The sequence below is a fragment of the Physeter macrocephalus genome, chromosome 4 (genome assembly GCF_002837175.3).
Source record: "Physeter macrocephalus isolate SW-GA chromosome 4, ASM283717v5, whole genome shotgun sequence".
Classification (NCBI taxonomy): Eukaryota; Metazoa; Chordata; class Mammalia; order Artiodactyla; family Physeteridae; genus Physeter; species Physeter macrocephalus.
Window position 1 is genome coordinate 32,042,417 of NC_041217.1, and position 72,089 is coordinate 32,114,505.

At 42.3% G+C, this 72,089-nt stretch overlaps 1 pseudogene; it reads left to right on the top strand.

The window, feature by feature from the left end:
• The first annotated feature begins 44,321 nt into the window (after positions 1-44,321).
• On the top strand, positions 44,322-59,058 carry LOC114486037 (tigger transposable element-derived protein 1-like; annotated as a pseudogene).
• Positions 59,059-72,089: the final 13,031 nt, after the last annotated feature.

The following is a 72,089-nucleotide window of genomic DNA, read 5'->3' on the forward strand; positions in this document are numbered from 1 at the left end:
CAGGATAATGTCTGCACAGAGTGGGTGCTGAGTAAATATTTGGTGAGTGAATGGACGAAGAAATGAGTTAATGAATATCAAGTGTGTGACAATCTATATGAATATAAGAACTCAGTGTCTCCTTTCTATTTAAAAAATAAATGTTACCATATACCTGACATTTAAAAACACAAAACAAAATCCTCACTGGTTTCTTTCTCTTCACTCTCTAAATCAAAGAGTGGAACAAGAGAAGAAGGTATAGAACATAAAATAGTCTCATTTTCTGTCCCTTTTACTTCTGATATTAAAGACCAAACTGATGACAGCTGGTCTAGTGGTTGGATTTTGGATTATTAAAAAATATTTTGCAAGGAATAAGCTTGGCTTATAGAACCAACAATGAGATAATCTACTTTGGTAAGAATGACAGCAACAGTTGATATTTCTGGGGGGAAAACACTAACTAAAACAAGAACCAAAAAAAGTGCCTTCCAATCTCAAGAGGCAATGGGATATAAAAGAGATTAAATTTAGCTGCAGATGCCAACAGAGAGAATCTCTGGAAGATGTGTTTAGTGAGAATCTTTTGTCAAAATTTACTAACAGCCAATATACTTTCCATGGCATATAAAGTGGTAATATAAAATATTTAATGATTTTAAATCTAGAATATACTTGTAGAAATAGAATTAACCTGAGTCAAATGCTTCATCCCTTGAATGCGTCTCTTAACACTGTGAATTAGCTAAGTGATAAAAGGAAGTAAGTTTAAATAAGTCACTGTGTTGAAAAATCGAATGTAATTGGTAATGTATGAGTCAGCAACCAAATAAAAGGAAAATCTATTCTAACTGCATAAATTTGATGAACAAGATGAAAACTTGTTAAATACTTGGAAATTCATATGAAATTAAATTTTATGTTCTGATTCTAAAATTTTAAAGCCCAAGTAATATGTATTTCTTGGATATTTTAATAAAAATTTAAAATGAATTTATTGCAAATTACTGAAGAAAATTAAGGATGCATTTTATTTGTCTCTGTCATTCCATGGAATTTATGAGTTCCTGCAAGAATACCTAGTCTATTGTAAAATAGAAAACAAACATTGTTGTCTTGAGACTATAAATAAGACAAAGGGTGGGGGGGTGTTAAGAGAGAGAGTTTCAAAAGAAGAAGTTGCAGATACACAGCCTTCAGCATCTTACACTGTTCAACTGGCACTGAACCACAAATTTGGTTTTGAGTTTCCTGATGACCAAATAAAAAAGATAAACACAATTTATTGACATGATTTAAACAAAATTTACATTAACTATAGTGACCTTAAGCAAAGGGTATCCTAACTAGGAAAACAACACAACTCTCAGAGCTAAAAAAGGTGTGTGTGTGTGTTTGTGTGTGTTTGTTGATTTCAGGAGACTGAGAAACAAAATGGACAATGTTTTCAACAATATCCCTTTAGTAAATATAATGGAGAATTTTGCTCTGAAATTCCTTCTAAATATCAACCTGGGGGAGGCAATGCTGTATATGAGGAGGCCACGACAAATAAGGATGGATTGGACTGTAAAGAATCTGCCCGGTCCTCCAGAGCATGCTTCTCACGTAGATTGGGTTGTAAAGAATTTGGGGTTATCTTCTCTGATGTAGGTCTTCTGCGAGGCTATTGGGCGGTGATTGGATAGCTTTAAACATCAACTTAGAGAAGGAGAGTGTTGGCAGACTTGAATGAAAATTGAGAAGCCAAACTAGGCGACGATGTGGCACATGGGAAATGGTGGGAAATGGCCAGTGACTGAATGAGGGTGACGCCCTCGTGTCCTTCACAGTGAATCTATGTGGATGACATGGTACCCTTGGGCTTGGCAGTCCAATGACTTGACGTCACCTTTTATTAATTGGGTATCATAAGCGAAATCTCCTAACTTCTTTCTGGGTCAGTTTCCTCCCCCTGCAATGGTACCGGGCAGGGAGAGCTTGCTCCGCACTCCTGATGTTTCTTTCCTTGTAGGAGGTGTGCCATTCTGGACCCACTCCATCTGTTTACTCACTTGATCCAGGGGAGTGATTTATCCGATTGATACATTTAGGAAAAATAAACTGGACATGTGTGACCTACCCCCTCCTCTTTTCCTTCTGCAGAGCCATCCTCCTTCCTGCAGGAAGCAGGAGTTCCCTTCCCCCTCTACACTGAACGGACCATCTTCCAGGGTCCAGCATACCTGTGCCTGGGAGAGCAGCTCTGTGTAATTCTGGGGCTCTCACATTGAGCAATGTCCTGCCAGTTGGTCTTTATTGATAATAAAGCTTTTATTTTGGCTCCTCTCTGCCACTCCTTTGTTTTATTTATCAATTGTTCAGATCTCAGGTGAAGAAGCCTCCTATTTATTGGCCCCTTCCAGAGACCCCAAAAGGACTATTTTTTAATCATATCCATCTGGCCCTGGGTTTAGTTAGTGAGGTCTAACTAAAAATAATGAAATGGCACAGTGATGGTATGGGTGCAGTGGTTGGTTTGGAGAGTTACATTGTTGGTTATTTTCCCCAGATCCCTTTCGTCTGGAGGTATAATTGAGTAATACTAATCACAACATCCATAATAAGACAATAATCTTTGAGACTGAAAGAGAAGCAGCAGAGTCTTAGGCGTTTTCCCACCAAATCCTTACCTGCTGGCTTAAGGGGCCTACAGACACCCTACAAGCACAGCTGTCTTCCTGGGGCTGCCTATAGTATTTTACTCCTTAGTATGACTGCATTTATCTTGGCTGCAGATATGGCTCTTATCTCAAGATTCTTTCCAATTCCACCATCAGGCCAAAGCCTGATGAAAAATATGGGGTCTCTAGAAGCAGGTGCCAAATTAGTAAGTATTAGGAATGGCCAAGTGTTAAATGTCCTGTTGGACGTGGGTGCAGGGTACAGAGGATGGCGTGGTAGGCTCCCCCAGGTGGCTCTTTCTGTTGAAGAACAGGGCTGACACAGACACTGCTTCTGGAAACGCATTTTCCCAGCATGGTTTCATGTGCCTTCCCCATCTGCTCCAGAAGCATTATTCTGGGCACCTTGACAGGAGGACTCCAAATGTAAAAGGGAGAACAAAAAAGTGCATTTTTATCATCTCCAAATACCTTCAGCTCAGGGATATGAATGAAAAACACTTATCTTGTGACCTTTCAGGCCTACTGCAGGAGGAGGACAGAAAAAAAAAAAAAACTATTAAAAACAAAAGGCACCATCTTGTTTCTTTTCTGTCCTTGTTTGCTCTTTATTTAAAAGGGAAGAAAAAGAGATTTCTGGTATTTAAGCCAACCTGTTGACAGACAGTTTGCTCTCATTTGATTTGTACTTCATTTGCATGAATAAAAAGTAGTGGGAGAGTGTTGTGACTTAACAGTAATGTAAAAGCTATTAGAGGGGCCTTGATCATTAGCTTCTTTGTCACAGGGCAATTGTATCTTACTTTCAATCACCAAATGCCATTTAAAACATTCCCCAAAGCTACGAAGATTGACAGAATATACAGATTCCTTCACTTCGGGGCATACTGAGTCAACTGCAGACTGCAAAATTTACCAGATCCCAAACCAAAATGAAAAGTGACTCCTAGATAAATTAGAGTGTCTACTCAGTCAAGGACAAATGGGGAAGGGCAATATCATCCACTAAAGCCAAAGAGCTGGGAAAGCCAGGAAGAAGAGCATGACTTTCCTTCTCGCAAGGAAGGCTTCCCCTGTCCTGCTCCTTTCCCATGGATGGGACAGGAACTTTGTGCAACTTACCTGATAATGCAGCCAATCCTTCTCCAGAGGGTACGGGCTCCACCTAGAAGGCCCCACTCTCCTCAACATGATCAAAGGTGCTGAGGCCAGCTTCAGTCGTTAACTAGAGTATTAAGACTTAGGAGGTATTCATAACAGGGAGGGGGTCACTGTGGCAGTATTTGGTCTGGATCTATCCTCAGGCCAATCTTAGGCAGATTTGTGAGGTTTACGGGTTTTCAATCGTGCCACATTTTTATTTTAAAGCTCCGTTTTCCCTTCTTAGCAGAACATTCTCAATTCTGTCTTTCACAGGTACAAAAACTGATAATAACATAAAGTGTTATCCCTCCTGGGAGTATTTATATTTTACCAGGGATTGAAGCCTTGGCTTTTTCTGAGAGAGAGGCTTTAGGAATCTTTGGGAGAGTAGGTAGAGTAGGGTTTGAGGCAGAGGAGACAGATCTACTTAGAAATTGCTAGAGTCCCACCACACAGAGATAATTTCCTAGCTTTCCACGTGTGTATGTTGATGGTGAAAAAAGTGGCTGGATTTCAAGTTTGACTAGTAATATTTGCTAGCATAGGAGTTTGGCTGCATATAACAGAAACTCAAAATAAGTTTGGACTAAACAAAATGCAAATGTCTTTCCCATGGAACCGTCTGGAAGAAGGTGCTTCAGTGCTCATATGGTGGTTTTGTTCTTTGAGATTTTCCAGGGCCCCAGGCTCACGCTAACTTTTTGTTCTGCCTTTTCAGGGTATGGCCCATACCTGCTTGATCCAAGGTACCTCACTGCCACATTCATAATGAAAACAGCAAGAGGGAGGAAAGGAAGGAAAAGGGGGCACATCCCTCCCTTTAAGGATGTGACTCAAATTTGCACACATGGTTTCTGCTCATGTGGCATTGGCCAGGTCTTTCCACACAAGCTGCAAGGGAGGGTTGGAAAATGCCATCTGTATTTGTGTGTCCATGTGCCAGGGTTTGCCCCTGTGAAAGAGAAGGGGAGATAGTTATTGAAGTCTAACTAACAGGCCTGATGAGCAGGTTTGGGGAGAAACTTTTGGAAGGCCAAAGTTGCTTGCTTGGGAATGCAGAAAGGGGTACTAATGTGGGGTTGGCAGCGAACCAGGCGATGAGAAGTCTGGATGCTCCTTCTCCCGTGACTTCACTTCCAACAGTTTGGTTTTATGACTGCTTCCCATCTAATGTCTTCAGTCCGAGCCTCCTTTGTACTCCCTAGACTTGTTTTCAACTCTGGGTTAAGAAAAGATAGTCATAGTCTTTAATCATATGATTCCGTTTAATAACCGTCAAGGGAACAAATATTACAGACTATAGGATGTGTTAGATGTGAGAATATGATGCTGAATAAGTGTCTGTGTCTGCCCTTAAGGAATCTTACAGGATCTGACACATCAGGCTTTCTCAACCACAAAACTTTTGATATTTGGGCCTGGATAATTCTTTGTTGGGGTAGGGGGTGGGCTCTACCCACTAGATGTCAGTAGCCACCCCCCTCCTAGTTGTGACAACAAAAAAATATCTCAAAACATTGTCAAATGTCCCCGGGGGGAGGAGGTGTAGGGGGTATAGCCCCTAGTTGAAAACCATTGGTTTAAAGTGTGAGTTAAGTCACTAGATCTTAGTGTGTGCTTCCTAGGCCAGTAGCATCAGTGAAATGTCATTGGAATCACCTGGAACTCATTAGAAATGCAAATGATCAGGCCCTACCCCAGAATAACTGAGTGAGAAACTCTAGGAATGGGGCTTAGGCGTCTGTGCTTTAACAGATGCTTCTGAGGTTGCTGACTCTAACACTTGAGAACCACTAAGCCAGATCCTTCATTACATGGTTTCAGTTCAATGTATGAAGTGGTATAGGAAGGCACGTACCAACTGCCATGGGAACACAGAGAAAGGCAGCTAATCCAGCCTGTAGAGGTCAAAGGTAGCTTCTCAAGTAGGTCGAAGTTATATCTGCATCTGGAAGTTTATGTAGATAGCAAGCAGGTGACAAAGTAGAGGACGGATAAATACATCTACTCAGAGGCCTGAAGGAGCACAGTGCGTTCAGTGTCACTAGATTGTAAAGCCCTAAGTCGGGCAGCCCTAGGCTTTGGACGGGAGAGGCGGGCAGGAACTTGGTCACGGGGAGGCCCGGCATGGTGTGCTGGACAATAGTTGTTTTTAAGCTGCTCAGCCTCTGAACCCTTTTTCGGTGTGTGGACACTACATTTATGCGTGAATCTTTGTGGGAGACCGGGTTATTTCAATTGGAAAAATTGAACTTTCAGAGACTAGACTAGACTAGACTTTCAGAGGCTACTTCTCCCCTGCCCCATGGCAGCTAGTGTGAGGGCACGTACCTTAGGCCTGCCAGTCAGATGCCCCCTCCTAAACTTTGATTCTGGAGCTAAGAGGAGGAGAGAGCAGGGTACTCAAGCCAATGGCTGTGGCAGTGCTGAGAGTCACGTCCTCTGTCTTGTGTGGCTGTGGAGTTCTGTCCAATAGGAGCCTGGGTATTCTCTCCGGGTGGCTCTTCAGGCATGACTCTCCCTGTGGTCCTGGCTGTCCAGGCTCCCCTGGTTCTTGCCCATTTTTTTTAGCTTGTTCTTCAGCCTCTCTAGTGATCCTGTGAATTACCTTTCAAGAAATTCTTTCTCTGTTTAGTTACTCACAGATCATCAGCAGACAGAGGTGGTTTCTGTTGCCTGCAACTAGGATTCCGATGTTACATGTGGGAAATGAAGAGCTTCTGCAAAGGGATATTTACCTTTTACCATATATACAAAGGGAAATGAAAGAGTGACACCAGTCATTTATTGAGCACATGCTATATCAGGCAGTTTACCTAGATTATCTCTTGATCCTCAGAACAACCCTTGAGTAGACACCGTTATTCTCATCCTCATTTTATACATGGAAAGCTGAGTTTCTAACCCAGGCGTTCTGTCTCCAGAGCCTTTTTCCCTGACAACCATGACCAAAACCCAATCCCAATCCCAAATATTTTCTAAGGCCTGTATCAGCTGTCAAACCCCATCACAAAAGGACACCCCCTCTAAGCTTATGTGTACCTGATGATCTTTCCCTCAGGTTTTATTTCACCCACATGCTGCGTCTGCTCTCTGGCTCACACAGTCAGGCGCTTGTTTTCATGTCACTCCAGAATTATTTCATATCTCTCTAATATCTTCCTCTTCTAACTATATCATAAGCGACTTGTGGGTTCTAATCCTGACTGTGTCACCCACTAGGAGGTGGTCACAGGCCAGAATCATTGACAATGTAAATATGACCTTGCAGCATTGCTGTGGGCAGGGGTAGTCTTCAAAATGCTGTATTTAACAACTGGTTCACAAGAGCACTGGCCAATCAGGGCAGTCAATGGCTATAAATATCTGGAACACCTGTACCATGCAAATGACTGAATATTAGCTCTAGTTGTAAAAAAAATAATGGATAAAGTTCTTTGTAAGTCGTACAGCATGACATGTATTCCAAGCGTTATTATTTTGCCTTCTATGCCTCTTTTAGCTGCCACAAAGCCTAGTATATTCTTATGTACTTGGTAGGTACTTAATAAATCTCTGAATTAATGGATGAATGAGTGGATAGTCAACATGATACACGCCTCCAACCTGCTATCAAAATCAGTAATTCCCTATTTTGGTTGAATGAGATACCCTGGGTCATCTCCTTGATTATTTGCTGGTGAGGGGGGTCATGAATTTCTCCAACAGTTCTCCCACCATACTTAGCTTTGATTCACAGATTTGAACACAAAGTGATATAAGTCATACTGCAGCTTCAGAGAAACGGAGACAGGGGCCATGAAATCAAACTAAGGAAGCTGGCTCAGCAAGCCCAGCCTCCGCTTCCCTGGGTCCCTGGCTCAGGTGAGGGGACTGGTATCCTGCCATGCCCAGCCCCAGGAATGGTCTGGCAACCTAGGGGCTCTATGTGGCAATTCTCCAAGGCAAGCGGCAGCTCCTGGGAGCACCCAGTGGATCGGCCTCGATCGCCCCAGAGCCCACCTACCTGCCTGGCACTACTTGCCGAAAGTTCTTTTCATCCTCCGGTTCCATCTTCCACTGCGATCACGCCGACAGCTGCGGGAACACATGGAGGTTGCTTGGCAGCTGCTAGACACAGATGCTGGGCTCTGTAATGTACTTTCTCCCCCTCTGCTGCCACTTCTGAGTGTTTCTCTGGCTGTGCCTGGGTGTCTTCGTCCCTGCCTGCGGGAGGGGTGTGTGCCAAGGTGCTAGTGGGGTGTGAAGCCTTGGGGGATTGACGCTGCTGAGCTGGCAAGAGGGCTAAGTCCTCAAGATCGGCTTTGCCTTTTTCGTCCTCAAGTGCCATTTTTAACTGTTCTGCATGGCTGAGAATGATTTCAAGCTGGCCTGGAGGAAAATAATGTTAGGGTGTCTTTTCCTCTGCACACTCGAAGACCCTGCCTTCATCCAGGTCATTATTTTCCAGTTGCTTCCTTGCGGTGATCTCCTAGTTGAATGAGCCTCTGCCTCTGATTTGCCCCTTTTCTTCCACCTTCCACGGTGCTACCAGAGTGATTTTCCTATAACCAAATCTGCCCCATATCTCTTCTTCTTTTTTTTTTTTTTTTGGAATCCTCATAGCTTGGAGGATTAAATCTGACCGTAGTGTAACTAAAAGACCCTCTGTCACTCATCTCTGCTGCAGCCACATCTGTTTTGACCAAAATAAATCAGCTGTATCTTATACTGATATTCATGCAGCCTAGGAATTCCTTGCTTCCTCTGTCTGTTCACCTGGTTCGCTCCATCCGAGGCAGAGAGATTTCTAGGATGTTCTTTCCTAGGTGCAGCCTTTCTCTTGGCCTGATCCTCGATGGACCGAACCCGGAGACGTTGCCGACAGAGCCATTTCCCCGCAGAGCTAACCATTCAGGCAAAGCTGCTGCTGATTAAGCAGCCTACTCTGTGCCAAGCGCTAGGACACAAACATGAGTGAGATTCGGTGCCAGTCGTCAGGAAGTTCATAGATGGTTGGACAGGCAGACGAGGAAGCACAAAATTAAAACAGAGAATGCAGTGAGCTCTGTGACAGAGGCAAGTACAGGATGTTCCAGGAATCAGATGCTCCCATAACATCCTGAACTTCCTTCTGTTTTATTAGCTCTGTAATACTTTGTGTGTTTTCGGTTTGCCCATCTCCCAAACAATCTCTGAATTTCTTGAAGGCAGCGACTCTCCTTCTCAAGCTGTATCCCTCACGCCCACCCCTTGTCCAGCACAGAACTTCAAGAAAGGTCTTTGGGCAAATGAACCTCCACAGATAAATGGTTGCGTCCGCATGCAGATGGCCTCGCGAGAGGCCCTGCACGTTGGGCTACTGTGTGTCTGTCCAGGTGAGCGGCGACCCCAAGAAGTGTCCTGGAACCCTCTGGGATTGAAGGACACGGGGAAGAACACATGGGAAGTTAGGGGGCTTGTAGTTTCTGAAATTTTTTACCATAGTTTTGGAAACTTGGTCCCTCTACTTGTTCCTTATCTTTTCCCTCCCTCTTGAGAACCCATTTCCTCTGCTTTACTTTTCTTCTGTTTTGGTCAGAGAGAGCATCCATTAAAGGAAACTGCGTGTTATTTCAAAGTAATATTAATATACCTTAAAAAAGTAATTTTTACACCACTGTAGAGAAATTAGGAAACTCTAAGTAGAATGGGAAAACAAAACCTTGAGTGACCCCACCACCCAGTGTTGCCCAAATCACTGCTGTTGATGTGTTGGTGCACATCCTTCCAGACTTTTCTCTACACATGCGTACAGAAAGTGTTTGAGTGAAGACTTTGGATTCAGGCTGCCTGAGTCTGAATCCTGGCTTTACCACTGGCTGGCTGGGTGACTTTGGCCACATGGCTTAACCTCTCTGTGCTTCCTCATGGCTCAGTGGAGTTCATAGTAAGACTCAGAGCACAGTGCTGTTGAGAGAACAAAATATTCTATCAAGTGCTTACAACAGTACCTGATGCATAGTAAGCATGAATCGATTTAATTAACAAAAATTACTGAGGGCCTGTTTTATGTCTGACATTTTTCTGGACAGCACTTAGCCAAAAGAGCCACTTCTGTTATGCAGCTTATATTCTGGTTTAACCACCAAATACATTAACTAGCTTTGTTATTACAAAGAGTATCATATTGTATACTGTATGGAATCTGCTTTTCTCATTTACAATCTTTCTATGTACTATAACATTTTTTGGTGTCATGAAATCTTATACTGTTCCTATAATAGTGATACAGTATTTCATTGAATGGATACCATATTTTATTTAACAATCAGCTTTTATTAGATATTTAAATAGCTTCCAATTTTTCACTATTTTCAAAACCAGTATGATGAAATCCTTATACACACACATCTTTATGCACTTACCTGGGTATTCCATCAAGATATAGGCTTAGAAGTGAAGTTACAGGTTAGGGAGTATGCATGTGTGTAGGGCTTTTGGTAGATGTGGCCTCCCATGAGGATTATGTACCAAATTGCCATCCCTACTGCTACAGTTGAGAGCACAGTTTTTCAGACTCCCATATGAAGCATTGCTGAACTTTTTAATTCTTTCTAAATTTTGCAAATTAGGGCAAAATGGTATTATGTCATTTTTATTTGTATTTCTTTAACTTCAGGTGAAGCTGATTTCATGTATATATATAACAGTATTTGTATTTTTATATATTTTATATACACATTTAAAATAGTATTTGTATTTTTTTATTGGCTATTTGTATTTCTTATTTTCTGAGTTGACCATTTGTATTCTTTAAAGCCTCTGACTTTGATAAGATGATCTTGGATGTTGCTTAGATTGAACAGCTTTGCTCTGTGAAAGACCTAGATCTTTGTTAAGCTTTGTGAGGCAGTGGTTTCAAGGGACTTGTGCCCAACCTTCTCTGCTAGGTATTTGCATTTTTCCACTAAAAATGTCTAACATGTTATAAATCACTTCGGCAGTGATGTCGTTTTAATACTGATGGACCACTTTTTGTACATCTCAGTGAGAGGAGGAGCCACTTTTGCATAGGCTGAAAGAGACGCTATGTGTTGTCTGGTTGTGGTAATGGATGTATGATCTGGTGCATGCCAGTATTTTCCTGTATGGTAGGTGTTGGCATAGCTGAATGCACTTGTGTCTGCCTATGTACATGTCTGTATCTTGAGTTGAGATTAGGAAACCATACGTGTATTTTGGGGTCTCTGTGAACTTACATAACACCTTTGTATTTCCATGACCTGAATCTGTCTCCCAAGGGACATTTAGTTCAAAATTTGCTTCTTTTAGGAAGACTGCCCTGATTATCCACTCATCCTCCGATTACCTCCCTCTGAACTCCCTGAGCACATGTGTTTCACATCTAAACTTGCAAATGCATTGCTAAAAATGTGTCCTCGATAACTCACATATAGTTTTTCTCACATGAAAACTCTCTGCCTTTGCCTCTGACCATTTGGAAATGAGGGCTTTATTCAGGCTTTATCACATCCCCTCAAAACAGACCCAACCCACAAAGCATTAGTGAGTAATGAAGAACTGACTACAATTTTATGGGGAGATGAAGGAGAAAGCTACATGATACGACACCCGGCAATAAATAATGACAAAGATTTTCGCCTTCTCTTGTCAGGGTTCCTCTTTAGTCATGGGTCTCTGGGTCTCCCTCTCCCTCTCTGAACCGTTCCCTAAAGCAGCCACTGATTATCTCCTCTTTTCCTTGTCAGAGAAATTCAGCTCTCTTCTGAATTTCTTCATCAAAGGCCTCAGCTGATCCTAATGACCAGGAAAGCCAGCATTTTTTCAACAAAAGTGAACATCTTTCTGTGGGAGAGGTTCCGTTAAGACAAGTACATTTTTTTCCAGGTTTTTCCAGCAAGCTACTTCACCAGGATTTGCTTTGTCCCTTCATCCAGTTTCATAACAAGGACGTTCTTCCATTCATTTTGTGTCCTGTCTCAGCTTCCTTTCCTTCCCATGCTTCCTCCAGGGCTTTGCACAAAGTATGTTCTCAATAAATGCTTGCCAATCAGTAAGGAGTCTCCTCTGTATTCTCGTTACTTAGCACAGCACTTGGAACTTAGAAGACCCATGAACATACAGACAAATAAATGATGAAGGTTTGGCCTGTGTACCTCAGGAATACAGTGGGTATGGCCAGCTGGATGCTGTACCACTGGTGTGCTCACTGCCGTCCAGGGCGTGGGCAGCTCTGTAAGGCCCAGCGGTTCATGCCCTTCTACTTCTAGTGCATTTTCTTTTTACTCTAGTGGCTTGTAGGGTCTTCTTCTCTAATTCCCTTTGTGTCTTCCTTTATAAAGCATTGGGCCAATCCAGGGGGGAATTTCCAAGTTCCATTTCCTAGAATATGACCTGCCATGGGACTCCACCTTCTACCTTGGCCTTCCGGTAACATGGTTCCTCCCAGCCTCTCCTACGTAGGACCTGAACTGTCTGGGGCCCTGTTCTTTCACATTTCTCCCTAGGCCTCCTTTGACCACACAAGGGTCAGGAGAAGGGAGACATCAGGAGACAAATGTAGAGATATATTGATTGCATAAAGGGCAGAAGAGGCAGGAGAGGGATGTGGGAAAGAAGAGAGGATTCCACGGAGAAGAAAGGTAGGCCTGTTCTACTTGGAAATAAAGATGGCAGAATGATTGGGTCAAATCCATCTCTTGGGAGCTTTTGTATGGCTCCTTGCTCTGTGCCATGGCATTTCTTCCTGACTTCTTTGTGCTATTTTTTGGAAACCCCACAAAATGAAAAATGCCAAACAAGACTGAAATGGTGGGAGTCAGAAAGGAATTTCAGGGTATCTTTTTATCCAACACCTAAGGAAGTCTGGAGGTCAGCCTAGACGCTGGGACTCATCACCCAGATAAAGAAACTCTAAAATCTGTGCAGATAAAGATCTTTCCATCTCCCCCTGGCTAATTCTCACTTAGAAGACCCTTTCTTTCTTCTTCCTCTTCACCAAGAGTTAGATCTCATAGGATTAGAGGTGACATGAGTGAATGCCTAATGAAGATTAAGATTTTCTTATATGACAGTTTTTAGTGACCACAGATGTTTTCATTTTCTTCTCTAAAGGCCTGGTTGTAGGAACTTCCCGGCAAGCCTGGCGCATCTGCCCCTGCCTGGATCAGACTCATCCTGTACCCCTTTGGCTCAAACCCATGAGTTTTTATTTACTTTTTAAAAATTTATTTGATTGTGGTAAGAACACTTGATGTGAGGGCTACACTCTCTTAACAAATTTTAAAGTTTATAGTACAGAATTGTTAACTCTTAAGTATAGCTACTTTGTTAAGGTATACTGTACACCTTATATATCGTATACAATACATACCATATACTTAACTATGTATACACATAGGTATCATCTCAACTCAAACTTTCTACCCACCAGTTAGTAACTCTTCATTTCCCCCTCTCCCCCAGCAGCTGCTATTCCACTCTGATTCTACGAATTTGAATATTCTAGATACCTTACATAAATCGCACGGTATTTGTCCTTCTGTGACTGGTTGATTTCACTTTGCATAACGTCTTCCAGTTTCTCAGGCCCACGCATTTCAGCCCCTGCCCATTGTTTTGTGACAGGGTATCTCAAAGGGTTCTTGCCCACCTCTGCTTTGTCTATATTCCAGCCCCTTCCTGATAATTCTCTGGCCTCCTCAACCCTGGAGTCCTGCTCCCTAAACCCATGGGGCTCCCCCTAAATCTTTTCCCTGAGATTCCCCAGGTCCGGCTTCTGGCCTGTCTTGCCCCGTGGGCCGCACCTGATCCTTGAAGCTTGCCTGCCCGCTGTCTGCCCAGCTCTCTCGACTCCTCAGGCATCCAACCCTCACTATTCCTGCCAGACCTGCCCCGCTGAGGCCCCTGCCTGGCAGGACATGGCGCCTCTGATGACTAAAAATAGGAGTTGTATAAAAGAACGGTGGGACCCAAATAAAGTCTGAAGCAGGAAATATAATGATCCTCCGAAAATATGATACTGTTGCTTCCACAGGAGCCCTGTATCTGCTTCAAAGCATGTGAACTATCTTTATTTTGCATTCAAACTATCTTTTGGGGCCAGGTTTCCTTCATAACATGGCTTATTGCAAAATGGATCTGAAACCCTAGGGAGTTTATCTGTAGTCAGGATTTTTTTCTTTCCAGTAACTGTGGGTCGGAGGTATTCCAGCCATTATTGACTAAAGGACTACTCTGTTTTATGACATCTAATCAGATGGATGTCCCACTGGGAGGACAGATTGTGTCCCTTTTTTTCCCTCTGGACTGAGGAGATAAAGAGATAAAACTCATAGGTTATTATTTTTTTTTTAAATCAACAGCATAGTTCCCTGTGAGATCTTCACGTGAGCCTGTTATGCATGAGAGCCTGGGCTTAATGGGGGAGACCGAAGGGCTGGTGAATAGGACGTTTTGTCCTCTGAATGGCTGAGCTTGGTCCAGTCCAGAAAAGTTCCTATTCAGGGTCATCTTGGATCCTGGTGGTTCAGATGAAAATGGCAAAATCTGAGTGTGCTGTCCCCAGATGTCTTCACTTGCCTGAGAAGCCAGGTTCACCTTCAGTTTGGAGTTAGACAGGATCCCCATGCTACAAATATTAGGCAAATAACATCTCAGAGCTTTCACTTCCTGTTACATAAAGTGGGCCTGATAATACCGGCCTTGACAATTTCCCAGGGCTCTGATGAGACCTCAGGCGGACGTGGGTGTATATGAAACATCCAGCTCTATTCAAAAGCAAGGTATCATTGGGGCCTTAGTTACAATGCAACTCAAGCATCCCCAACTTCCCTTTACCAAATGGTTATTAACTCTAGCATCCTTACCATTATGAAAACCTTGAAACGATGTATGTTTTCACCCCATGTCATATCTCTTGAGACAGCTCGTGTATTGAAGTAGGATTACCTTTTATTTGTCCTGAAACTTCCCCCTTCAAACCAGGAGATGTCCCCCGGGTTCAGAGTTTTGGAGTGTGTGAGCAAACCTGTTTTCACTCTGCCTGCACTTTACATGATTGTGTAAGTTTCCCTTCATCTTCCCTGCAGGTTTGCTTTTGCAGCATGAGGCCTAATTCCTTCAGGCTGTGCTCACACAAAGTTCCCTCCATTCCTGTGATCACTGTAGGTTCTCTCTGAACCCCCTGTCCTTTGGCATTTCCACATGTATCAGCAACATCTTGTCTTCCTTAACGATAGGCCCGAAATACCATCTTAGTAATATCTCAGCCCAGTGCCTGCCAGAGAGCTATGTCTGGATAAACACTTAGAAAATTGATTTTGGTGAAGAATCTATGTCTGAGGACTCTAAGGCAAGTTGGTCACTTTCAGTGTTTCTGGCTCTGCAAGGCTTAAGGCTTAAGAAACCTCTAGGAAGACACCCCAGGGCTGCCCAAGCTTTTGGTAGGAGAGCAGGGGAGAGATTTCATGATGAGATTTAAGAGACTCAGAAATAAACCCTCCCTAGAAGCCCCTTTCCAACAAGGCCATACCGTTTTTTTAAGACACATCCTTTGCTAAAATGAGGAGGCCACCTGTGCAGTGGGTAAACTCCCAGGCTCTGGGGCTGGGTCCTCTGGTTGGAATCTTGGCTCTGCCATTTCCTAGATGTGTGACTTTACCTCTTTGTGCCTCAGTTTTCCTGTCTATGAAATGGGAATAATAATAGCAACCTACTTGGGCTTCCCTGGTGGCGCAGTGGTTGAGAATCTGCCTGCCGATGCAGGGGACACAGGTTCGTGCCCCGATCCGGGAAGATCCCACATGCCGCAGAGCGACTGGGCCTGTGAGCCATGGCCGCTGAGCCTGCGCGTCCGGAGCCTGTGCTCCGCAACGGGAGAGGCCACAACAGTGAGAGGCCCACGTACCACAAAAAAAAAAAAAAAAAAAAAAAACAACCTACTTAAGAGGGTTGTGATGAGAATGAAATGAATTAATATTTCTAAAGTATTAGAAGGTGTCTGGAAGAGAATCAGTGCTCAATAAGCAGATGAGCAAATATTCCTTGGGAGGACATGGATAGATTTCACACTGGGAAGTACCAGTGTGTGAATGAATGGCTTCCTCCCACCTCGTACGAGAGATGGTAGACCATGGGAGCTCCTGGTAGCACAGACCAGTCCAGAAAAGCCCCAGGGAGGGCTTTCTGACCTGAAAGCAAAAGTCAGCTTCTCAGGAATAAAAATAACAAAGAATATCGTTACGTATTGAGCACCTACCCTAGGCTGGACCCTGTGATCATGGTCCTATATTGCCTAGTTCTGTTCTTAACAGCAACCTCATGAGGTGCTGTTTCTTTCCTATGGATGAAAAAGCAGAAGCTTGGAGAGACTGGTTAACCTACTCAACATCACATGATTAGCAAAGGCAGCACCAGGAGTCAGAGCTCTTCACCAATTGATCCTCTGTGTTTTCATGTGTGTTTCCATCAAGGGAACTTCTGATCTTAATTTCATTTCTCAGGTAGGTCTTGTCTAGGATGCTGGAGTTTATATTATCAGTTAGTAATCTGGCTTATAGAAAGGGCACTGAATTAGGAGTCAGGAGACCTAACTTCTGATCTAACTCTGCCACTGAATATGCCAGCTGAGACAAACTGTTTACTTCTGCTGGGCTACCAAATGGGAACAAATAATGCCTGCCCTGCTCATCTCAGGGACCACGGTGAGGGTCAAATGAGATCATGCACTTTCAAATTTATCCAATAATCAGTGCTCCCTGGAGGCTCAGGCCTATGCAAGCTGCATGTATTTTTACATGTATTTTTTATTATTGTTAAATAACTTAGGAGAAACTTAAAATGCAAGATAGTGTTGTTCCTGTGAGTTTGGACAGTGTGAACCAGTTTTCCTTAGGGCCTGATCGCCCCCAGACAGGCTAAACATCAGCTGGGATGAACCCTATATTTTAGAGAGTGAACCTCAATCTTGAACCCTTCGCTGGATTTCAGCCTGCCTCTTCCAACTAGCCCAAGAATACTAGGCATGTTGAGAGTTGCTTTGGGACCAGGATACCAGCAAAGTCGGGGAAGCCAAACTGAAGCCTCACTGTGAAGATCTCTGCTAACTTGAGGTCCTCATGAAGCACTTCTAACCCTGCACCCATCCAGTTGCTATGGTGGGATGCGGGATTGCTTCCATGCTTCACTAAGAGGAAAGGTATCAAGATGGAGGAGAAGGAATTGACAGCTAAGGCAATAATAAAAAATAAATCCAGGATTCGTATTCAGCTGGTATGTATCAAGGTGACCGTACTGATCTTTCCCTGCCAGCATCTGCTCCGATTGGTCAGTGCCCATGGCGGGCAGCTGATTACATATATTGACTCTCACCCCTGCACAAAGCTCGTCTGCTTTTTGTTTTTGCAGAGGCTCTCCTTGATTCTGTGCTCTGTCAGGTGCCAACTCTTGTCCCGTCTGCCTCCTGGGAACATAGCGGTAGCACAGGAAATAACGCTGGGGGCTCGGGTCCGGGCTGCACCCAGAGCTGACACACTGCAGCAGGTTCCCATTGCCGTGATGTCCAGGAGGATCTGAGGGGATGCTTCCATTCAACTGGCTGAACTCTGAGAACAGGAGCCAGGTCTTCTTCAATTCTTCATCATCAACAATCCTGTGCTAATGTTTAGACGGTGCTCGGAATGCATCCAGTGAATGAATAAATCCTCCAGAAGGTATCCAGTGAGCATCAGATGCGTGAGCTGCTGGGTTATTCATGGTAGAGGGTGAATTAAAAAGACTAGATCACATCTCTCAGAAAATTTCCAGTTTATAGTGGATGACTCCGTCTCTATGTGACAAAGAAAGGACACACAGATATGCATTTTATTTGTGCAAACAGATTTAATTTTTAAAAGTAAAGGTTATCACTAAGTAAAAGGAAAGAACCAAGGGAAATCGAGGGCAAATAGAGATTTTTCTTGGATGTAAAGGCCCTAGGAGAAGCAAATTCCTTTGGAAACAGCCCAACATGTGGCATTTCTCATCCCTTCTTTTTTCAAAGGCTGGTTTTGTTGGGTTTTTAACTGAGAGCCTCAGGGTGGAAGGAGAAGCTATCTCCGCAGCACAGAGTTTTCTCCCCGTTTTCCAAAGGGAAGGCAGATTTGGGAAACTGGCACTGCCCCTGCCCAGATGGCAGCCAGCAGCTGGCTCTGGCAAGAGGAAGTTCTCACTCTCGGCTGCTGGCTGCCCAGCCCCTCCCGTTTCCCCAGCAATGCGGGGCCATTGGAAAGGAGAGAGTGTGAGAGGCCTGCCATGCCAGCGCTCCTCGCCACCCTGACCTGGCTTCTCTGGCGCTGGCACCCAGGCCCACAGCCGGGGAGCAGGGGAGCAGACCCAGCAGCACCAGCCAGCAACTTTGGCCTCCCTCTTCCTGCCTCAGCTGCTGCCTTGGCCTGTGCTGAACCACACAATGGCTGCTGACATCTACGGGACTGTAGCATGAGGGACAGCGGGTGCTGGTGATCTCAGGGTGAGTGGCCTGAAACCACAGGCTGGTTTGGGTAACGCGGCCCAGATGATCAGGCTGGCCCATGGCTGCCCCTGTCCCACACCAGACACTACCCCATCTCTCCACAGACCCTACCTGTCCTCATTTTCTTCACCCCAAGCACATTTTTTCCCCCTTCTTTCCTTTTCTTCATTTTCATTCTCCCTTCTCGCTCTTTCTTCCTTGTGTTCCCTTCTTCTCCTCTCCTGTTCTCTTCCTTTCCTCCCTCCCCTCCTTCCCTTTCTCACCTCACATAATGTCTTTCTCCTACTTTCTTCCTTTCCTCTCTTTCTTTATTTTATTCTTCAAACATTTATTGACTACATCTTCTCTATCAATCCCTCTACTAGGTTCTGGGAGGACACAGATACAATATATTGGGCCCTGCCGCTGACATTTGTGCATGAGTCTATGACAATTGATGACGGTAGAGTGTGTTAAGTACCAAAACGCCCACAAATTACTAGGAAAACAAAGCAAAGAGTCACTGATTTCTACTTGACCCAGTCTGGGGAAAAGTTAGCTGAGGAGCTGCCATTTTTCAATTTAGTTGCTCACTCAGCTTCTTCTGTTCCTGAGGAAAGGTTTATATCTCTAAGTCTGGTTGGAAACATGGAAGGTTTGTTTTTTGTTTCAGTTTCTGTTTATGACTCAGATCCTAAGACTTTGAATTTTTATCAAGTCCAGTTTATCCATTTTTTTCTTTTATGGATAGCACTTTTGCTGTTGTATCTAAGAACTTTTTGCAACTAACCCAGTGTTGCAAAGATTTTCTTCTATATTTTCTTTTAGAAATTTCATAAGTTTACAATTACATTTACAGTTAAGCCTATGAACCATTTTGAGTTAATTTTTGTATATAGGATGTATAGAGGTTTTTTGGTTTTTGTTGGAATTGTTGTTTTTTGTTTGTTTTTTTGTTTTTTTGCCTATTGACATCCAACTGTTCCAGTACCATTCATTGAAAAGACTACTTTTCCCTATTGAATTGCCTTTGCAACTTTTCAAAAGTAAGTTGACTATATTTGAGTGGGTCTACTGGTGGACTCTTTGAGAGCAGTATTTTAATGTCCAATGCATTATTTGATGTATTCTCTCTCTATGTCTGTCTCCAAATAAATGCGTTCCTGCTGTGTAAATAGCACCCTATGTATAAACTACCATTATTACTTGACTGGGCAAAAGAAAAGAAGTTTGGGTAAATACAGATTCGGATTCACTTTGCCCCTGATTGCAATGTGACTTTTGGGTTTTAGACTTTTTGATCTTGGAGAAATGCAGGTGGGACTTGATAAGAAGTGTCATAAAGATTAATGAAGAACATGGCCAGGAGGGCACCTGGGGTTTATTTGCCTCATCGGCATCCAGATATTTGTGTAATTCCCTCTGTTTCATTTTGCAGTGAAAATATTGGAGGCGGGGGAGGCAACAGTGAGGATAACTATGAGAATAATTACATTGTTAGATTACAAGCACTTTCAAGGAAGGTCTATCTTCTTTTGTAAAAAACGAAGTACTCCCATTGCCCCTATAGTAGGCAGTAAACAGGTCCTCAGTATCTCTTGTCTATCTTCTGCTGCATCAAGTCAAATACAGAATGAACCAGAAGATGTGTTTAATGTTTTAGTCCCCATGACATTTCTTTGGCTTTCCTTTACCAGTAGAATTATTCTTCTACAATTTTGGAATGAAAACTATGCAAAATGGTGTCTTCATATTGCTTAAATGCTTTCCACCCATGCCACTCATTTCTGATTTTTCATGGCCTTAAACCACCATCTGCCGGAAGGGTGGGAAGGACACTTGCAAGGTCATTGTGTCCTGCCCTCCAGCCTCAGGCCTGGCTGCACTGGGGCCACAAATGAGAAGTGTCTCTGTCTTTCTCTGAAAGGTTTTCAGAGCTTAGTTCTCATCCTTGGAGGTTTCATCTTCAGGGTAGACCCCCAGCTCTTCCCTCCAGGGACTGTATTCCTGGTTGATGAGCAAGGAACCTTCACTCCTACCAAACACTCTGGACAGCTTGTACTATGATCATCGTTTTGTGTCTGACCAACTTTGCTTTCTTTTCCTTCATAAATCATTCAAACATTTCAAGTCCAAATACTAACACTGGGGACAGCTTGTGATTAACCTCTCTCCACTCCAAGAAGTAGCCAGCGTCAGTGATTCTTCCTTCTAAAATTGCTTAACCAGTTTTTAATACACCAAAAAGACTTTTGCCCAGAGCCCTCTGGCCATCTATTTTCCTTAATGGTCTTTTATGAGGGACCTTATCAAAAGCTTGCAAGGAAATCCAAGTAAATTATGTTCCTTGGTTCACCTTTACCTACTATTTCATTAACTTTTTCAAAAACAATATGACATAGTTTTCAACATAATTAAAGGGGTTGGGAAAAAGGGAACTTTAACTACCACTTGACAGTTTCCATAGTTGCCTAGGAGAGCTGGGTCACTGCTCATATTCTGTCTCTGCTTAAGGACACTAATTCATTTCCCAGGCTGTCTGGCGAGGTCAGCCACTAGTTCAAGGTGGAAATGACAAGTTTTTAGGCTTTCAAGTGTGCGGTACTCAGCTCTCCAGAGAGCACGAAGGAAGGAAACCACAAGTTTATCCAGGTCTGGCCCAGAGAAAGAGGAAATGATGGGACGAACCAAGACTAAGCCAGGGGTGGTGTCTCCGTGGCGGGGAGAGCCAGCCCTGGAGGGCTCAGACACTCCCAAACCACTCTTTATTCTTTGAATGGGAAAAGGAAGGGCTGATCATAGCATTTGGGAAAACTTTCAGTGTTCCAGGGGGAGGTATGTAAGGCCAGAATTCCAGGGTGGGCAGAGGCTGGTAAAATAAGAAGGAGAGTTAGAAATAAGCTCACACAAATGGTAGTAGCAGCATTAAAAAGGATGCTAATCATCATCATCATAATTGCAGTGTATTTATGCAGTGAGTGTCTCCTATATGCAAGTATGTGCTAGGCATGCGCATATGCCTCTCTCATTTAAGCTTAATAACCGGGGATGGTAGATGTCATTATACTCATTTAAAAATGAGAAAAATAAGGCACAGGGAATTGAAAGGACCTGAAGGTCACACAGTTAATAAATTATCATATTTGGGAGGCAGCCTCCTCTTCCTAATTCTGAAGTACATAGATTTTCACAATCTATGAAAATTTTTAGCCAGTTTAGTACCAAATTGTCCCATAAGTTAAATATTCTGGTTAACAAGATGTTCTAAACATTCTCAGTATGAATTACTAGTTTTCATAAAATAGATAGCATTACTCAACGGTTAAAGAAGCAGACACTCTTTAATTTGTATTAATAATTCACAAAAGCATTTAAGGGTTACAGTCCTCAAAACATCTTTATGAATCTCCATTTTTACTGGTCTGAGAATTTGCAAGTACTTGTTTACAAAGGGCTCTGGCTGACAAAATGCTAGTAAAATTGGCTTTTACTATAGAAAGGAACTAGCAAAGAAAAGCAGAAAATCTTCCATTTCTTTCTGGCTTACTTCTTGGTTTCCACTGGCTCAATGCCTATTTTTCCTTATGTCCTAAGGAATGGGCCATTTTTAGTCTTTTTCCACGACTTCAGAAAGACCACCATAATTGTCCTACCACATGCTTCATTCTCCACAGGATGTGATGCCTGCATATTAGAAAGTGTTTTTTTTAAGTGTTTGAAGACCAGCATCCTCTCGCTAAGTACTCCTTCAGGCTGCTGTGTTCCAGGGACCATGACGCCTTACCTTCTGGCTCCTGCATGCTTCTTGTAGTATCTAAAAGAACAGGCGGTTATTTGAAGGCACCTGGGCCAGGCTGAGTAACCCAGCGACTAGGTGCCACACTCCTGATTTGTCAAGACAATGACCCTTCAGATCAGGAGCCTGAGAAGCTGAGAAACCAGAAAAGCAACTTGGGCATTTCTTTAAAGAATGAATGTGCTAATTGGAGGGACTGCAGACGCAGTAGCCAGAGACAAAAACAAATCTTGCAATGTAGCTTCAAAACTGGGAACCTGGGTGAGAAAAGCAAGTCTCCTGTCTTAGGAGGGGAGGTAGCCTGGGCTGCTGGTCTTCACTAAGGTCAAATAAAGTCTGAGGTTGGCAGTTTGAACTTCCAGAGTCCATTTCCAGAGAACAGGAGGCATCAGCCCTGTGTGTTCACTGGGTGTGTGGCTATTAGGCAGGTCTGTGTGTGACATGCTGAGCAGAGGGGCAGAGACCTTGGACCATGGGGGGAGGCAGCAAGGGTCCTGCCGCAGTCATCCAGCTGCATTCCAGCTCTAGCTCTGCACCTTCTAGCCTCGGTGACCTTGGACAAACTGACTTTGATTTATTAATCAGTTTCCGTTTCCTCATCTGTAACATGGGAACAATGGTGGTTTGGGAGTATGAAAGACAGTGAGTGTATGTAAGGTGCCTGACAATACCTGGCAAATGATGTCTTTCCCATAAATTTCTGTCCTGTTATCTTTCTAAATACCAAATATTGATTCATAGCACATCTAATGTGAGCAACTTTATGTTTTCTATAGTCTCTCCACTGATGGTAAGGAAATAACATTTCTTAGATAAAAATGTAGTGACTTAAATCCCACCCCTTCATTGGACCTATGATGTGAAAAAATTTTAATAACAGATGAAAAACCTTGCAAAGCTATACAAGTTAGATGACATTACACTTATTTCTATCCAAACTGCATTCTACCATTTAAAGCAGGGAGAGGGCCTCTGGGCATTTTGACCAGTGACTTTGCATCATTAATACAGTCTGGGGTTAAAAATCACATGCATTACACTCAGCTGAGCTAAAAGCATAGAACATTTTATATTTTTAATATAATTTCTCATCTTGCTCTGACCTCTCATCTCTCTCTCATAGGGAAGTGGAGGGAGACCAAATAAACTTGACAACTAAAGACAACCCCTTCTCGTGTTGACATCAGCCTCTTTGGGGTAAATGCCCAGTCTTCCTGGAGTTCACTTCTCCCTTTCCACCTGTCAGCTGGGTAGCATCTGGGCCTGGGAGGAGGCTTATGTACCCTCATGGGGGTGTGGGAGGGGACCTTGGGTCAGCTTGTCACCTCTGATTCCTTGCTGGTCTTTGCTGTGGGATGACTTTGGTCCACTCCCTGGGTGCCTTGGACTGGTGGCACAGAGAAGTGGCTCTTTCATCTGGTCTTTTGGGGTTAGTGTTTAATCCCACCCATGGCCCTGGCTGGTTGCCTCTGGAGGTGGAATCCTTATACTCTGTGGCCATCTTGTTCCAACTCCAGGCACCTGGAAATCCTCTGGCTTCTTAGTACCACTGTATCATCCCACAGGAGTAGATAGAAACTTCTGGATTCCATGTGTACCAAGTGCAGGCCTTGGGAAGCCAGAAGCTCTAATTCAGGGCACCTAAACAACGACCCCAGCCAGGTTAACCTCCCTGGCGATGGTACCATATTGAGGAAGTTTCAGTGAAAGTGCAGGCTTCTGGAGGGAGGGGGAGGTCGGGATTGAAATTGTCCTGATATGTTCACAGGAAAGCAAGGAACAAGTCCCATTGCTCTGGGGAATTCCTCGTGTGTGCAGTGTGGGCGTCAGGGACACACATAACTGGCTAGTTTCGTTTTTCCTCGCTTTTTCCATTTCTTCCTCCTCCCAGCTCCAGAACAATTTTCAACTTGCACTCCAGGCAGGTGGGAATGCCCCTTATGCCATATTCTAAATTCTCTGTACCTGTAAAATTCCATATCGTTACTCAATGTATTGCTTTGCTTACATAAAGGGAGTTTTTGAAGTTTAGAAAGTTTAGAAATCCCTTTTTCTCAAAGCTTAGCTTTCAAGATTATCATTATCATTATCATTTTATTAAGCACCCCTAGTTTGAGGGTAAAAGTTGAGCAATGCCTTCCTTATTCCAGCAGGTATTTACTCATCACGTAAAGGATAAGAAACATTGATTTGATGGATGGAAAGCATAAGGAATCATGACTTAAAGGAAAAGGAAGATTCTATCACTTTAACTTAAAAAAATAATACCTGTTAGGCATGGTTTGGAGATTATGCCACCTTGATTATCTGCTGTCATTCAACTATGTAAGTGGAGTTTAGGGATAGCATTGGGGAAGGAAGGTGCTTTGCTGAAGGGCCCATCAAAGCTGTAAGCATATTACCAGTTTGTGCTGAGCCCGGGCAAGTGGCACTTACACAGTGTCTACACTGAAGCCTCCAAAGGTGGGGCCTTTTCTGGTCACTATATCTCATCATTAGAAGCATTTACTAATTTCCTTCCTTATGGATTCATATAAACTCATTGTAAGAGCTGATCAGCAGTGTTCTTTGCCTTTGTTTTTAGGAGGTGAATTTCTACTCACCTTGCTTGATTTAAAGACCATAAGAAGCTGCAATCCTGCCAAGCGGAACTTTCTCAGAACTTTATTGAATCCATTTAACAAATATTCATTGAGGGTCTATGTGCCAAGCTACTGTTCTGGGCACTTGGCATGTCTCTCTTGTAGTACCAAGTATGGAGGAGTAGAAAAAGAGAACCATTTGAGGAGACGAGAAATAGAAAAGGCAGGATTAATTGCGTTGGAAAAGCACCAAACACACCATACATCATCAAAATCATGATGATGATTTTGCCTCTCTGCAAAAGTTTTGCAGTCAGTGGAATCTGTTATAACTGCACCCATATCAGTACCCTCGGGAAACACAATGGGCCCTCAGTAACTGGACTATTGCTCTTTATTAAAAATGAATAAATTTTATTAATCATAAATTAATCATAAAATTAAGTATCATTTCCCTCAGAACGAATTTGCAGTGCTGGTGATAAAGTTAATTTGTCTTTAATTGCTCTCCTCTCCAGTCTGACTGGTCTCCTCAGCGTTCTCTACTTTACCAAGCTTTGTGCTGAAACATTTCACCTGCTCTGACAGTCGACAACCTGGTGTCCTCCAAACTCATGGGGTCACCTTCTTCATGGAAATTTCTTTGACTCTTCCAGCCAATGCTGACATGAATTCTCTCTCTGAATTTCTGTCATATTTCTAGTTCGATTCACATAGTTGATCTCAAAACTATACTGATGGCAGGACATAGGTCTTAAATTTCTTTGTATTTTCCATAATGCTTAGGAAAATTAAACGCATGTTGTAGGCCTCAATAAATAAATAGGTAGGTGATGATGCTAAAATAGTTAATACCTAGTATAGCATGAACACTGACCATTGAGAGTACTCTGACCAATTCATATCGTCTGAATATCAGCCACACTTACACACACATACACACACACACATATATATGTAATGCTCACGATATTATGCAGGATGGATATATTACTCTCCATTTCACAGATGAGAGATGAGGGAAGTGAGTTTCAGAGAAGTTTCAAATTACTTGCTCAGGACATACAACCAATGGAAGACCCTAGATTTGTTGCACTCAGCACCTGTGTTCTTTCCACTGTACTACTACTCTGATTACTACTTGGTGGTGGATCAGGTCCTCTGTCTCCTTGGGCTGAGATGTGCCTTTCAAAGGAGAGGGAGTTGGGTGACTGTTGAGTCTGACTAGAGCACACAGGTAATCAGTTCACTTAGACTGAGCCATCACCATTGTGAGGAACTGTGCGGTCATGCTTAACACTCATTTATAGCCAGTTTGCACACGACTTTGCCTGTGTTATGAAGATTTGGTCAGAGAAGTTTATTTTTCAAAGCCAAAGATCTGGTGCCTTGTTGGATGGTTCACAGTGCGTCCCTTGGAACCTCTTAGTATTTCCATTTTATCTTAAGTGGTAAAAAAATTATACTTGCCTTAAATTTCTCATAATTTCAAAGTACATTGATCCTGCATTTTTAATATAAAAATAAAATGTCATCATTATCCAATCATCTAGTTGATAACTGAGAAAAGAAAGGGCTTCTCTCCTCAGTTTGGCCAGTCATTAGTAAAGAGTCAAGTAAATGACACTTTCCAATACAGGATAGAGAGCTGTAAGCTCCTCAGTCCCATTTCCTGTTCCTGAGCACACGGGAACATTTCATTTCCTCCTTGTTGCGCTGGGGTCATGTGACAGGGTCCTGGCCAAAAAAATTAGGACTGAAGGATATAAGCCACTTCTAGTTCTGCCCCTTAGAAGTATCTTAAACAATATTCTGGCTTTTGCTTCCCCTTCCACAGTGAGTTTAGATGCCACTGATTTATGATTCCAGCATCATGAAAGGGAAGGAGTTTGAGTTCCTGAATAACCACTTGGAAGACAGCCTCTAAGGAGAGCTGCCAGACTTGCATTGGACAGTGACACGAGGGAGAAATAAACCTATGTGTGAGGTCACTGAGATTGTTGTTACAGCAACTGGTATGTATTGCTCTGATACAGAAATTGGTACCGGAAATGGGGTATTGACATAACCAAATCGATTTCTTTGACTGTTATACTAGACTTAATGTATATCATTGGTTTAGGAGTTTAGCAACAGGCTGAAAAGAAACTATTGGATTGGCCAAAAAGTTCATTTGGGTTTTTCTGTAAGATGTTACGGAAAAACTTGAATGAACTTTTTGGCCAACCCCATAATACCAGAACCTGGAAAGATGGAAATTCAGGTTATGCAGTGACAAATCATTTGGTACAATTATTGCCTGCTATTAATTAGAAGGTAGTCACATCACAGTTTTTATCATCAGAAGAAATGGTTAGGAAACAGAGTCTTAGTAGTGTTTTTGGCTAATCTAGATATATGTACTACAGGAAAGAGATGACTCAGGAAAGAATTCATGAGTTTGCTAGCAAAAACAGAATACAGAGTCCAGAAATTCGGGCTGTCAGATTAGAGAAAATAAATTTATTTTAGACTCTGACAGTAAGACGTGGTACCAAAGGAAGGCTTTAAGTGGCAAATATCCAGTAAAAGTTCTCAATTGAATGAAGTTACTTGAGGTAAAATATCAAATCAAGGGTATGGCCTTCCCACCTATTGTTTCTGATAGCCTCAATTCATTTAGGTAATTACGTTAAAAGAGAGAAATACATGGAGGGAAAGAAGAAAAACAAAAGTAGATTTGATAACAATGTCTAGAAAATAACTCTGGGTGTGCTTACTGGCACAAGGACCTGACTGGAAGCAAATATATCATATGCCTTCTAATTTTTAGAATTGCATTGCCAAAGAAACCAGGGGCCTGGACTTGAAACGTCTTTTCTTGCTCAAGGCTTAAAACAACTCTCGAGTTGCCAACCCATTCCAGATTGAGCGGAAGTCAAGCTTTTAGAGGTGCACTGTTCTGAAGGAAGGGTAGCCCCCCACCACCAAGCCCACTTCATATGTGGCCAAGAAGAAGAAAAAAAATGGGGTCCTTCTTAGAGCCAACTTCACACACATCCACCCTGCCCAGAAGGTATGGGCTTCACAGTGCTGACCCAGAGGGGCTCAGCGTGGCTGTGGACCATCATGCTGAGGGTTACCTATTATTTCCCTTTGCAAATGGGATTATTTTCCTGTCCTTTTTTTCCATTATAAATGGGTTGTGATTGGTGGGGAAGTAGGTTACAGATTACTTGTCTTTTTAATATGTAGGCTACTACACCTAGAGATCCTACATAAGACTGATGGAGAAGATGCTGCATTCCCCGGGTGTTCTGGACATTGATATGCTGGTGGTGTCTGGATGAGACCTTGCATTGTCCTCCATGGGGTGAGGTGAGCATGCTCTCTGAGTGAGAGGAAAGTAAAATAGATATTTGGTGTCCAGAAGTTTAGACTATTGCAAGAAACTTTTAGTGTTCACAGTTTTGGAGTCTCTTCTTGGACATGCAGGAAGATTACATTTCCTGGGTCACTCTGAAGTTAGATGGGCTATGTGATTCCCAAGCTCCAGCCAATGGAACAGGAGCAGAAGTGATGACTGTTATTTTGAGGCCAAGTGTGTTAAAGTCTCATGTGTCTTCTTTACATTTTCTCCCATCTAAATAGCTGGAAGCAAAGAGTTCTCAGATGCAAGAGCCACACAATGGAAGACGCCCAAGCAACACCAGATGCTCAAGAGTAAGTAATAGCTTTGTATTGGGCAATAGTACTTATATCTGGAAATTGCTTTTTATAGCAGCCTGCATTGATTATCTTGACTAATATACTATTCTAAATGGACGACTAGTTCAAAAAGCTGGAAAAGCTCCTTATTTCTCTTGAAAGGAGTGAAATCATCCTCCTGCCTGATCATCTTCATCACCATCATCTTCATAACATTTGGTTCCAAAAATCCTTTTTTAGTATCTGTAACTTATTGGGCACCATGGCAGCGATTGGAGTGCAAAAAGGACTATGAAATTGAGGCTGGCCTTGTCCATAATCTGGTGGGAAAAACATACAGATAAACAAAAATGACATAAAGAATTATATCCTAAGTGTAACAGCTTATAACATAGTTAATTCTGTTTGGAGGTGGGGAGGGGCAGTGATAGGTGCAGATCTCAGAGAGGAGGTTACACAGGTGTCAGGTTCTAAAAGATGAAGAGAGATTTTCTAGTCAAATAAGGCAGGTGGAAGGCATTCTTTCTTTTTTATATATAGCACATATATTATTGTCTATTATACTATTATACATTATTAATATGTTGTTATGATGTTATTAACTTTAGTGTTGTAAAGTGAGTGTAAAGGGACTACCTTTTTAAAAAAAATTTCATTGCGGTCTAGTTGATTTACAATGTTGTGTTAGTTTCTGCTGTACAGCAAAGTGAATCAGTTATACAGATACATATATCCACTCTTTTTTAGATTCTTTTCCATATAGGCCATTACACAGTATTGAGTAGAGTTCCCTGTGCTATACAGTAGGTCCTTATTAGTTATCTATTTTATATGTAGTAGTGTGTATATGTCAATCCCAATCTTCCAGTTTATCCCTCGCCCGCTTGCCCCCGGTAACCATAAGTTTGTTTTCTACGTCTGTAACTCTATTTCTGTTTTGTAAATAAGTTCATTTGTATCATTTTAAAATTAGAGTCCATGTATGACTGATATCATATGATATTTGTCTTTCTCTGTCTGACTTACTTCACAGTCTCTAGGGCAGGGGTCCCCAATCCCCAGGCCATGGACTGGTACCAGTCCGCAGCCTGTTAGGAACCCGGCTGCACAGCAGGAGGTGAGCGGCAGGCGAGTGGATGAAGCTTCATCTGCAGCTCCCCATCGCTCCCCATTGCTCACATTACCACCTGAACCTTAGCCCCCCATCTGTGGAAAAATTGTCCTCCACGAAACCGGTCCCTGGTGCCAAAAATGTTGGGGACTGCTGCTCTAGGGCATTCTAAGTAGAGGAAACAGTGCAAAGGCATGCAGATATGAAAATCAGGAAAATAAATTGATTTATACAGTTAGAAATGAAAAGCATATTTATCACTCTCATCAGCATCGATTTTATCATCCTATCATCAAATTTATTTATTAATTTTCATACAGAGGGACCACATGGATTTGATCTCTGTTTTCCGGAGGCTCTCAGTCCAAGGGAACATAGGTAGCAGATGAAGCAGTGACCAAGTGCGTTAAGCTCTGTAATTCACTTGCTATGTAATATGGGCCAGGACACTCGACTTGTCATTATGTCACTAGTACTGTTGTACTAAAGAGAGAACTCATATTTATCCTTCCTGATTTATGCAAATCCAGGAAATAAAACGTGTGAAACCCGATTTGAAAAAACATATAAATAGCATAACATGTTCGTTTATGTTTTAAAAGGACAGTTAATGAGGGAGGATTGGGCTGGTATGAGTCAGAGTCATAGCATTTTGTATGCCATCACACTAAAGGACATATTTTACTTCTTTCTGGTAGCAGTTGACTCAGTGTCCTCAAACAGATCTTACCTGGGGACTGTGGGACACCTGGAGGGCAAGCCTCTCTTGGGAGATGGATGCACACTGATTAGAGCGGTCCATGTGGGCAGGTGGGCTGTCTACCCAGTATGCACGAGGGCAGTACCATCACAGCAGGAATTGGGATCAAAGTTGAAGAGGGAAATAAACATTTCAGTCAGAGGGCGGCTGGTTTGGGGGGTGAGTGTGTAAGCCTGTAAAATGGAAAATAAATCACCAGATCTGAAGCCAAGAGGATGAGGAACAAGTCAGGATGTAGAATGTAAGAGAGTTGGGACAAGTTGTCCAGAGCTAAGGTTTCAGGCAATGAAGGCACTGAAGGTCCACCTTTCACAGTGGTCCCTTTTCTGTGGCCTGGATAGCATATTTTTATACATAGGCATCTAGGAAATGACAAAGAGATACAAACCTCAGTTCATAAACTCAACATCATGGTCCAGGTCTTGGGACTTGTGAGCACCAGGTGAAATAAACACATGGTCAATTGTTTCCAGCCATTTGCCTTCCTCCCCATTTCTAAGTGTGGATCACACTTCAAAGCTTCAGCATAGCAGTGACTCTTGATCTATCAGTGACACCCAAGGAGGCTATGCAGCAGGCCTGGGGATGCTATTGGCCCTCATAATTGGAAATAAGTCCCTAAAATACCCCATTTTCTCATGGTGGGCCAGCATAGAGCTGTGACCCATGCATCTATCTAAAACCCTCTTAAGCCTGTTAAGATTATCATAATCTATAACCTTGCAAGGACACCAGTCTCGCATAGTCAACTACCTTGTAACGTGGTATTTCCATGTCTTTGAGATCCTAAACCTGCTTTGTCAAAGCATGAATGCTCCTAGTATTTTGAGATTGAGTAAACCATTTCATTTTTGTCTGCTGAGATCTTAAAGACTGTGACTGAGGTCTAGAGCTTTATCTTTGTCATCTAGGCCTATATAACATTACCTAACCAAGTCACTAGTCATGCATCTAGTCACTAGAGAAGCTCAGGCCAAAAAAACCCAGCCTAGAGACTTGGATGACATCGCAGCCCATCCAAGCCATCAATAAATCCTTGAAGCTTTAGCCCTGCCTTCCTCCTCTCTCCACCCCTGGCCCCCAATTTACAATACCCTCTCTTTTAGGAGACGGAGGTGGAATTACTTCGCATTGGAATTAATGGTATAAAGAGCTACCTTCTCATCTGAGTAATGCTAATTCGTCTCCATCCCTGGTCATTCACTACCTATTAGAAATATCCTGACAGCCTGCATCTCATTACCATCGCAGCAGGTCCAGCTCCCAAGAATAACCTTCTAAGGAGGATGAAATGTATGCCAGTGGCATCTAATACGAGGGCATTCACATTCATATTTTTAGCAGCATATATCAGTTAGCCCAACCTTTAGTGTACTCTATGTACTTTTAATAATCTCCATAAAAGCCTGATTTCCAATCCCTAGGCTCAAGCTGACAGTGTAAATAAAATCACCCAAATCCACAGGGTAAGAGAAATGAAAATGACAAGGATTAAAATTTGGTCAAACCTCTTTCTTTTTAAAAATTCTGCTTCCCTTCCAATTGGATCACGACCCTCTGTGTGCTCAGCTTAAGACCAGACGGTATGCTTTCACTTTTATTCCTATCTGCAGCAGGCTTACAGTATTTAGTGAGAGTCTGTAAAGAATGTGTGCTGGGTAGAGAGTTAATACCATAATCCCCTATCGTTGGGGTCAAATGCTGAATAGAGCAAAAGAATTAGAAAACATGTTACATACAATGGCAGGAAAAAATGCATCAGCACGCTGTTCTGTGAACACCAGCATCTATCACCCGCAAGTAATGGCCATGAGGTAATAGAGTGGATAAAGAGATGTGTACTTGAAGTCCAGTGTGTTCACAGAGGCAGCGATGGAAGACTTGAGCACAAGTCTTAATCCCCATATACTCTGGGAGGTATTTGTCACCATTTTTAGTTGCTTCTTTCCAAGTACCTGCTCCAAGTTAGTTCCTGAGTAACACATGTAGCCGCTAAATTGTTTCCCGGAGTTGAACCCTGAGCTCTCTCTTTTCACTCTTCATCAGTGGGTGTGAATATTGTTCTCAAAGTGCTGTAATACATCTGTCTCTGGAGAATTCTCTTAACAAACAAGTAGAAATTTGAGGTATCGCAGGCAAAAATTGTTGAACAGCCCCCTTCCGCTGTATCTTGGGAAAGTCAACCGAACTTCCCTGGAGTAAGATTACAAGCAAATAAATAACCTTGTGTGGAAGTTCTATAAAGAGAGGAGTGTGTGTGTGTGTGTGTGTGTGTGTGTGTGTGTGTGTGTGTGTGTGTGTGTGTATCAGTGGTTTGACCATAAAGTGACAAGTTGAATTTATTTTAAACAATATCCTTTAAAGTAGCAACTATTATAGATTCAGCATTTAAATTTTTTAATTTACACATAGTAAATTTGGGGGTGTAGAGTTCTATACTTTTGACAAATGCAGAATTGTGTAAGCACTACCACAATCAAGATACAGAACAGATCCATCACCCTCAACAATCCCTTGCATTGTTTCTTTGTAGTCAAAGCTTCCACTCCCAAACCTTGAAAATCTTAAATTCTTATAAATACAGTATTACACATGTATAACTTGCACAACGACCAAAATGACAACCTGAAACCATACATATAACAAAATAACAAATCATCATCTACACATTTTAAATATATATATACTTTTGTATACATAAATAACTGGAAAGCCAACTTTCTTTTGTCAAAAAGGCTACTTATTGCTCAGTAAGTTCAGTGAGTGCAGAAATAGTCCTGTAACCCACTACTGTATCAACATGGACAAAAGAGCTTATTAAATGTACATTGAATTGAATATGAACCCACAGACTGAGGAGTGATTTTTACTTAAAATTGTAAATGCTCATGACAACTATAACTAGAGATGTGACAGTCTCAGCGTTGTAATTGTACCTTAAACACACAAAGAGAGATGAGGTAATAAGGAAGAAGGTAAAAGATTGTGTTTGTGTGTGTGTGTGTGCACGCGCATACATGAGCACATGTGAGATTACATTACAAATCCGTTAGCGCCCTAGACTGATGGAAATTGACTTCTTTTTTGCACATGACCAATACTATATATATATACACACACACATATATATGACTAAATGAATGAAAGCTAATGGCCTTAAGGAGAAAACTATTAGAAAAATTATTAATTAGGGTTTTAACATTATGTTTGTGAGGATAAACCTTTGCTCACTTAAATAAGACACCATGATTTACATGAAAATACTGAGTATGGTTTGATTCTCACCAGGAAGTATTAGACATGTTATGAGTAGTTCAGCATATCATCTCTTTCCTGCAGGGTATACCAACTAAATCACTAAAGGAATCTTATATCAAGCAAATAAATCACTATTGTTTAAAAAAGAAGTATTAATATGTCCTTAATTTTACGCATTATCTTCTCAAGCTTCTTTACCGGCTCCTCCTCATCTAGCTGGTATTCTTTTCCTCATATGTCACTCATGTTCATGGAGGAATCATCTATACCAGTAATTAGAGACTCCAATCTACACCTCCAACCCAGGTTTCCCTCAAGAGTTACACATTTTCCAGCTTTCTACTTGATCTCTCACCCTGTATGTTCCACAAACCCAAACTTAAATTGTCCAAAATGGAGCTCAATATCTGTCAAACCAAATGGTTCCCTCTCCACAGAATTTTCCATAAACTTCTATTAGTTCTTATCTCACTTCCTGTTTCTTTCATGGGACTGCAGGCAATGAACATGTGTCTTTTCCCCAGTGCCTGGCACAGTGCCTGGCATCTGGTAGGCATTTATAAATATTTGTGGAAGGAATGAGTGCATATGACACTCATATGCATATAAATAGAAATTTATTTCCACCCCAAACCCCAATGTTTATGAATGGTTTTTAAATGGATGAGTAGCTCTGATACACTTATAGATATAAGCATTTATTCCCATACCAACCACCAACTACCATATCTACATAATGTCTAGAGATCAAATACTGTCTGCTTTGTGCAGCAGGGAAAATAATTAGCACATTTCAGTTTCTTTCCTATTATCTTTTCGCATTGAAATCATATTCTTTTTTATTCAACATCATAACATAAGCATTTTTCCTTGTCTTAAAAAGGCAGGGCAGGAGTAAAGACACAGATGTAGAGAATGGACTTGAGGACACAGGGAGGGGGAAGGGTAAGCTGGGACGAAGTGAGAGAGTGGCATGGACATATATACACTACCAAACGTAAAATAGATAGCTAGTGGGAAGCAGCCGCATAGCACAGGGAGACCAGCTCAGTGCTTTGTGACCACCTAGAGGGGTGGGATAGGGAGGGTGGGAGGGAGGGAGACGCAAGAGGGAGGAGATATGGGGACATATGTATATGTATAGCTGATTCACTTTGTTATAAAGCAGAAACCAACACACTACTGTAAAGCAATTATACTCCAATAAAGATGTTAAAAAAAAAAGTCCCAGATATTATTTGTACCAATTGAATAATACTGCCTCAGAAAGAAGTTCTTGCTTTATACCAAAAGATCAGCTGGGAGCATCGTGAGGACCTCCTGTAGAAGCTATTCCTGTTCAACCGTCTATACTCTACACCAGTGATTCTCAAAATGCGGTCCCTGGACCAGCAGCGTTGGCAGCATCTAAGAACTTGTTAGAAGTGAAAATTCTTGGTCTCCACCCCACACTTTCTGAATCAGAAACTCTGGTGTGGGGTCTGAGATGTGTGCTTTAACAAGCTCTCCGGGTGATTTCAATGTACAAAAACAGTTTGAGAAACACTGTCATACACTCTCCAGGGAAAGGTCTACCTGCTGCATGGGAATCTTTCTGCACTAACTCTTTTTCCACTCACTCTCACTATTGAGTTCACTCCCTCATCAGTTTCACATCATATTCATATTGAAAAAAGCCTTCTGTATTTGATAATGAGTCTTTAGAACAAGGACTGGTTTCTTGTTGTATGTAAAACATAAATAGAAGTGTGGTATACGCAGTGTTTTTTAAAGGGGTGGGGGAACCAGAGGCTGCCTACTCAACTGGACTTCCTTCCACCCTTTTTTCCAGGATGCCTCCAGGGAACTGAATCTGAAAGCCTCTGAAGCAGTGGAAAGGGAATGTGATGGGGAGTCAGGAGACCTGGTCTCTGGTTTGTTTCTTTGAGCAATTCATTAAGCATCTGTGAGCCACATCTTCCTTATCTGAAAAGGATAGAGTGTTTTTTAACTTAGTTGTAGGAACAGAAATTTGCTTCAAATGAAATATTATGTAGAAGCCCTGTGTGTGTGTGTGTGTGTGTGTGTGTGTGTGTGTGTGTGTGTAGGGGAGACAAAAGGAATCACTATGTTTAAATGTGGTTGAAGGGGTGGGGGAACCAGAGGCTGCCTACTCAACTGGACTTCCTTCCACCCTTTTCTCCAGGATGCCTCCAGGGAACTGAATCTGAAAGCCTCTGAAGCAGTGGAAAGGGAATGTGATGGGGAGTCAGGAGACCTGGTCTCTGGTTTGTTTCTTTGGGCAATTCATTAAGCATCTGTGAGCCACATCTTCCTTATCTGAAAACGATAGTGAACCTGAAATTTCTCTTCCAGCTCCAAGTTTCTTCTTCTTCTCTTTTATTGTTTAGCTTTCCGTAGAAAAAGGTCTGAGTTTTTGGCAAATTCTCCCTTCCTTGGAGACACAGGAATACACGTTGGCTGTGTCATTTGCAAGTACTCCGTCATCTCCTTCAGTATTGACTAACAGGCATTAATGAATAGACAGGGCCAGGCTGCCACCGTTTGGAGTGCCAGGAAAGAGAAAGAAATCTCCCACTAGAGTCCCATTAGCATTGAACAGATTTTCAACCCCAGCATTTGACTGGGACTATAGGCTGATAACATGGGGATATGTGAAGAATTCAGGGAGCAGCAGAACATAGTTGCATTGGCCTTTTCTGCAGCCTCCTCCTCACCTTCTCTATCTCCCTCCCCTCTCCTTTTCTCCTCTCCTTCCGGCCCGCCTCCTCCTCCTCTTCTTCAGAGAGTTTACAAAGCACTGGCCTATAGTCACTCTTCCCATATCACTTAATCTGACTCTCTGTGTGTGCTTGACACTCCCAAGACCAAAATCTATGATGGCTAATGAAATGTCTAGGTGTCCTCAAGTGTCATGAGTGTTACTTTCACACTCTCTCCTGCAGGAACCTCTGTATTTCCATCTTCTTTTTCTCCCTGACCCCTCTCTTCTTCCTTTCAGTTCCCCTGACTCTACTGAGGCCACTTCTTAGAGACAACTCTAAACCTACTGGTGGCTATCACAGTGAAGGTGGGAGATGAGCCCAGGTCACAACTATCCCATTGTTATTGACTGAATGTTTTTGTCCCTCCCACCCCCTCCATAATTCATATGTTGAAGCCTAAGCCCTAATGTGATGGTGTTTGAAGTGAAGTGAAGCCTTAGGGAGGTGATTAGTCATGAGGGCAGAACCCTTATCAATGGGATTAGTGTCCTTATAAAGGAGGCTCCAGAGACATCTTTCTGCCATGTAAGTACACAGTGAGAAGATGACCATCTATGAATCAGGAAGCCAGCCAGCCTCCAGAACTGGGAGGAATCAATTTCTGTCATCTATAAGCCACCCCAGCTATGGTATTTTGTAGCCAGAACAGACTAAGACAGCTATCCTTATGTAAATTAGGGTTTGCGTGTGTCTGTGTAAGTGTGTGTGTGTGTGTGTGTGTGTGTGTGTGTGTGTGTGTGTGTAGGGTGCTGGTAGTGGAGCAGTGGGGAAACCTGAGGGGCAAGTTGGGAATGATTTTATACTTTTGTAACTTTGCTCCTATAGTCACCTCTGATGCCTCTGGAAAGAAGGTCATCCTGGCCTTGGCTCAGCAAATGACAAGGGGCTAATTCTCTGAGATGCAGAGACCTTGCTCTATCAGTCATTCTCTGATGTGTCAGAGGTTTCCACAGAAATACCAGAGGCTCTTTAATTAAATTTGTGGACCAAAGATGGCCTGACAGGGAAAGCATACTGATAAAAATCTATGTTATAGCTTACATTTTACATTAGACTGTACTACTTGTGCACATATAATTATTTCTTTCAAATGGAATTTTTAAAATGGAATCTACACCTATGTGTTTTTGTGTGCTTTTATCATACGGAAAACTAAAGTATAGACTGCTTGGTTTGGACAGCTGGCAGCGTTATCCATCCCCTTTTCCTCTCTCCTGTATTTCCAGCATCCCCCAAGCTTTAGTCTCTTTGCCTTCTGCATGTAAATGGGAGTAAATCTCACCTATCTTTAGCCTTTGTATTCCCCTTTACCCTCTGGTCTCCTTCTCTTTTTCTCTCAGTCAAGCTCATTGAGACAAGAGTTAACGCTTAGGGTCTACAATGGCGCCTCTGCCTTTTCCCTCACAATTACCCTCCGGCTTTCATTGCCCATCAGCCTCCATCCCCACTCTGCTGAAACTGCTCTTGCTAAGTCACCTGTCTCAAATCCCATGACAACTTCTCAGTCACTATTACATTTGAGCTCTGTAAGAAAAACTCATCATTTCCTTCCTGATTTCTTCCTCCTTCGGAGTCCACAACCCCACTCTCTCCTAGTTTTCCTCATAGCTCAAGAATCCATTCCTCCCAGCCTATGCTGGTTCTCCCTGAGGTTCTGTCTTGTACCCTCTGCTTTTCCAGGCTATTTACTCCTCCTGGGTAAAACCATCCACACCCAGGGGTTCAGGCTTCACTTATGTGCTGATAGTTTCCAAACCTATACCTTCAGTCCAGATCTCCGTCTTGTGAGCTGTAGACATATTTATTTTAGAATGTTTCCATTTAATAGGAAGCTTAAAATTAGGTCTGTTAAATGAAACTTATCATCATAACATTTAAACTCTGCTCCTTTAACTTGGTGAATAGCACTATTCAACCACCCACATGAGATAATGAGATTCTTCTTAGACTTGACTATACCTACATTCAATCAGTCAAACACTCCTAGTATGACAACCCTCTCTAATGTCTCCACCAACTGTCATCACTACTGCCAGTATTTTAGGTTGTGTTCGCTTTTCATATGGGCAGATGCCTTCCGGGCTCCCTGCCTTTAGTCTCCCATACCTACAAATCACCTTCAATCCATCCTCCAGGTGATCTTTCCAGAACAGTATTGTCCAATATGGTAGCCACAAAGCCACATATAGCTATTTACATTTAAATTAATTAAAATTAAATAAAATTTAAAATTCAGTTACTCTGGCTACATTTTAAGTGCTCAATAGCCCATGTGGCTCATGGTTGCCCATTGAACAGTGTAGACAGAGAGCATTTGCATCATTGCAGAAACTTCTATTGGATAGTGCTGTTCTAGAACATAATCCTTTCATATCCCTGCTTGCTTCCCAAATGATTCCCCACATACTTCAGAGTAAACTCCAAACTCCTTAGCTTGGCATGTAAGATCCTGCCCTCCAGTCCACTCTCCCTTTCACTGTACCCTCCACTTGAAACCTGTGCTTCTGTCATGTCAACCCACTGGCCCCTGTCCCCATGCTTCTGCTTTTGGTTATGCTCTTTCCTCCACATAGAAGAGCTGCCTCCCTGTGTCCCTTTAGAACTCCTGCATATGCTTCAAACTCAACTTAAGCACCATTCCCTCTGTGAAGCTTTTCCTTGATTTTCTAGGCAGAGCTTAGACTCACCTTTTTATATTTTCCCTGGCAGCTTATACTACTATGATACTTCTCATTAAAAAAAAAAATCTATTGATTCACTGTGGAAGGCTGAATAATGCCTCCCACCCCAAGACATTCACATCCTAATCTCCAAAACTGTTAAATATGTTGCCTTACATGGCAAAAGGAACTTTGCATATGATTGAGTTATAGCACTTGAGACAGGGAGATTATTATGGATTATCCAGATAGACTCTATGATGTAATCACAAAGGTCCTTACTGGAAGGATGCAGGAGTGTCAAAGTCAGAGATACAGAGAGAAGAAGGATATGGCATGATCAAAGCAGAGTTTAGAGTGATTCGAAGATACAGGAAGGGGCAGCATTAAGCCAGGGAATGAGGTGCCCTCTAGAAGCTGGAAGAGACAAGGAAACAGGTTCTTCCCTGGAGCCTCCAGAAGGAATGCAGCCCTGTTAACCCATTTTGGACTTCTGACTTCCAGAACTATAATATAATAACCTTGTGTTGTCTTAAACCAGTTTTCCACAACCCCCGGTCTGCGCACCGATACCAGTCCGGGGCCTGTTAGGAACCAGGCTGCGGAGCAGGAGCTGAGCGGCAGGCAAGTGACGGAAGCTTCGTCTGCCGCTCCCCATCGCTCACATTACTGCCTGAACAACCATCCCCCCGCACCCACACTCCACACTCCCTCCCTGCGTGGAAATACTGTCTCCCACGAAACCGGTCCCTGGTGCCAAAAAGGTTGGGGACTGCTGTCTTTTTATTTTTTTGGCTGCATTGGGTCTTCATTGCCGTGCATGGGCTTTCTCTAGTTGTGGCGAGCGGGGGCTACTCTTCATTGCAGTGTGCAGGCTTCCCATTGCAGTGACTTCTCTTGTTGTGGAGCAGGGGCTGTAGGCGCACAGGTTTTCCACAATTGTGGCACGTGGGCTCAGTAGTTGTGGCTCACGGGCTCTAGAGAGCAGGCTCAGTAGTTGTGGCGCACGGGCTGAGTTGCTCCGTGGCATGTGGGATGTTCCTGGCCCAGGGATAGAACCCATGTCCCCTGCATTGGCAGGTGGATTCTTAACCACTGGGCCACCAGATATGTCCCAAGACCGCTGTCTTAAACCAATAAATTTGTGGTCACTTTTTACAGCAGCAGTACGAAAGTAACATATTTACTTTTTCATCCATTCATTCATATATTTATGCCACATATCATTTGACAGGAATTTGCTGAGTACCTGCTTTGTGCCAGACCTAGCATTATATACTAAGAATAATGAATAAGACTCCATTGTTGCTGGGGGAGGTATGATGGAGGAAAGGGAGAAGGCAAGAGTCCTGGAAACTTGGAATTGTAAAGGTAGTGAGGGGCCAGACTATGAAGGGCCCCTCATGCTGCTGTCTAAAGTTGAGGCTGTTTTCTCAACTTTAGATTATGCAGAGCATCATTAGTTCATGGTCAGATCTTTGGCTGCCCAAGCATGGAAGTGGATTAATTCTAGAGGCAGGAAGATCCATCAGGCTGCTGCATTTTTCTGGGTGAGAAATGATGAGGACCAGAAGGAGGGCCGTGGGAGGATAGTTAAGGAAGTAGATCTGGTAACAGTGGGGTGATATTTCAGAGGTAGAATCGATGGGATTTTGTAATCAGTTAAATACCGTGCATGAGAGGGCAGAATCCAAGATGAGTCTGCTCCAAGATGACCCCGAGAACGGATGACTCTAAGTCAGTGCCTGGCACACAGTGGATAAGAAACAATTGTCTTGAATTGGATTGTGTGGCAAGAAGACAATGGTGTAGATCATCACTGGGAGGAAAGGATGATGCCAATGAATCTGAATAGTGGAGGAAAATAAATAGAAGAATAAGTGTGTGTGTGTGTGTGTGTGCGTGTGCCACAGGGCGATGGGGGAAAAGGATGTGAAACCTGTGTCCTCTTACTTCGTATGATTTTTACTACTGGATTTAAGTTTCTGCTCTTTAAGCTAGAACCATGTTCAGAGAGTGAATTTAGAAACTGTATAACCACCTTGAAGATGCCAGATTTCTCTCAGTGGCAAGTTTAGCTATTATTTGGATCTGAAATTGTTTTGAGCAGGGGAGGGAGAGTAAGGGGTGTGGGTTGACTTTTAGTGCATTTGCTGCATCATTCCGGAATGAGGGCAGTGTCTGGGTTTTCTCTCTCCATACCCCCCTTTGCTGATGGCTCGATCTGAGAATGAAATGTGCTCTGGCATTGGGTGGTGCTACGTAGGCCTCCCTCACCCAAGACCCTCTGCAGCGTCCATGTTGTGGTGAATATTTGCCATACTGAAATATACATCTACGATCTCTGCTCTTCCAAGTGACATCCTGGTTCCACAACACTGATGGAAGAATATACACAATTATCTAGCAAAGGCCCTGATGCTCTTGTTTCCCACCAACCTCGCTCTGCGGCATACTGACTATGGCCCCTGTATAACAGAACAGGATCCATGGTTGGGAGACAGATCTCTTCTTGGATTTGTGTTTACATAGAACATTGTTCTAACAGCCATGAATTGTGACTTTGTAGAGGAAAGGGGAAAAGTCTTATGGTTTAATTAGTTTGGGAAATTCTGGGTTAAACAAATGTACTTAATTCTCCAAGACCTCCCAGAAGCTTTACTCTACAAATACGTGCTGTGAATATCTGAGATAGGGGTAAAGATTTTCCTAAACATATTTGACTCCAGAGCACTAAAAACATTCTGTGGAAAAGTGCTCCCTTCATCAGAGTTTGGAAAGAGTTGTCCTACTGAATTAGAGTGGCCAAGGTGTTTTTATACGCCTGGCACACTCAGCAGGAGGCTATAACAAAGAACTCTAGCCATTATCCATCTTCACAAAGTCTCCAATGAGCATGAATCACTCAAGATTGACTGAAATGGTCATTGGACTAATCTCTCTATTCTGACACATTTAGTTTGTTGTGTGTTTTTTAAAAAAATTTTTGGAGTATAGTTGATTTACAATGTTGTGTTAGTTTCACGGTACAACAAGGTGAATCAGTTATACATATACATATATCCATTCTTTTTTAGATTCTTTTCCCATATAGGCCATTACAGAGTATTGAGTAGAGTTCCCTTTGCTATACAGTAAGTCCTTATTAGTTATCTATTTTATATACAGTAGTGTATATATGTCAATCCCAATCTTCCAATTTATCCCTCCCCTCCTTCCCCCCTGGTAACCATAAGTTTATTTTCTACATCTGTAGTTCTATTTCTGTTTTGTATATAAATTCATTTGTACCTTTTTTTTTAGATTCCACATATAAGCAATATCACATGATATTTGTCTTTCTCTGTCTGCCTTACTTCACTCAGTATGACAATCTCTAGGTCCATCCATGTTGCTGAAAATGACATTATTTCATTCTTTTTTGTGGCTGAGTAATATTCCATTGTAGATATGCACCACATCTTCTTCATCCATTCCTCTGTTGATGGACACTTAGGTTACTTCCATGTCCTGGTTATTGTAAATAGTGCTGACACATTTAGTTTGGATTGGAACTCACTTTTGCTGATGAGCCAGAATATAGGTGTAAATTAGAGCCACCTCTGTCATCCTTCTATATCTTACCACACTTGGAGTTTCATTTCCTCTCCCTATCCCCACCCCCACAAATGGCTTCTTATAATAAAAACAATTCATGTTGCTTTCCTTCTTAAAAATTGTTTTAAAAATACTTTGAAAACACTATATAATTTTCTTTGGATATTGGAGCATAACACAATAGTGCCTAGTTATTTATGTTCTGTTTCTCTTATTCCCACGTGAATACAAATGCACAGTATTTTGCAGTTTTCAGTGAACTTTATCATCTGTAATCTCATTTGATCCTTAAAACAACTTGACAAGGAGGTGATGAAACCCCATTGTCTTAGTCTGCTATAACAAAACAGCACAAACCAGGTGGTTATAAACAGCAGAAACTTATTGCTCAAAGTTCTGGAGGCCAGAAGTCTAAGATCAGTATGCCATCATGGTCAGGTTCTAGTGAGAGCCCTCTTCAGGTTGTAGATGGCTGACTTCTCATTGTGTCCTCACAGGGTAGAAGGAGCAAGATAGCTCTCTGGAGCTTCTTTTATAAGGACACTAATCCCATTCACGGGGGCTCCACCCCCATTACCTAATCACCTCCCAAAGCCCCACCTCCTAATACCAGCACATTGGGCATTAGGTTTCAACATATGAATTTTGGGGGGAATATAAACATTCAGCCTATAACACCCATTTTATAGAAAAGTGAAGCAAACAACATATTTGGATGCCTAGTTTATGCCAGGTATTTGGCGAAGCATTTTACGTGTATGAGCTCATTTAAAGTTCTCTGTATTAGGACAGGCTATCCTCGTGTTAAAAATGAAGAACTTGAGACTATGCGAGTGACTTAACTTGCCTAAGGCCACATAACTTATAAAAGTAAGGTGTGGTATTTAAACCCATGTTTGTTTAACCCCCAAGCCCACTCTCCTTCCACTATGGCACCCTTAAAAAGAGGACGCTGAGAACAAGGGCAGCTCAAGATTTGCACAAGTTCACACAGCAAGTTGGGGAAAGTTCTGGGATTAGGATGTAATTCACTTGACTTTTAGTCCAAGGGCCTGTTTTCTACATACTTTTGCCAGGTCACTGGAAGGTGTTTTCTTTTTTTTTTTTTAAACATCTTTATTGGAGTATAATTGCTTTACAATGGTGTGTTAGTTTCTGCTTTACAACAAAGTGAATCAGTTATACATATACATATGTTCCCATATCTCTTCCCTCTTGCATCTCCCTCCCTCCCACCCTCCCTATCCCACCCGTCTAGGTGGTCACAAACCACCTAGCTGATCTCCCTGTGCCATGCGGCTGCTTCCCACTAGCTATCCACCCTACGTTTGGCAGTGTATATATGTCCATGACACTCTCTCACTTTGTCACAGCTTACCCTTCCCCCTCCCCATATCCTCAAGTCCATGCTCTAGTAGGTCTGTGTTTTATTCCCGTCCTACGTAGGATGGAAGGCGTTTTCAAGAGTAAGTAATGACCTGTGAAATGTCACCGACAGCAGCCACAATAACAACTGCATGAGAGCAATGGGAAGAGGAAAACTAATCAGTGGCTCCAAATCTCCCACCTGTCCCTCAACGTCTTCAATGTTGCCAAGTAGAGGAGATCCTTCATTTCTGTGAAAAATGCCACCTTAACTTCATTCTCTTTTGTCACATAGGTAAGGTGCAATATACTTAAGGAGTCTGGGTCCTCCTTACCTCTTCTTTTCATTACCAGAAAGAAAATAGAGCAAATTCCACCACCCGCCCTTTAGTGATACCTACTGTTTCCACTAATCAGATGAATGTGATTCAGTAACATCTCCCTACCTTCTCCTATGTGGGAATCCCTGTGTTGGTGTCATGGGGACAGCTATGGAGGTGAGTAGGGCACACTTTCTCAGAGCCTGCAGTCTAAACATGGTATGAGAAGCATTATTGTAGAGGTACAAACTATCAGGAAAGTAAGAGGTGAGGCAGTTAGGGAGATAAGGAAGGAGCCCTGGGCATTTAGCATGGAATGTTCACCGTTATCACTCAGAACAATTACTGGGGTGTCCTGCCTGCAGTCACCATGTACTTACTTCATCAGTGACGTTTACTGTGTAGTTACTGAAAAGCAACAGTAGGGCAAATTTTTGTTGCCATTTCCCCAAACCCACAGCCTTTTTAAAGCTTTCCTCGATACCAGGTTGGGACAAAAAGGTAGTTACGCTTCTGTGTCCTGGATCCATCCTGAGAGCTCCTTGACCCACATGAGACAGGAGTGTGAAGCAAAAGAGAAGGGTCTGGTCTTTATGGAGTTGCTAGGTCCCAGTCCTCCTCTTGGGAGGTGGGAGTATCTGTGTTCATCTTCTGCTTTCTGTTTCCTAACTAACTCTTCCCCTCTCTTGAATACAGTGGTGGGCAGAGTCTGAGCTTGCACCCCATGCAGGGTTATTGCTGGTGGAAGTGATGTAAGAAATCATTCTGCTTCGCTTCTTGCTCATTCAGGCTCTGAGCGTTGGGCAGAAATAGAGTCGTCCAAAGGCGAAATCGAATGGATGGAGCCAAGGAGAGGAGTGAAGGTAGCAGAATCTATTTCCAACGTTTTGGGGGATTATGTTATTATTCATGGATTAGTTCCTTTAGCTATTGTATGAGGATCTATAGGTCAGGCCTTACTTCTATGATTAACAAACACTTTGAGGATAATAAGGGAAATATGGAAATAGGTTTAGGTTTCTCAAAGAAGAAGAGGCACTTTATAAATCCAAGGCAGTTACATACAGCCTCTTGGGTTCGAAATTCCAATGGGCTCACATTGGCCAAACTTATGTGTGCCATTGCCCAATAATTTTCCCTCTTGCACATTTAGGCTTCCAGATCGTTAGGCTGAGAGAAGCAAGGACTTCCTTTGAGGAAATACAGAACTGTTTTTCCACTATTCCCTCCACCCCACCATTGACTCGGTGAATCTCTGAGAATCTCTGGAAGAGACTTCAGAAGTCATTTAGCCCAGCTGCCAATATATTCCCTTGATAAGCAGACAGGTGGGAATAGAAAGTAAAAGTGCAGTTAATTCTCAAGCATTTGGATGTAGATTGTCCACAGACAGAGAGTGAGAGATTTGTGTGTTTGGAGACAGTGCTTGGGGTCTCTCCTTATCTGTTCCTTCTCCAAGCTAAACAATCACAGATCATTTCACTGGTCCTTAGAGAACTGCTTTCAAACTTTTGAAATCACATAAATTGAAGCCATCTTCATCTAACTAGGTTGATGCTGCCTTCATTTTAATTCCAGAAACTTTTGGCTATTCCCCATTCAGAAGGGATTGACTGCATTTGAAATAGGATGACAGAGGAATTACTCTCACTGAGATTACCCTTCAGCTACATCCCAGAACTGAGAGACTCTGCTAACTATGCTATTGCCATAATGACTAGCAATCACTGCACAATCACGGAAATGAATTAAATTATTAATTTCAATAGCACCCCATGGTGCATTTATAAATCCCACCATCTGGGGAACATAAATATGGAGGTCCACATTTTAAACTTGGAGGCATGGTGCTTGGTGCCAAGGGCTGTATCTTTGAAGGCAGTAAAGATTTTTCAAGATACTATATGTGGAGCAGCAAGCTGTGCATTTGAGAGAAGGATCTGTCCCTGGGTCTCTGTTAGCTTTACTATTTATTTAAGGCTCTCTTCTCCCTTATTTTTTAACCGGTTCTCATTGATAGACCCAATGTATAAAAATCTTGGTTTATGAAGATTAGGGGATGGGAAATAAAATCAAACTCTGACTTGAACTGTTTAGTTATTCACTCCCTTTTCTCTTCATTTCCTTTCATCCTCCCAAAGTCTCTTCTCTTATTGACTAGCTTCACTCATGTAAATCTCTTTGTTAATAGGTTCTTCCTACTGAGATAGCTATTCTTGGGTTTTGAATGGGTTCAAAATCTGTCTGAAACTTTAAGATCATTGTTCCTGAAGCAAAGAGAATGGAGGTCCTAGAGGGGTGTGTAACCTACTCTAATCAAAGAGATTTAACTCTCTTTCCTTATGTGGAACCATTTGACCAGATGTTGGGGTTCCGTGAGCCTTCCCTGTTTGCCATCTGTGATGTCCCCAAGGGCTGGTGAGAGAGGGGCACTTCTAAAGAGCATATGTAAATGACTTCCACGGAGCCCTGCAGGGGCTCCCTAGGCTACCTTCTTCCCACTATGGATCACCAACTCAAAGCCAAGCAACAGCCCAGGTCTCTGCCACTGTACCACTATTTCCTAATATCCACAACAACTAGATTTCTAGCCGATGAGTTCACTTAAGATACACAAGAAAACTGCATAGCTTTCTGCAGGATAAATGATTCTAAAACATCTGGGGTGTTGTGTAGCTCTTGTCCTCTGTGTATCCAGGGCTTTAATGCAATTTGTGTGTTGGCTGGCTGATGAGGAAGATGACTGTTTAACACTCCTTTTGGTGCCTCTACGTGTGCACATCGAGTCATACATAGCTTAGTCGGTCCTGTAAATTAATGTAGGCCTGCAAGCCAATATGATTTCTAATTAAGACTGAGGGCAAACTCTAAAGGTCTCCCCATCCCGCATACTGCCACCAACAATTGTTGATGTTCACAGCCATTCAATGAAACATAGCTTTCATACGTAAGTTTAAAATATTTGGGGATGAGCTATTTTTAGCAGCTGCCTTTTAGGTTGATTCCTTTCAATTCCCTATAGAGCCAAAAGTCAGGGTAACTTGAGATCTGATGATCTGTAGCTTTGGGAAGAGGTGGTTTGTGCCTGATTCGAGTTTCATTTCTTCATTGTTTTAGATGCCATTCTCATAACTTAGCCAGATCAGCTTCTCGTTAGCCATTTTACAGCAAGAGAATAAACAGAACCTGCAATCACGACAGACTTAAATGAAACTTCTGATCTTCATGGCAAGGTCCTTGCCAACAGCTTCCATTTCTGTCCCTGGAGTGTAAACATAAATGTTCCTCAAATTGGAGGAGCTGGACCTCTAGGGACTCCTATGTCCTGAGTTTATTAATGACAACGAAGGACCCCAAATCAGTGATTCATGCAATTTAGCCACGGCTATCCCCAACCTCTGTGGGAGTTCGTAGACTGGAATAATTACAAACTAAATAGTGATGATAAGGAGGAAATGTACTGTAGTTGGAGTTAGTGGGCTGAGAAAACAAATGTTTCCAGTCTCAGGAGACTCGGTTTGTTGTTATAAAGGAGAAAAGTAGAAGCAAAGAGACCTTGTCCTGATTTCTGTATGAGTTTAGTAGCTGGGAGAGACCATATAAAGTTATCATAAAAAACAAGAGGTGATAAACACAAAAGACCCCTCAGCATCCTGCTCCCTGCTCCAGCCTGCCACCCAGCAGCGGGAAGACAAACAGTTGGCACTGGTTTGAGATGAAAATCTGGAACGGTCACTGCTTTGCTCTCGGAGCCAATGCTGGTGAGACTGGAGGAACCAGTGTAACTTTGCCTGTATTTGCTTCTGACTCAAACACCAAAAAAACTCTCACACAAAGAAGTGAGAAACGTCCTATTCTGAGTTGGGGAGTTCCATGTGAGCCTGTCACAGCAGAAGCTCTTGGTAATTGCAAGGCTTCTTTTCTCTTTGAGTGTCAGAGTAGCTCACCCTAAGCCACCACCAGCTCTACATTGGTGACTGAAACCCTCTGAGGCCCCGGTCAAGTGGCCTGCCCAAGGCCATGATGAAGGGCCCAAGTAGACCACAAGCTCAGCAAGCGTGGCTTCCTGACAGAAACAATACCTCTCCCCTACAGTCTCCTTGAACCTCACTCCCTGGATATATGCACTGTCTGACACTGTCCTGCAGCAAATAAAGGGAAAGTAAAAAACCAGAACTTCTTTCAAAGATGAAAGCATATGGCACCATCAAGGGGGGGGGGGTGGGAAGAAGGGTGCCTTGGAAGATTCAAAAGTATGTTGGATACCTCAAGGGCAACTAGTATGAGAGAAGAAGATGTTTTCTCATTTCTTGAGCAATATCGAAACAGCCCTTCACCCCAGGAAGGGAGAATACCTGCCTGAGTGAGGACCAGCTCTAAACTGACTCAGCACTTCTGTTCAAGGATGTTTACCTAGGTGACTCCCTTTCAGGTGAATTTTTCTTCATAGTAAGATCTGATGGCCAATTTAATTGGCCACAGAATAGAGAAACAATACAGCTCTCTGGAGAATTATTTAGGGAAATCTAAATAAAGTCCAGAGAACTCACACATTGATCCCTTCTAATATGGCCACCATGAAGTATGCATTAAGTTGGCAAACATCAAAACAAGATCTTTCTAGGACCCACCTGGCTTCCCATATCCTTCATTCTTCTACTCAGATGCTTGTTGAGTTTTTCATGAGGGAAGAAACATCAGATCTTGCTTTTTAGAAAAACCTAGTGACGAGGTCTGGAAGAGGATGATTTGTGCTGGAAACTCCCTCCGGCTGCCCCAGGCCCCACACAGCTGCCCTGCAGGCTCAGAGAGCAGAATCCCCCCACACACCTGTAACCCATTCATGGAACCTGGGTGTGTGGTGACACACCTGTGAGGAAGCGTGGCTCTCCTCTACCCAGGTGTGCTTGTGGGGAGGCTCTCTGAAAGGAGAGGGACCCTGCTTTACTCATACCTCTGAATGTCTGACTGCAAGCCTATCTCTGATGCTCTTTTAAGGCTGTCTCCAAAGCGCCCAAGAAATTAACCACAAGAATCTTCTACTCTAGGGAAATTCGGTCACATACGGATTCCTTGGGGACTTGCCTGACATTATAAACTATTACTGGGTATCACTGGACATTACTGGGAATCACTGGATAACCTATGTGATTATCGTGTGAGTAGGTCAGGCCCATCCATATTTCAAGGCCATCTCTGCTCCGGAACAGGGGACCCCTCCCTGTCCCTGGGAACCATGACTTCTAGACCCATAGAGCCTAAAGTTGTGCGGATGGAAAACTCAGATTTCTCAAGTGGGCCACTGGGAGTGATGGTGAGCAGGGCCGCTCCTCCTTCCACTTCTTGATCCCCATCCCCATTATCTCCCCCTATCAGGGCACAGCACCATATGTTGGTTGTCGATTAAAGATGTATGTCTTATCCTGGAGGATGGTACCCAGTTCTTGCAGATATCATCTCTAAGCTAGCACTTCAGCTGTGCCCTCAAAAAACCATTTCATTGCTTTATCAGGTCTACAGATTCTGTGTGTTGTGATACTTAATAGAACCAATGGATCCTTTGGTTGTGTGCCCACTGCCACACCTCCTTTTCTATAAAGTGGATCCCTTAGTCAGAGGTGACATTAAGTGGAATATTAAGTGGATAGTAAGTGACATATTAAGTGGATGTCAGTAGATTAAACGTCTGTAGTCAAGCAGGCCACAGCCTTGCGAACAGGATATATGTTGATTTCAGTTAAGAAGAATTGCTGCCCCATCCAGGGGGAAAAGAATCTCCTTGGATCAATTTACCACCAAGTGGGTGGCTGATCTCAAGGGATGGGCTCAACACTAGTCTTTGTGCGTCAGATGAGACATTTGGTGGTGACAACAACTAAGTTGGCTTTGATGAGTGGGAGCCTGTACTTTAGGGCCCAGGCATGCCCTCTGTCCCTGTCACAATGGCTATCTTATTCATGAACCCATCACACCCGGATTAGGGTGACTAATGACAGAGGCTGGATGACATCAGCTGGCTTAGTTATTATGTGTAGTTGGTTATTTAGTTGACTATTTATTCCACGGTGTTTACTCTCTGATGGTCATTAACATAATATAAAAAGATTTTCATGTTTCACATCCATTCTTATAGATCCATCAACATGCTTCTTTCTCAGATAGTCTTGTCTCTGATCTTCCAAACATCTTGGTTCCAGGTCCCTGCCCAGCCAAGCCATTCACCGCTACTCATGAGTCTAGGGAAATTCTTACCTTGGCTGACTTCTATTTCCGTACACAGTTTATGATCAGATATACCACCTAAAGCTTTGCCTTTTGGGAGGATTTCCCCTCATTGCTGCAGGCCACCACTTAACGGGGCTGCAGTTCACCAGGAGTCCATTTTCAGCTTGTGCCCACACACTGAGCTATCCATAAACCAAATCTGGCCTTTTCCCACCTTCATCAGGTGGTCATAAGGGGCCTCCTATGTGGTCATTGATGTTTGCTAAGGGCAAGTGCAACAGTGGTGGATGACAAGGGCTTCTGCAGTTTTCACTCTCTGGCCCTGCTCATGCCTTATCCTGGATGTCCTACTTCCATCTTACAGTTGATGGCTTTTATGCCTGACCAACCTTATGACTTGGTGGGTCTGATAAACCCCCCACAATGGGTAGCTCTGGCTGCATGGTCGCTTGGTGTCTTATGGTCAGATGTTCCATCTCTACCAGGGCCCAGTAGCATGCAAGGAACCCTCTTTTGAATGGTGTTTAGTTCTCTGCTATAGTTGGCATACTCTTGCTCCAGAAGCTTAGAGTTCTAAATTCTGATTCTCCTGTGGGGTTTGCCATACACTCTGCACAACATCTTTTTGTATTTTAAGACCCAGTGAGTTGACTAGATCAAGTGGAAGGCTGCTCCTACCACACTCTGAACCTGTTGCCCGGTCCTTTCTTTCTGAGCCCCACTCAGAGCTGGCAGCCTTACATGTCACTTGTGTATTCTCAAGTCAGGAATGTACTGTCTCTCAAGAACCCAAAGAGGACTACCAAGTAAGCATGGTGCTTTCTTCTTAGTTGTGAGAGGCATAAGATACAATAATATCTTCAGGGCGGTGGGATGTCCTGGAATGCTGCAGATTATTTGATATTGACATAAAGTTTGTTATTCCACCCTCTCCATCTCTCTCATTAACTAGTTTTTTTCTCTCTCTCTCCTCTCTCTCTCTCTCTCTCTCTCCCTCCCTCCCTCTCTCTGTCTCTGGCTAGCATTCTCTCTCTCTCCCTTTAGCCAGTACTCTCACCCTTGCCCTTTATCTCTCTATCTCTACCCATTGATAGACTGAACTGTTTTCCCACAAAGTCTCCAACGCCCTTGCCAGTTCTTGCTCATCCAGGTGGATTAGCAAGATAGTGTGGCTATAGTGAACATATATGTTCACTATATATGTAGGCTGCCCAGAGGGTACTGGTCTCTTCAGACTCTACTGAGACAGAGGATGGTGAGTTCACGTCACCTTGGGGCAAGACCATAAATGTATACCATTGTCAGTTTCATTTGAATTGCTTCTAATTCTCCTTGCTGATAGAGATGGAAAGGAGTCAACTTGTTATGTAGGTCAATGCCCTTATACCATGTAACTGAAGCTGTGTTAACCTGCTGTAGAAAGATGTTACTTCTAGTGTGACAGTTTCAACTGGGGCTATGACTTGGTTGAGTTTTGGGGAGATCACATCATCCAACATGGTCCCTCTGTTTTTCGTAGGGGCCATAATGGAGACTTAAATGGGGATGTGATGGGGACCACCACCTCACACATGCTTTAGATTTTAGGGGTGGCTTTAGTCTTTGCCATTCCCACATGGGAAACCATATTATCTTTTATTTACTATCTTGGCCTGGGGCAAGAACAGTTTTAGAGCCTTTTGCATGGCTTTCCCCACTGCAATAACTCTTACTCCATAGGCCAAGGAGCCTGTCTGGGGGTTCTTTCAACTACCAAGTGTGTCCCTTCCAATTATACAGTCAGCAGTCAAGGAAATGACCACAGGGTGGGTCCATTGACCCAGTGGACCCACTGTGAGCTGGGCCTGACAGGGGCTTCATTTATTACCTGGCCCCCATCTGCTCCCGTTCTAACAGGGATCATGATGACACTTCGGGCCCCCAACTATCAATATCACCCAGGCTGTCTGTCCGACAGTCCTTAAATAGCTGGATATGCCCCTTTCTCTAGTGTATGGCTATCTGAATCAATGACCATAGAGGTACGTTTAGGGAAGGGCCGGGGGAATAATTATTGTCAGCATTTGCCATGGTGTTTCAGGATCCTTCTCATAGGGCCTGGTCTCTCCTTCAGACCATGGGCTCAGATGTAGAAACTGGGCAAGGAATCATGACTTTTATTGAGGAAACCGTGCTCAATCCCTTGATTGTTCATCCTTGATTCTTTTGGTTGTATAAACTCAGCAGTACCCTGCTGGCTGCTCATACAGTATGGGAAGCCTGGGAACACTATGTCCTACTAGTCTTCTCATAGTTGTCTGTCCCTGGTTGCCTTACTGACCTGCAGGCTCATTGTTATAATTAGACTCACCTTGCTTCTGATCATTACGTACGACCACCTGACTTCTATGCTATAGCCAGGTTGGTTATCATCCCCATTGTTAACAGGGAGCCCAGTTTTATAACAGTGATTCCTATTATCTCTCTCCTCTGGTCAACAGAGGACAGCCAGTACTGGGTTCCCCAGTGACACTGGTGCCCCTCTCACTAATGTATTCCTCATTGTTTCTGTGAATGGAGTCTGCTCTAGGTCCTCCCATTAACTAGATGTTTTACACTTACCTAGTATCAGAAGTTGGGATCCTCAGGAAGCAGACCCTGAGGTGGAATTTAGTGCATAGGAAGTTTATTCAAGAGCTCCTGGGATCAGCAGCTGGGAGAGAGAAATTGGCCTCTGACACAGTTTCCAAACAGAGCCAGCTATCTCCTCGTGGGGTCCTGAGGTACGGCCTGCCCTTCTGGGTTGTCCCGAGTTGGAGCAAGTGGGCCAGACATTTATACTCCTACTTCAGTCACTGTGTGTAGACTGCCCCTGGGAAGGAAGGGGCCACCGCCCTGGGAAAGGCAGCTCTGTTCCTCTGTGGGCAATTCCAGAAAAAGCAGACGGCTGGGGGCAGTCAGCTGCTAGTACACTCCACGCAGCTGGGGAATAAGCCCTTCATTCCTAAAGCGGGATCTGGGAGGTGGATCGTAGCATCCACGATACCTAGGAAAGCCACTCTAACATTCCCAGCTCTCTGAGCCTTTTGGGCCCTTTGTCTACTATCTGCCACCAGAGTCTGGGATTTCTACCTCACAAATTTGCAGGAAATTTTAGATTTAAATCATTTCTAAAAATGTTCAGATATTTGGAAATTGGTAAAGACTAGTTAGCCAAGTGATCGCTTGATTTTTCCACTTTAACTTTTAAACTGAATTACATGATGTCTAGCACGTAAAGAGTTTGTGAATTCTGGAACTTAGATTTGTATGTTTTAGAGACCACAGACTTAAATCAACAAACCAAACAACTTCACAACAAACTGAGGAAGATTCCCTCTTGGAAAGTCCCCAGGGCCCAGTGTCATTCTGGCCATACAGGCTGGTATGGATCCCTTCTGCCTACTCTCTGAAAACAGGAAGCAAAAGGAGGACCTGGGTTGCCCTGGGGCTCCAAACAAGGGTGGAAAGGTGAATTTTGTAGGTGACCAGGAATAGGGGCGCAGAGTTAATGAGGTGAGAATGAGTTTCTGACTTGTCACAGCCTCCATATCAGGACACAGTCACTCTCCTCAGTCTAGGGAGTGGTGTCAGAGTACAGGTGACAGGAGGTGCCTAAGGACACATGGCTGGTGAGGGTATGCAGAGGCTAGAGAGGGCGAGGCAAGAATGGAAAGAGCATGGGTTCGAATGCTGAAACCCCAGGCCTGTTCTCAGTCCTAGGAAGAGTGGCCTCTGGAAGTGCTGAGCATCTTCGTGAGGCTGTTGTCTGAGTTGAGAGTGGACCTTCCACAGATGTTTATTTCGTAGCACTGTGTAAGTCACTCACAGTCACAGAGGCACGGGATGTCAAGAGCCAGAACACCCCTTGGAGCAGTGTGGTTACTTGCCCAAGGTCTCCCTTGACTCTGATCTAGGTACCTTATTTCACATCCGTTTCCTTTCCTTTATTACCTTTCTGTCTTCTGTGTGAATTGTACTAGGGATTTTCCGTTTCTACCCCAGCAAGTGTAAACTTCTCTGCTTGCTACTTGCCAAGTTTTGCTACATTCTAGACAACCTCCCTGCCAACCTCAAATTATTTTTACTGCTCAGCACCCCTATTCTCTCACTGGCTGCCTTCCTGCTGTCTAACATGACTCCCTCCCCCTTCTTACTTCAAGGCTTTTGCTCTTTCTCTTGTCAGATTTATTCTTTCCTTAGCTCTATCCAATTTCCACCCTTACTTTAAGTTCCACGTAAAATTTTACCTTCTGTGTGAAAATCGTTTGACTTTTCCCAGTGATTCATCTTTTGCGTCTCTGCAATCCTTTGGTAGCCAGAGGCATATCAATGCAAGCTGACGATAAAGTACCTATTGTTTAATAATGCTTGCATAGTGTTTCATGTGCATGAACTGTTTTTGCCCTAAAAAATAAGGGATTCTTAATGAAGGAGTCCAAATCTTCCTACACTTTTGATAGGCACACACAGTTGTTGGTGAACGCTAGCTGATGGAGCTATGCTTTCCTTATCCCTCAGCCAAAACCATCTAAGCTAGTAGTACAACCCCACACATACTCTGAGGGATGAGGATAAACCAAAGTCCACACTTATCACCCCTTCTGCTCAATGCAGAAAAGTTCTATGCATCGAAAGACGTATCAACCTTTATGTACGACCATGAGTTGTCAGTTGTTCCATCAAATTGTTTCAATTTGGAAATCTTGACTTCTTCCTGCTTTGCACAGTGGCTTGAGCATGCTGCCAATGTACTTCACTAATGAAGTCTGTCAGATCCTGTTTGGTTCTCAGCCTCTTTGTCTCGTATCAAGTGTCCTTAACCCCACTTATAGGCACATCCGTCTCCCAAACTCCAAGAAAAAGCATACGTTTTCCCATGACACATTTAAGGAATGACAGCAGTCCTTTGTGATTCCAATCCTCCAGACCTTGGGCTGGAAATTCGAATAGTTGACCTTGGCCTTATTTTGGAGACTTGGGCTCCACATTCGCTCTAGGTCTGAGATCTGGATCCTGTCTTATTCTCTGTCTCAGAAATGCAACCACTATTCCAGCATCTGTCTTTTAGAGGGTTTTTACTGCCTTGCACATGTCCCTGTTTCTGCCTGCCTCTCTGGCCTCCTGGTATTGACCTCAACTGGCTTCCCTTTTAAAATCGTATTAAATGTCTTGACACCAGTCTTTTGGCTAATTCCCACCTAAGTCCACACTCTATCTGTTGGAGTCAACTTCTTTCAGGCCTGTTGTAGAATCTGGACTCTGTCTGCTTTAGCATACAAGTGGGATTTATTCTGAGCTCCATCCTTCTCAGGTTGTCCTGGGCTCTTATATGTAACTCAACCATATGCTGGGAAATAGTAAGAGCAAGTGTCATCAAAACTCAAGTAAGGTTCAGCATGAGGTACATTGACAACATGACAACCAAGACATGAAGTGAAGGACAGGCAGGGAAAGGAGGAGTCTGTGGGTGAACCCTGCGAGAGCAGTGCAGTGAAGATGTAACAGGGAGCTTGGTAAACAGGAGAGGTTCAGATGGGCTCTAAGCTCAAACCAAGTGGGAGGGGCTGCTGTCACAGTCCAGGTGGAGGCAGGAGATACCTACAGCTACATGGATCATGATGTTACGGAGGGCCCAAGAGAGCTAGGCCACGGTAGAGTCAGGTCCCTACTCAGAGGGGAAACTGAATCATGAACCCAGTAACATAGACAAGGCCAGTATTGTAGGAAGTACCTCGGTGAGCCCTTCAGATCCCGGAACTCTTGGCAAAACTTCAGATACCCTGTCCCCAAGTCGGAAAGGCTGAGTTGCTGAAATACTTTCTTCTCTAGTGAGGCAGTCAGGATAGACTGGGGAAAGAAACAACCTCAAACTGTCAATGGCTTAAAATGTCACAGGTTGATATCTTGCTTTCCTACCATCTAGAGGTGGTGGTGTAGGGTCAGGGGCAGCTCTGCTCCACAGAGACGTCACTCAGGATCACAGGCTGGTGAGGTGGCATCGTTTCTGGTGCTGATATATCACCAGGAGGTTCAGGTTTGCCTCTGGGTTCGCTGCCATGAAGTCTGGAGAGCTGCGTTTAAGCAGTTAAATGTTCTGGACTCTTTTGCTCACCTTTCATTGACCCAAACTACTCACGTGGACACACCTAACTTCAAAGAATAGGGCTACGTAATCTTCTTTGTACCTGGAAGGAGAGGAGAATGAGATGTTGGAATACTAGCAATGCCTATCAAACAGAGTCAGAATTGACTCATAAACTAGGTTTTCTGTGGCTATACAGGCAGACCTTGTTTTACTGTGCTTCACTTTATTGCACTTCGCAGATTGTTCTTTACAAATGAAGGTCTGTGGCAACCCTGCATTGAGCAAGTCTATCTGTACCATTTTTCCAACGGCATTGGCTCACTTCTTGTCTCTGTGTAACATTTATGTAATTAATGCAATATTTCAAACTTTTTTATTATTTTAGATTTGTTATGTTGCCCTGTGATCAGTGATCTATGATGTTAATATTGTAATTGTTTGGGGGCACCATTCAGCTCACCCACATATGACAACTAACTTAATTGATAATTGTTGTGTATGTTCTGACTGCTCCACCGACCAGCCATTCCCCCATCTCTCTCCCTCTCCTCAGGCCTCCCTATTCCCTGAGACACACAGTATTGAAATTAGGCTAATTATTATTATTATTTTTTAAACATCTTTATTGGAGTATACTTGCTTTACAATGGTGTGTTAGTTTCTGCTGTATAACAAAGTGAATCAGCTATACATATACATATATCCCCATATCCCCTCCCTCTTGCGTCTCCCTCCCACCCTCCCTATCCAACACCTCTAGGTGGTCGCAAAGCACGGTAATAACCCTGCAACGGCCTCTAAGTGTTCAAGTGAAAGGAAGTGTCGCACATCTCTCACTTTAAACCAAAAGCTAGGAATGATTAAGCTTAGTGAGGAAGGCAGGTCAAAAGCCAAGATAGGTTGAAAGTGAGACCTCTCTGCCAAACAGTTAGCCAAGTTGTGAATGCAAAGGAGAAGCTCTTGAAGGAAATTTAAAGTGCTACTTCAGTGAACACAAAGGAAAGCAAAACAGCCTTATTGCTGATACGGAGGAAGTTTTAGTGGTCTGGATAGAAGATCAAACCAGCCACAACATTCTCTTAAGCCAAAGCTTAATCCAGAGCAAGGCCCTAATTCTCTTCAATTCAAAAGGTTGAGAAAGGTTAGGAAGCTGCAGAAGGAAAGTTTGAAGCTGGCAGAGGTTGGTTCATGAGGTTTCAGGGCATAAGCTGTCTCCATAACATAAAAGTGCCAGGTGAAGCAGCAAATGCTGATGTAGAAGCTGCAGCAAGTTATCCAGGAGATGTAGCTAAGATAATTAAGGAAGGTGGCTACAGATATTCAGTGTAGATGAAACAGCTTCTATTGGAAGAAGATACCATCTAGGACTTTCATAGCTAGAGAGGAAAAGTCAATGCCTGGTTTCAAAGCTTCAAAGAGCCCCCCGGCACTCTTGTTAGGGGCTAATGCAGCTGGTGACTTGAAGTTGAAGCCAATGTTTTTTTACCATTCTGAAAGTCCTAGGGCCCTTAAGAATTATGCTAAGTCTACTCTGCCTGGGCTCTATAAATAGAGCAACAAAGCGTGGATGACAGCACATCTGTTTACAGCATGGTTTACTGAATATTTTAAGCCCACTCTTGAGACCTACTGCTCAGAAAAAGAGATTCCTTTCAAAATATTACTGCTCATTGACAATACACCTGGTCATCCAAAAGCTCTGATGGAATGTACAGTGAGATTAATGTTGTTTTCATGCCTGCTGACACAATGTCCATTCTGCTGCCCATGGACCAAGGAGTAATTTTGACTTTCAAGTCTTACTATTTAAGTAATAAATTTCATAAAGCTATAGCTGCCATAGATAGTGATTCTTCCAACTGCTCTGGGTAAAGTCAGTTGAAAACCTTCTGGAAAGGATCCAACATTCTAGATTCTATGAAAAACATTCATAATTCATGGGAAGAGGTCACAATATCAACATTAACAGGAGTTTAGAAGAAGTTGATTCCAACACTCATATGTGACTTGGAGGGGTTCAAGACTTCAGTGGAGGAAGTAATGACAAATATAGTCAAAATGCCAAGAGAACTAGAATTAGAAGTGGAGCCTGAAGATATGACTGAATTGCTGCAATCTCATGATAAAACTTGAATAGATGAGGAGTTGCTTCTTATGGATGGGCAAAGAATGTGATTTCTTGAGATGAAATCTACTTCTGGTGAAGATGCTCCGAAGATTGTTGAAATGACAACAAAGGATTTAGAATATTACGTACACTTGGATGATAAAGCAGCATCAGGGTTTGAGAGGACCAACTCCAATTCTGAAAGCAGGTTTACTGTGGGTAAATGCTATCCAATCCCATTGCACACTACAGAGAAATCGTTCATGAAAAGGAAGAGTCAATTGATGCAGCAAACCTCATTGTCATCTTATTTTAAGAAATTGCCACAATCTTCCCAACCTTCAGCAACTACCACCCTGATTAGTCAGCAGCCATCAATACTGAGGCAAGACCCACCACCAGCAAAAAATTATGACTCACTACAGGCTCAGATGATGGTTAGAAATAAAGTATTTTGAATTAAGATATGTGCACTGTTTTTTAGACATAATGCTATTGCATAATTAACGGACCACAGTATAGTATAAATGTAACTTTTATACACACTGGGAAATCAAAAAATTGGTGTGACTTGCTTTATTGCATTATTCCCTTTACTGTGGTGGCCTGGAACTGAGCCCACAATATCTCCAAGGTATGCCTGTAAATTATATGCATAGGCTTGGTGGGAAATGGGGGGGAAGTTCATTGTTGTCTGGTGCTGGGAAGAGTAGAGTAGAGTAGAGCAGAAGGAAGAGTTAGCAGCCAAATCCTTCAGGTCAAAAATCTTCTATAAAGTAAAATATATTCTGAAACATAACCGCAATTTGGAGTCTAGAACAAGAATTCACCTTTGGATGGGCCAACTCTAGCTTCTGGGCATATGTCTTCTAATTCATTAAGTAGCGCTGCCCTAAGTATATGAGAACAATATAAAGCTAAACCACTGCCATCAGAATTGGCTGTATTTTTTTTCCAGTAGAGAAGGTGTTTCTGCAATGAACTGTCCATGCTCTCTCTCTCTCCTTGTTCTCATTATGTAAATCACACCATGTATGAGCTGGTTGGCTCTGCCTAGAGCTGTGGCCCATGGCTATTAAAAAGCCCTGTAACTGGTCTGGGAATTGAGTCATCTTTGGTTTTATCAGCATCATGCCTTGACTGACCTATTCAGTCATTGCATCCCAGGACCTTATTGAAATAACTTAAGTTTTCAAAAAATGGAATACAACTAATTAGATGTAACTCAACTTATATTCTAAAAAAATTCCTAAACAACTATATACACACATATACTCATGCACACAGAGACACAAATCATACAAATTCGCTACCTTTCAGAACAAGGAAGTTGTAATTAGCAGTTTAAGAACCACTTTGAAGAATCTCTATAATGCCATAGAGTAATGAGTCATTTCAATTGTAAAACCCACTGTGGAACTATCTCTGCCACAGATCCCTCAGTGGACAGTCAAAAGAAGTAGGCAGAGCTTCGAGTGTCAAGACTAAGAGTGTGGAACAAACACGGAGCTACCGTATAGCACAGGGAACACTGCTCAATGTTATGTGGCAGCCTGGATGAGAGGGGAGTCTGAGGGAGAATGGATACATGTACATGTATGGCTGAGTCACTTTACTGTGCACCTGAAACTATCACAACATTGTTAATTGGCTATACTCAAATATAAAATAAAATGTTTTTTTAAAAAAAAAACAGTGTGGGATGGTTTCAAAGAGGAGGCTGAGATTAGGGGATTACAACTGCAGAAGATTCAAGTTGGCTCAGTCTTGAGAGTCTTTGTAAGAAGGTACACCTAGCATACTCCGTCACATCCATCGTAGGGTGATGCTCTCAAAGCCTTCATCACCTCCCAGACTGGAAACCACATTGACAGCAATTCTTGTTATACTGAGCCATGCAAGGATGGAAGATGCTTAGAAATTGCTTATGGATGTTCGTACTGTGGTTATTTGACTGGAGAAGCATCCCCTTCTTAAAAACCAGCTGTCATAGGCTTTTCTTGGCTCCAGGTGAAGAGGTGACTTCCCTCTTTGATTCAGTGTTCGTAATTGGGCTCTCTGTTAGCAGAGGTGGTGAGAAAACAATGCTAATGAGGTCAGGGGTTCAGTGCCCACGTGGGTCTGTTATCTTTCCTTTGTTCTCTGGCCAAAAGTCTATATCCTTTAACTGTGTCCAGCTACTATGATGAGAATAGAGGTGACAATTGGGAGAGAGTAAGGGAATGTGGATGAGTCTATAATCCTATTCTTCCTACAGTGGAAAACAACTCCAAGTTCATGACCTTTTGCAGCAAAGTCATCTTCAGGGTTGAAGGACTGCCCATTAAGCAGCAGTAAGGAAAATGAAAGGTATAGCTCCACAGTGGTGGTAAGGAGGCTGAAGCTACAGCATCAATGCTCACAGCTAGAGCATCGCTTGGTCATTTATGCTAGTAAGAAGATAGCAGTTGCACAGATGATTATTATTCACAGCCAATTTTCAATTTCTTATTAGCCAAAGTTTCAACATTTCTAGACATCTGTGTAAGGAGTAAAGTGAATTGGTTTGAGATTTTTTTTTTTTCTCAGCCACTATCTATTGAAGATTCTAATGAACAATGAAATGCCCACAGTTACCCAGAAATAGAAGGCCTGAGTATTCCCACAAGTAGGGCTCAGCCCTGGAGTGACTTAGACCTGGCTTTTTAATCACAATTCATAATTCCTCATGCTATGCACTGTTTTCTCAGAATTACTATATCTTCTGTAATGTTATGTAGCAACATAAATCAAAGTAGGCACCAACCAAGCATGATGGAAAAACTATGGGCTTCTAAGTTGATCTTATCACTCAGTTATGTGTATGTGTGTGTGTGTGTGTATGTGAGTGTGTGTGTGTGCACGTACGCATACTTGGGGAAGCTACTTAACTGCTTTGGGCCTCAGTTTCCTTGCTTGTAAAGTGGGGGTATTGATGTTTATCTCATAGGGCTGTTGGAAGAATTAGACGATAGAATAAGGAGACGTCTGGCAAGTCTAACGTGGTACCTGGCATATTGTAAGTATTTTCCCAAATGACTGGAGTTCTTATTATCAACATTGCATATATTTATTTTAATCATCTGACAAATTTCCCCCACTTTATTGCAAAACCAAATGGATAGAGCATCTATTACTAATACCTCATTAGCAGATGCTGTCGATTGCCTTCCCTTACACCTTAGCCCACCAGAATTCACGAGCAGCTGCAATGGGCAGGTGACATCTTCCCACCTCAAGGACCTAGGTCTTTCCTTTTCTTTGCCTAAGGGCATTCAAAGGCACTTACACAACCTAGAAGCATAAGAGCTTATGCTCCAAGGGCAACTTCAGCCCCAACCAAATGAAAGATGCCTACAGGTAGAGCAATTCTGAGACATACTCCACATGGTTTCTCAGAAGATTCTCAGTGTGATTGAGCTGAAGCCACCCACCATGGAAACCCACTCAATAATGCAACTTTTTTTTACTTTTCTCCCTTCTCTGTCTCACTTTCCCCATTTCTTCACTTATGATTCCTGGACTCACTTTGCAAAAAAACTCCTAGTCCCTAATTTCTTATCTCAGGGTTTGTTTTTGGGGAACCCAAACTAAGACATCTACCTCATAGGGTTTTAAAAAAAATTTTATGCAGTAAAATTGACTTTATTTTTGGTGTGTAGTTCTATGAGTCTTGATGCATACATTTATATACCCACAACCACAACCAGGATACAGAACAGTTTCCTCCCCCTAAAAATTCCCTTTGTAGTCAAACTGTCCCCCAACTCTTAACCCATGGCAACTGTTCCTATGAGATTTCCTTTTTCAGAATGTCATAAAGTGTGTACCCTTTTGAGACTGTCTCCTTTCTTCAACATAATGCCATTGACATTCACCCATGTTGGGTGTGTATACTAATTCATTCCCTTTTATGGCCGAGGAGCATTCCATTGCACAGATGTGACACAGTTTGCCAATTCATTTGTTGAAGGACATTTGTATTGTTTCTAGTTTTCAAAGATTATGAATAATCCTGCTCTAAATATTCACACAGGTTTTCATTCTCTAAGATAAATGCCTAGAAGTGGACTTGCTGGATCATATGGTAAGTGTATGTTTAACTTTATAAGAAACTGCCAAAATTTTCCAGAGTGGCTGTACAATCTTGCACTCCCATCAGCAATGTGGAGGAGTTCCATTTGCTCCACATCTTTGATAGCACTTGGTATTGTCATGATTTTTTATTATTTTAGCCATTCTAATTGGAATGTAATGGTATTTTTTTCTGGTTTTAATTTGCATTTCCCTAATGGCTAATCATGGTAAGCATTTTTTCATGTGCTTAATTAGCATTATATTTTTTCTTTGTAGAAGTGTCTGTCAAATCTTTTGCTCAGCTACTTAATTGGGTGATTTATTTTCTTACTTTTGAGTTTTGAGTATTCTTTATATATTCTGGATATAAGTCCTTTATTTGACATGTGATTTGCAAATATATTCTCCCACTCTGTAGCTTGTCTTTCCCTTTCTCTTAATCATAGGGCTTTAATAAGGACTAATGTGTTTATACACTAAGTTCTTTAAAAACTAAATAGACATGCTGTTTTTCTGACAGTTGGGGGAAGGCAATATGGAGAAAAGTTTGATTTGGGACTCAGGCAAACCTGGGTTTGAATCCTGGTGCAGTCACCCACAAACTGCTTTGACATGGACTATTCTGTTAGTTTTCTCATCTGTAAAGTAGAGACCACAGTACTTTCCACACAGTGCTTCTGTGAGGATTAAATGAGATAATATGTGTGAAGGACTTAGCCCAGTGCCAGGATGTTGTAAGTGTTCAATAAATGTAAAGACTACATTCTTATTATACAATATTCTCATTTCCAAGCCTTTGCATGTTCTGCTCCCTCTGCTTAGATTGTCCTGCTCGACGTCTTATCGCTCTCTCCCTTATTTTCTACTTGCCTAAGATGATTCCAATTTAGGGGGTTTTGCTGGACATCACCGGTTTGGGCCAGATGCCCCTTCTTGGGGCTCCATAGTACCCTTTAATCACACCTTGCATCACTCTGTATTTTAAGCATCATAAGCTGTGGGCAACTCGGGGCAGGGCTAATGTCGTTATCATCTAAAATTATTCCAGGCCGCGTTTGATGAATGAATAAATAAGTAAATGAACGAATTCATCTCATGAATTGTCGGGGATTCCAATTAGACGTCCCTCTGAATATTGCCGAATTCAGTCCCTTTAAGGCAGCCTTAAACATCCCAAATGGATGTCTGTGACTTACACCAGGACCCGGCTTGCAAACAGTCACTGCATCTTTGACAAGCTGGATGCCGAATGGAGAAACTTGAATGCTTTGCATCTATTTACTTTTACCACATGCCATAAAAATTAAAAATACATTGTACCACAAGTGCAGTATTTAGTGTCTCACTTTAATTACATTCAAGTGTGTTGCTAAATAGTCTTGAGAAAACCTTAATGACCAGCTGTTCTACCCTTTTCCCATATGTCAGAAATCACATTCCGGTACAGTAGGGTTGTATAATTAGACAGTGTATAGTTAACACTTCTAGATTTTCCGCTTAAACTGTGGACCCTTTACACTAACATATTGTGTGATTCTGCTGGTTTGGCGCAATGCAATTAAATGACATGCCAAATAGCAACGGAGATATGCAAACTCCATCAGACTTGTTATCACTGCATCATTATTTGCTCATATCTTTTTCATCGTCAGGACGGCATGCTTTTGTGTGTGTGCTATGCAATATTCAGCATGTTTGGCTGACAAATAAACTTAGTAAAAAGCGCTGTAAATTTTTAATATTCCCTTCATAATGCCATTTATCTCACTAGAATTAGATGTGAGAGTGGCTTTTGCATCCTTTTGAACAAAGAGCTATCACTCGAATACACAGCAACCATTTAAGGAAACAAAACTAAACTAAACTAAAATTCCCCAAGGTTGTAATAGAAGCCAATACTTTACACTGCTTCTGGTGGGGAAATGGGGATTTTAGCTATCCCCAAACTGGATTTGGGAGATAAAAGAAGTTGAATTTAGACAATTGATTATTGTGAAAATAAATCATTAGTTACTTGCCATTGCTTGACTCTGAGCTTAATGAGTTGTTTTGAAACCATAGTAATATCTTATTTGCTTCAATTTGGTTAATTCTTTGATTTTTGAGTATAGACAAGAGACTGAAACAGAAATATAAAATAAGGAAATGGGAAAATTCTATGAACTAATAATATTCTTTGGCTCTTCCTTTCCTTCTCCCACAAAGAAAATGTCCTTGACATTGTCCCAAATTTCAAGTCAAAACATAACTCTGATTTCTGATTGAGAATTGCCCAGATAAATATGTTAAGACCAAGTCACAGGTGAAGCTTTCTCGAGTCCTAGACAGCAAATTCATTCTTGAAAAAGCTAAGAGAGAGCTTCACTCTTCTAAGACCGATTTACACCATTTTTTTCTTCTAAGCTTGAATTTCCAATGACTTATTTAGATGTAAGCACTGACAGCTGTAATCATGTTTTAAATCTTGCTTTGTATCCTTAGTTATAATGTTGTTCAATTAATATTCAGAATAATGGAAGTGATGTGCCGTTTTGAAAAAGACTTGAATACAGTCCAATGCTTTGGGAAACTGACTCTCGAGAGGATTAATCAGCATTTAAAACTTGCATTAACAAAAATCTGATCTTCCGCCATGCGGCATGCATAATACTTTTCGTTTTTAAACACTTTAGCTTAATACTACAGCATCCTTTGTCCTGATTTTTTTAAATGATTTTAAAATTGAGCTCCTTCAGATCAATTTTGCCTTGACCCTTGTGCATAATTGGACACTTGCAACTGAAAAATACAAGGATGCTCTTTTGCATGGTGCACTAAACTGTATTTCCATTATTAAAGATAAGGGCAATAGTGGACTACAACTTAGTACTTAACATTTCAGGTTTTTCCCCTCAATTTATATCCAAAAAGTTTTCAATCTTTCTTCAAAGCTCAATTATCCAAACCCAGTCCTTGAGAGAAAAAGAGCTAAAAATGATGTTTTAATAACGAAAAATGATCAATGGGAATAGGATCTTTTGCTGTAAATGGTAAAACAATTGATGATTAGTGGTCTCTTCTTATTTGTTTTTAAATAAGCGTAAATCACACTGAGTTATTTACATGTAAACAAGGATTTGGGTTCTAAAGCTGAAATAAAATGACATGATGGAAAATGAACTGGGAAACAGTGGACTGAGGGCTCTGTTTGGCTCATAGCTAAATGGGAATGAAATCAGTTTTAGAAACAGGGAAGAAAGATGACTGTGAAAGCAGCATAGAAAAAAATTGCTGTTTTATCCTAGTAAAGTAATCGGCTGTTTTATGACCAGAAATAAAGTCAGGTGAGCACACACTTCTGTGGGTTTTGTCTCTCCCTAGACCAGCGGCTTGCTCTCTGGCCCAGGACCCGTTGTTTTTCCTCTGCTGAGACCACACTGCTGACCCTGGTGCTAAATGTGGCCTGGAAGGATTTTATTCTTCCCTTTGCATGTTTTTAGAAAAACCTCTTGGCTTCCTTGATAAAGCAGTGGACACTGCAGAGCAGATTCTTATTGCTGCTGAGCCTTATTAGGATTTTGTAGAAGGCGCAGAAAATGGTCGATGAATGCTCATTGGAAGAATCTCTTTAAAAGCCCTACTTAAGTGCCTGCCTGCCTGCCTGCCTGCCTGCCAGGGTTGTGCAGGTTTCCACTCAGAACTTTGCTCACCTGGCCCTCCTTCTCAGCAGAGGGGTCCCTGCTTTGGCAGCCTCTTTGAGTCCCATGACTCCTCTGAGATGGAGAGTGAAGGACATACAGAGAGTGATGGAGGCCCTCGGAAAGGTGGGGGACAGCTGCCCGCTGAAGGAGCTAAAGGTGCTGCATGCAGAGGGGAAATGGGGAGCCATCGGCTTCTGACTCGGGGGCTAAACACGGGCAGGATAGATAGTCAAGAGAACAAAAGTATTTATTTAAGACACCACTGGACAGTGGAGTGTTTGCATCATACCTACAGCTAAGGGCATGTTATGTTGATGAGGGTGTTAAAAACATAAAGGTTGAAAAACAGGGAAGCCTGTGCCTGACAGAAGCATTGGTGGCGAATGCATTTTTATCCACAAACTGCCTACATTTGTGGAGGTGAGTGGGCTTGAATGTAGAGAGAGCAAGGACCACAGCTTCTGTCTTTCTAACAGGAAAGAGTCTTGTGTTTAAAAAGTCTCTTTCTCTGAGTACTGAAGAGGTTTTTTTTGGTTGGTTTACTTGTTTTCCTTGCTTTGTAACATTTTTCTCCATGCGTGGCTATCAGTGAGGTAGGCAACAGAGCTGAGCCCTGGGCACAAGTGGGTACCCTGCCCTCTCCTAGAGGGAGTGGGGGGATAAGGGCCTGCTCCCTGGATACCTTTCCCTAGGATCCTGGCATTTGGGGAATTTGTTTAACTTCCTGGGGAAATATTCCACCACCCCTGTTTTGGGGGCAAATTATGAACATTTTGACAGGCTCAAGGCCCACTCTGCTCTTAGCCCTGTATAACCTTTCTAAAACTCAAGTAAGATTAGGTCAGTTCCTTGCTTCAAAATGTAAACAAATGGTTTCCCCTGGCCTATTAAAAGAAATCCCCAAACTTTAGCATTATCAACTGTGCCTTCACTCTCTGACCCCAGACCACCCCCCAGGCTGTGTTTTTTCCTTTTCGTCCATCATCTCCAGACACCTTGGACTCAAGTCAGAGTAGCCCAGACGTCATTCCTTAAACAGAAGTGATTTTCCTTTCACTGTGTCCTTGCTCAAAGAACACTCCCTCCTTTGCCCTTTGCCTGCATGGAGAGCTCTTACTTATCCTTCAGTGCCCAACTCAAATGCCTCTTCATCTCTATGGCTTTTCCTGAACTCCCCTGGTGCTCTCTCCTCCTTCCACATCCTCCACCCTATTCCTACTCAAGAAGAGCTATTCACCCCTATAGCTGTGATCCCCCTACTATAGCAACTATCACTCACACTATAGGTATTTTTGTTGTTGTTTCTCCCACAAAATTGTGTATTATGCAAGAGTTGGAATACTAGCTCCAAAGCTGTTATTTCATAAATATTTGTTGAAGTGAATTTGCCCTTTAATAAACACTAAGAGTATTTCGAGATCTTAGAACTGAAAGAACATCAAAGAGTTTATATTCAAAAGTTTGTTTGTTTTCCTTGTCTATCAAATATTAAAATGTATAAATTAAGAGCTTAGACCTATTCTTTAAATTTAAGAACTTTCTTCCAGGGGATATATATTTTTTTCTATTCCAGACCATAAGCTGCAGTGATACATCTAATAATTACAAAAATATCTCTTTTTTTTCTGATCTTAGAAAAACTTAGAATGTAAGTAGATTGATTTCTTGGTTTAAACTGTGTGTCTAGTAAAACTCCCTACCTCCAGGGAGAATGGCACTTAAGTATAGATCTCTGAAAATTGTCTGATCAGATTCAATGTAAGCCTACAAAGACTGCACTGAAGGAATGCTAACAATATAGTTTTCTGTACTGTGATGGAGATGGGAAAAGCAGCATTACTCCATTTCATATCTATGGCAGTGCCTGCCATACACCCTCCAAAGTCACAATATTTTCTAGACAAGCAGATCTTCAGGCTATTGCCCGTAAGAACCATCTAGAACGGGAGGTGGAAAACTATAGCCCACAGGCTAAATCCAGCATGCTGCCTGTCTTTGTAAAAATAAAGTTCTACTGGAACACAGCCACGCCCTCGTATTCTCAGACTGTCTATAGCTGCTTCCAGGCTGCAATGGCAGGGGTGAAGAGTTGCAGCTATGTGACCCACAAGACTGAAAATTTTACTGTTTGGTTCCTTGCAGAAAATGTTTGCTGACTTTTGACCTAGAAGTTTCATTTTTGTTTCATTTTTAAAAATAAAACAGATGCCCAAGTCCTACCTTAGATAGATTAGTAATTGGAAGAGTAAAACCTGGTCATTTGTGTATATAAGAAGCTCCACATGTGATTCTGAGCACAGGCTCTTAATTTTTATTTTTCAAGAAGTTATCCATAAATCGTGCCAAGCAAATTCTCATAGCACAAGGAATGTCCCTCTAAGGCAAGCACCATATTTTACTTACCTTTGCATCCATAATGCCTAACACTGCTCTAAACGTAATTAGATGCAAATAATGCTTTTGTCAAGTGAATGAGTAAGTGGGCAAGGTGAGGAATCTTAGATTGCAGATGTAACTAGACCCTCTAAAAATCACAGTACATGGCAAGTACCTTCTCAGGCCCTGGACATGTGCCCTGTTACTTTCTAGTGAGATTTATTTCTTCCAACTTCAACCTTACCTAGAAAAACACAAATGCTACTGATTCTCTGTGGATCTGAAATTTGGAAAAAATTTCCAAGAGTGTCAAATGAGGCATGCCTTGGTCTGCTTAAGGATGGTCATCTTCTCGCTGCTTGGGACATGCAGGAAAATAAAATTAATCTCATCATGAGAAATGGTGCAGATAGTATATTTGGCATCACCAGCCTGCGTCGATCAGAGATGCATTTATTTACATGACTTTGTTTGCATTGTGACCATTTATCTGGGCCCTTGCTCACATTTAACCTTTCAAAGGGCAGGCAGAGAGTGAACCATTTTGCCCTTGGGATTGGATGGAGCAAGCTCCCATAGGGATGATGTTTGTATTTCTTCCTACCTGCAAAACACTCATTTCTTACAACCCCAGAAAACATTTGGTTATGTTATCTCTTGGGTCCAGGAGGAGTGTGGAGTGTGCCAAGTTTAAGAGCCATTGCCAAATACCATGGTTTGCATTATGTAGACAGCACGCCAGTGGAACTGGTGCTACTAGTTGTAGATCTGAGCTCTCGCCTCAGAGGCAAAGGATCCCTTAGTCATTTCCAACTGGGATCATGCCCTTTGCCTTTGGTTATGAGATATCTTTGTGTGTGTGCACAAACCATGGCCTGCAGGCACAACTGATGGACCACTGTGACTGACTTCTTCTAGGCTGAGACAGTGAGCCCCCAAAGTGGCACCAAAGTGGTCTCAGACCCCATGGGTGACTTGGAGATGCTGAGAAACAGCATGGTGCCTTAGAAAGGGCCTTGGGGAGCCTGGTTCTGGGTCTGTAAAATGGACAAGTCACTTACTTTCTCTGAGCTTTGGTTTCCTCATCTTTTAACAGGAATAATCAGAGTTGTTGTTATGACAACTGAGCTAATCCATATAAAGCATTTGGTGCAGTAATTGGCACCAAGGAAGCTCTCAATAAAAGTTTTTATTATTAATATTACTATGATAATTATTATTGATATATATATATCTTACTTAAGGCACATGGTGGTTGTGAAGATGAAATAACTGATATTGAAGCACTCTGTGAACCTGCAGAACTCAGCATATGTGAGGAATGCTTGTTTAGGTGGGAAGGAAGGGTAATTGCATACAGAGGCTCTGTCAAAACATGTTCAACATGATTCTCTGACCAAGAGTCCCAATATTTTTGAAATAAGAAGCTACTGAGTCAGACAGAGAAAGACAAATACTGTATGACATCACTTATATGTGGAATCTAAAAAACACAACAAACTAGTGAATAAAACAAAAAAGAAGCTAACTCACAGATAGAGAGAACAAACTAGTGATTACCAGAGGGGAGAGGGAAGCGGGGAGGGACTATAGGGGTAGGGGCAAAAAAGGGTTATTATGGGATTATATGAAATCTATGTGAAACTTTTGAAAATTGTGAAGAACTGTAGAATTTAAAGACTCTTTCATTCAAAAAAATTATAAAAACACAAGGTAATATATAACGTAACTGGTTTGTAATCATAAAAATAATAAAAAAATTAAAAAGTGGAGAATTTAATTTTAAAGCAAAAAAAAAGGAGAAGAAGAAGAAGAAGCTACTATTCATTTTTCCAAACCCTTGAGAGACCAATGGCCTATTGGTAAGCAGTTGTTCTGATGAGCTGATTCCAGTGAGGAGGTAGCAGGTGTGCTGGTGGGACTGTTTCTGAGCAGAATCAAGGATGGGCCTGGATGCTGCCTGGACTGCATTTCTTGCTGTGTATTGAGGCAGTCAGTGAGGGAATGCGAGAGGATTTCTACCAGAGAAGGCAGCAAGCATGTGAGCCATCTATGTGGGGGAGTGATGGGACAGAGAAGAAATTTCCTGGTGTGTTTGAAAATGTGTTACCTCAGTTGGCCTGGGAGCCTAATGGTTTCATTCAACAGGGATTTATTGCTTTCCTACTTACCTAGACCAGTGCACAAGGGGTATACTTTGAGCAGGCTGGGTGAAGTGATCTTCCTCCTGGCCATAACTTGAAAAGATGGAAGGAATCAAGGCTCTCCTTGAAAATAATGGGAAGGTGTGTATATATTCAAGTCCATTATTCTTTATAAGTACATCTCAGTGTTGCTTCATGAGGAAGAGTATTGCACAGTGGTCTCTATCAGGTTTTCATAAGGAATCAAATGAAATCAGAAGAAATCACAGATGCTCAAGATGACAGCTACTAGTCATGACAATGGCATCTCAGACTCTGGTGTCACATGCCTCACAGTTGGGAGACACAATGGGTGCCATGCAAGGCCTTGTTCATAGGGCTCTGAAACATCTACCTGGTCAATGAATTCAGTAAGAAAGGTCATTCAACAATAATTAGTTTATTCCCACACCTCACCTGCCTAGCAAAGTTCTAGGCACATAATAGGTATTCAATAAAAACTTAAGACTAATTTAATGATAATATATAATATTTGTTAAACACTTGAGAGATGTCAGGTCCTTTTATAACTGCTTTATATGTGTTGATTAATATTATCCTCACAATAGCTTAATGAGATAGCATTATTATCACCATTTTCAAATGTGAAGAAATAATAGCCTTTTGTTCAGGGTCATAGAGTTAGAAGTGGTGGAGCTGAATTCCACCCAGGCTGAAGGACTCAGAGCCCATTAAACCACGTGCAGACACTAGACTCAATTCAAAAGTAATGTATGGCTTCCTTTGCTGTGCAAAAGCTTTTACGTTTCATTAGGTCCCATTTGTTTATTTTTGTTTTTATTCCCATTTCTCTAGGATGTGGGTCAAAAAGGATCTTGCTGTGATTTATGTCATAGAGTGTTCTGCCTATGTTTTCCTCTAAGAGTTTTATAGTGTCTGGCCTTACATTTAGGTCTTTGATCCATTTTGAGTTTATTTTTGTGTATGGTGTTAGGGAGTGTTCTAATTTCATTCTTTTACATGTAGCTGTCCATTTTTCCCAGCACCACTTATTGAAGAGGCTATCTTTTCTCCATTGTATGTTCTTGCCTCCATTGTCAAAGATAAGGTGCTCATATGTGCATGGGTTTATCTCTGGGCTTTCTATCCTGTTCCATTGATGTATATTTTTGGTTTTGTGCCAGTACCATACTG